This window comes from Lytechinus pictus, chromosome 1, assembly GCF_037042905.1.
Source record: "Lytechinus pictus isolate F3 Inbred chromosome 1, Lp3.0, whole genome shotgun sequence".
Lineage (NCBI taxonomy): Eukaryota > Metazoa > Echinodermata > Echinoidea > Temnopleuroida > Toxopneustidae > Lytechinus > Lytechinus pictus.
The window spans coordinates 3,838,366-3,910,454 of record NC_087245.1 but is presented as its reverse complement, the minus strand read 5'-3'; the positions used below and the strand labels follow the sequence as shown (position 1 = coordinate 3,910,454).

The 72,089-nt window shown below is 36.1% G+C and overlaps 2 protein-coding genes across 2 annotated transcripts; one reads left to right on the top strand and one right to left on the bottom strand.

Moving 5' to 3' along the window:
* Nucleotides 1-24,621: 24,621 nt before the first annotated feature.
* On the bottom strand, nucleotides 24,622-49,372 carry LOC129255925 (TGF-beta receptor type-1-like). The gene is made up of 8 exons (XM_054894244.2): nucleotides 47,636-49,372; nucleotides 42,470-42,709; nucleotides 37,499-37,729; nucleotides 35,907-36,074; nucleotides 35,058-35,204; nucleotides 33,371-33,505; nucleotides 32,084-32,214; nucleotides 24,622-31,106 (listed from the first exon to the last, which is right to left on the bottom strand). Exons 1-8 carry the CDS (start codon nucleotides 47,949-47,951, stop codon nucleotides 30,843-30,845), a joined length of 1,632 nt encoding a protein of 543 aa, XP_054750219.2. The 5' UTR covers nucleotides 47,952-49,372; the 3' UTR covers nucleotides 24,622-30,842.
* Nucleotides 49,373-50,996: 1,624 nt separating this feature from the next.
* LOC129254302 (uncharacterized) lies at nucleotides 50,997-52,076 on the top strand. Its single transcript, XM_054892757.2, has one exon. It carries the CDS (start codon nucleotides 50,997-50,999, stop codon nucleotides 52,074-52,076), a length of 1,080 nt encoding a protein of 359 aa, XP_054748732.2.
* The last annotated feature ends 20,013 nt before the right edge of the window (nucleotides 52,077-72,089 follow it).

Sequence of the window (72,089 nt, the reverse complement as noted above, 5' to 3'; positions counted from 1 at the left end):
TCTAGCCCTGTTCTTACCATTTCTACATTCCACACTCCAATACCCAAGTACATTGTACAAGCCTCCCCTCATCTTTTATCAGGTATCTGAAGGTCAAAACCAATTTTAAGATCACATAAATCAAGACCAGTCTTAAAACACCACCTGTTCATTTCCCTGTGCTCTCATCCTCCTCATCATGCCCTCCTCTCCTCCTCTCCATCCCACTCCCCTGCATCCATTACACATTTGCATCCAAGCTCCATTTCAGCACATCTTATGTGTATCTTCCTACCTAGCTGCCCCCCTTTTCATCCCCTGTCTTTATGCATAGAGTGCATCCGACTCTAACACGTCCAATTTCACTTCATTTGGCCCCACATTAGCGCTTCTCAGCCAGTTCATCATGGTGACGTGCTTGTTGAATAGAGTAAACATTCAGAATGGATCGACTTTGAGAGATACAATGTCTTCTCACTGAAACACACTTCATTATGAAAAACAGTCAGGTTTGAGGATTCAATATACTTCTTCCAAAGGAATTCATGTTTACTATTAATATGACAATCTAGCAAAATATTGAAAAATGTCTTTTATCAAGCAGATCTAAAGCAGAGTATTATGGGAATGGGCTGGTATGCCTTAAAATTTAATGATAATATTCCATAATTATAATTCACTTACTTTAGATATCACCTCCATGAATATTAAACTTTAACCCACTCATCAGGTTCATTCTAATCTCTCTGATTCATTTGAAACACTCTTACACCAAAGTCAACAGGAAGGGAAATACAAATTATCAAGAAAATATTTGAACATCTGCATTCAAAAATTGTATTTTCCTTTATTCCTTTATTAGTGAGTACTCATTTTATATTTGAAAGTAAATTGTTGAAATTTATAAATGTACTCATTCATATAATTTGATTACCAGTATATATATATATATACTGGCATTTTTTTTCTGGTGTAAGAGAGTGAAATCTACACTTTTTCAGGGTGACCCTGTAGTCTCACTCCAAGTCTAATCAAAACCAAAATATTTAGAACACACCCTATTTGCTAGATCACAAAAAAGTCTTCTTTGACATTCAATTTTAATAGTAGAGTCTGACTTAAAATTGTTTAGAGTCAAAAGGGCCGTCTGCACCATCCCGAGTTTTCAAATTAGCACGCTATTTCTGATCCGGCAAATTATCCCGATCTGAAAAACCTCGAGATTGTTGGCAATGGAGACGCAATTATCGCGCTAGTTCGCAGGATTAATCTCGAGATTGCAATCCCAAGTCAACTCGGGTTTATTTGCAAAATAGCGCGCTATTTTACGAATTATCCCGCTAATTCGTAGGTGCAGACGCACTCGAGATTGGACTCGGGGTAATTTATTCATGACGTCAGTCCATAATGCAATTCGCGTTCCACTTCCGCCTTGGTCAGAACATAAACACATAGACACATAGCGTTCATCAATTCCCCAATCAGCAACGATGGTGTCCCACCAGTGAATGGATTTTGGGAGAGACCAAACCGATGGGGGAGGCGCTCATTATTAGATGGTCATAGTCAATAACAACACTGACAGCAGTGTCGTCTTATTCCTTCGCAAAATGTGAGCAAATAGCATTTCTTTCCTCCTTCTCTCTCTCTCTCTCTCTCTGTCGTTGCCTCCTCCGCGGCTTCTCCGCCATCATATATACATCACTTCTTCACTCGCTGAGAGCGGCTGAGCTGATAGGATTGTTGCATTACACCGGTCGAATTCGGCGAAAGTGCTAGTGAAAGGAGTACATTGATTGCATATCGCGGGAAGTTTAATCAAAAGCGCGGGCCACTGAAACTCCAAGATCCGAAAGTGTGCATGCTCGGAATATCGGGCCTGTTGCCTTGCTCGAGCAGGAATCGCTCTTCTTGCGATGGTGGAGACGGGGTTTCTTGAATCTCGAGATTAATCGCGAAGAGGGCCGATCGGGCTAAAATCTCGAGATTGAGCAAACTCGGGATGGTGCAGCACCGCCTAAAGAGGGTTCATCCTTCCAGATCATCTCTATCTTGCAGGTCTATGACCCTGAAGACACCTCTATACCACCATCCCTGGGGGGTAATAGCGCACCCCTTCTTGGCATATGGACTACCTCCCATTGCAAACATCCTCTTCACTTGGAAATTATATTACCCTTCCGAGGGGCAATACTTAAATTAGCGGCCTCCTCCCACAGACTCCTTGCACCCTTTTGCTCTAGAACTTGATATCTCAGATGAAATGTGCATGTTAAAAGCAAAAGGACCTTGGAATATGAACATGATGCAAGATTAATGTCCTTCTGCATGTTAAGATATGAACTCTATCTATAGGATGCATTCCAAGGTCAAGTATTGGCCAGACACTGGAGATAAACCAGGATAGGGAATACATATACTTGATACTATTGATGAAGCATTGACAAACACCAGAAGATCATAGTTTATCAATAGGAATTATCTCCTTTTGCTATTTTACATGTAGTTCAAGATTACAATTTTTCCAGTGATCTTCTTTCTATTGGCAAACAGCAGAAGATCCCTTAATAATAATATCTATCAATAGGAACAATCTCCTTTTTGTATTTTAGTTCAAGATTACAATTTTCCAGTGATCTTATTTCTATTGGCAAACAGAAGAAGTTCCCTTAATATCTATCAATCGGAACAATCTCCTTTCTGTAATTTAGTTCAAGATTACAATTTTTCCACTGATCTGCACTTCATACTTTCGAATGTAATATTCTAGTATTGAGCCATATATTGCATCCTTGTGATTAAGGCCCTTTGTACCAATTTTCGGACTTTGCATTTTTTCCAAAATAAAAGGATTAGGTCTATATTTTCATTTAAGAATATGTGTTACATGTAGGCCTACACATGAGCATGAAGGCAATAGAATAAAGTAATAGTGAGTGTTTAATCAAGACCCCTTCTCAATCATCAGTCTATTCCATCTGTATCCTTCCTCATACTCAGCCCACTTCTTGGTTTTCTATGTCAAAGAGTTGACATGTACATGTAGGAAGAATCTCAGAGCTGTCATACTTTCCATCACTAGACCCATCATAATTTTCCTACCATCCCCTCATTTTCAATTCTTTCCATCAATCTCTCTTGTCTTTCTTCCTCTTACAATCCCCTAATATGGTGGGAGAGCCGAAGAGGTAATTTGTAGATTTGTGTACTCCCTTTGTCATCCTTCTACCACCCCTCCATCTTCACCTCTTCCCTTCTCACCTTCCCTTCATCCAAACTTCTGAATCAAGGTCAAGGAGTCCAGTGTGGGAGGAGAGTGAGGACATAAGGTGTATTAACATCTGCCTGATAACAAAAATACACATAAGGCGGTGCTGCACCATCCCGAGTTTGCCCAATCTCGAGATTTTAGCCCGATCAGCCCTCTTTGCGATTAATCTCGAGATTCAAGAAACCCCGTCTCCACCATCGCAAGAAGAGCGATTCCTGCTCTAGCGAGGCATCGATGCATTATGGTATGACGCCGTGAATAAATAATCCCGAGTGCGTCTGCACCTACGAATTAGCGCAATAATTCGTAAAATAGCGCGCTATTTTGCAAATAATCCCAATTTGACTTGGGATTGCAATCTCAAGATTAATCCTAGGAACCAGCGCGATAATTGCGTCTCCACTGCAAATAATCTCGAGATTGTTCAGATCGGGCTAATTTGTCGGATCAGAAATAGCGTGCTAATTTGAAAACTCGGGATGGTGCAGACGGCCCTAAAAAGTACAAGAACTTGTAATTTGACCTCAAAATATCCAATAATCCATTACACGGATTCAGATATGCCTGAACAGACACCAGTGCTCCCGCATTCTTAGGGTGTGTTTATGCTTCAATTGCGAGGACAGATTCAGCATTTTTAAACGTCCTGGGAGTGCTGTTTATGCTTAACTTTACAGAGGCAAAATCACAAACTCCAGCTGGCTTCGCATCGTAATTTTCGTTGAGCAGGAAAGCGAGGTCAAATTGGGCGCGCCCTTTTTCGAAAGTTTTTTTTCCCAAGGGTTGTTATGGGGAAGGTACGTCGACTGTTATTTCAACATCGAACAATTTCCGATATTTTAGTAATTGCATGGAGCTACTTGACATAGCCATATAATTTCCACCATGGTGAGGATACATACTAATAATAACACATCTATTTGTTTGTGCTACTGGGGCATCTGGCGATGTCTCCTCATTTTAACTCATGTTCCTTTTTTTTTTGTAAATCCCTCAATATTCATCGTGATGACAAATTGGAAGAGTAATACTAGTGATAGTACTTAAATCAATTATCACACATGCAAATGTATCAAGGGAGATGAGAGGTAATTCCGTGTAGGTAACATGCGACCGTGGAGGTAACATGCGACCATGGAGCAATGCGACTGTATTTCCCCGCGGATTTTCGTCTCACTGGAAGCATGTACCAAATGACGTCATTTAAACACGTTTACGATCGTGGTTCTGTTATACTTCCCCAGAAAGCCTGATTCTGGTCAAACGACGTTTACAAACGCACATTTTTGTGAGTTAACGATCGGTGTTTTGAAACGTCATTTAAATGAAAGTAAGCATGGACGCAACCGTGTTTTGGACTAATCACGTATGGAAACGCTGATTCTGGCCTGAAAAGTGGAAGCATAAACACTGCCTTAGACAGGTCTACTTGTTACATTGTACATCAAGAGTCCTTGTAATTTGCATTCATACTGCAAAAATCAATACAACCTTGAATTTTGAAAAACTATTCCAACTTAACACAGAAAGTGTTTTGCTATTGCTTTTTTTACACTGGCAAAATACCAAGATTTTTTCTTATTTGAATAGGTGTGAAAGAACCTACATAGAAGTAGACAGTACTCCATCATTTTGTTCACTCTTGAAGCAGGGTAAAGTTCAGTTCATGAAAAAAAGTTTTAAGACTCTTAACTTTCTTCATGAAGAGAACTTATTATTCCACTGCTACATCAGCTCACGTATGCAATAAAGCTAAGATGTCTCTAGAGTTCCTGCTCTTTGTCAACTAGGTCCCCAGTGAATGATTACATGTCATGCCGCTTTAGCTGAATAGCAACATGATATCATAGCATCCTAGCATTATAGGCCTACAGAAGAGACTTTCTCTGCACATTTTAATAGCCAAACATAAAATCCAACCTCCATATTAAAGCTAATTAAACCCCTATCCTTATCTTTACATTATTCTGAACCAAAAACTCTATTACACATTTTACTCTAACCCTAGGATATGCCCTCTGAGATAAGACCAGATTTTTTTCAGGAAAAATGTTGTGTCACTATATAAGCAGCCCCCCCCCCCCCCTCAAAGAAAAAATGAATAATAAAAATAATAAATAAAATAAAATAATAATCAAAATAAAAAAAATAGAAACCAAAATAATGAATGTATGTCTCTCATCATACTGCAGTTCTGAGGGATTCAAGGGGTTCAATAACCTGAAATGTTTGCTCAAGCCTACAGGGTATTGTGATCTGTGAAAGACCAAGGTAAAGAGATAATTGATAAATAGCTTGAGTGATGAAATGTATCTGTAGACAAAATGGTCTAGGGAACCTATTCTGATAAACTTTATGGGGTTTCCTTGCAGTAGGATGTGGTATAAAATCAATAGGCCATTTTAGGAACCTTCATGTGGATGTATTGTACAATCTGATGTTAACATTTAAAATGGATAGTTTGCCATCACTTGCGCATAGATTGGGGTGGACACTTAACCTTCACGATCAAATGGGTGGGGGGGGGGATAAAACTAAAATAAAGAAAGGAAAAAGGATGAAATATGATATCAGTTTCTATATATTATATTAAAATCTTTTGCAAAATTTGCCCCATATACCATATTTGGGCCCCTCAAAACTTTGTGGTTAATTATTCATAAGTCTCATGTTCAACCGCGTTGAAGTTATGAAATGGTATGTAGCATGAGTTGTTAGCATAAATATTCAAGCTTAGAATTTACATGGAATTTCCAATTATCTTTGGTTGTCTGAATTTTATAAGTGACAGAACTATAAGAAGCTCGAGGCAAGAACTACGCTACATGTTTGTTCAAGAACAAAATACATTGAAAGAAAAATGTACATTTGCTATTTCTAAATGATTGCAAATTTGCAATAAACAGATAAAATAACACACCTGCTTGTGAGAAAATAAACTGCAAATATCAGAAATATAAGGGCCTAATGTGTATTCAACCAGGGAATACATGCAGCTCCCTGCTTCCACACATTTCAACAATAGTAGACTGAAACATCAAAAATTTCAAATCACTTTGATTTTTTTTGTGTGTGGTTTGCCTGCACTTTCTGAGTACACCACCCTAACGATTCACCTTTATTGCTGCAGGGTCATGCATGTGTGGGATTAAACAGGATTGTCAATAGTTTGCCAACGTTTGACACGCATTCCTACAACTTGTTGGTGTTGTCATGCAGTCACATTTGTACGCTTGATTAAACAATACAACTCTATAAACATGATGTGAAAAACAAATAGAAACAAAATTCAAAGACTGTATGAAGCACAGCGACGTAATAAAGTTCAAAGGTGGGTTAAAATGAACTTTTTGTACATTGTGAGTTTTTTCAATTTTTTATTGCTTTTCTCGCTTGTCCAAGGCACCTTATGTTTCCTATGTACTCTACTGATTCAACCCTCTTCTTCAAGTTACATGCTGTCTAATTAATTATAAATCATAATCATAACAGCTTAAAATGCATTAACATCAGCATGGGGAAGAATCTCAGGGTCATTTTGTAGAAAATAGAAAATCCTCTTCCTCTGCATATCCTTGGTTTCTTGAATACCTGATTAGGCTTTAATTGATCTGAATTTTGGTCACATGCAAGTTCAATATTGTGAATGATATACCAAAATTCATATAACCTGAAAACAAGGATTGAACAGAATCCATTTTGGCGTATCTGAACATACCCAAGCCGCATAGCCATAAAATCGTTTCTAATTCTCAAGTTTCAGAATATCTGAACAGGCCATTATTACCTGAGGAGTTGAGTTGACAGTGAATGAGTGACTGACAGATACTCTACAAATACCCGGAGGTGTACAGAAGGAGTCTCTGACACAGACTAACCTGGAGGCTTGAATCACCTATGATCAATCCTTTATAACTTGGTCTAGTCTAAAAAAAGGACCTACATTATGAAAGCCACTGATCAATATCTTGACATGACTCTCACATAAAATCATTAATGTAGACAATTTGCTATCGAAATCAGAATGTTGTACTCTAATGCACATTCTTGGAAATTATTTTCCAAACTCAAATGATTTGGGATGTTGAATTGGGCAACTAACCAAAAGATAGGATAGAAGAGAAGTTGCGTGTACATGTACTACAATATGTAGCCCAAACATCAATACTATATGAGCACTGTGGCTCAGTGGATAAGACTCTTGGCTTTGAAACAGAGTCGTGGGTTTAAATACCAGCCATGGAATAATTTCCTTCAGCAAGATAATGATCCACATTGTGCTGCACTCAACCCAGGTGAAGTAAATGGGTACCAGTACATGGCAGGAATAAATTCATTGACATGCTTGTGCATTGTAAAGCCTGCCAGACTCAAGCCAGGGTAATAAAATCAAAGTCCTTTGGAAGTGCATAGACATGAGCTATACAAGAACTGTTTACAAACATGTAAAATGTTTTAGACATATTCTTTTTTTTTACAATCTTGAAGAGTGTGAAATGTTCAACAGAATTCTCATGCAGATTAGATTCAGCTAATTTCTAGAATGCTCACATCATTTATTATTGCTTTACAAAATCTAAGATAACAGACAGATCCCGTCAACAATAAAATAAGCTTAGTGCAGAATGTATCTATTCTTATATTGAAGGTCACCCAAGGGGGCAGGCTAATCAAACAATGAGGATTTCCGCTCTGAAAAGTAGAGAATAGAAGAGTGACAATAGTCATGAGGGGGTGAAAAGAGGTCCCAAAATATATACAAAGATGGATGGGAGATGTAAACGCAATCAATATGTAGACGAGGTATGGTTTGGTGCAAACAGGTGCCAAAGTTTTGTAATGCTAAAGAGGGTATTAACTTTTAACGTAGTCTACTGGTACTCGTACATGTACATACGTCCATGAGTGGAAATGGAGGTCTACAATTAGTTTTCCACAGATTACAAGTATACAGTACTGCGCATAGGTTGCAGTCTAGAGACCTATGTATCTCCATGTTTTGTACATGTATGGATATAAATAGAGGTGTAAACATTGTATGACAATTTGAACAAAATTTATTTTAGATTATTTTTAACCAACAAGAACTCACTAATGATTTAATATGTATCCACACAATAATTTACAGGCAATTCAGGCTAGTAGAAAAAGTTGCATTATTTTTTTTTCTCATAATGGAGTCAAAATAATAATCCTTCAATTAAAGTTTGAATGGAGTTTAATGCTGTTAACAACATAAATGTTAATGTTTCCAAATCCACTTTACTCTATAATGCACTCTGAAAAATGAAATATAGGGCCTACATAAATCGCCAGGCTCCAAAAATATGGTAAATTGGCAATCTCTATGGTGAATGACAAAGATAATTGTCAAGACATTCAACTCGAAGTCATCCATCAATTTAAGATGTCTCCTAAGAAGGGACGAGATGATAAATTATCTCTGAGATGAAGTAGTTTGAATGGACACAAGATCCAATTACATCTCAAATATAAACTATACTGAATTGATTCTGGCACAATGCACCTTGTGGCAAAACAAATAATTTACAGTGTAGGATTACTGTATGAACCATAATCATTACAAAATATATCATAATGTTTAACATGGGTGAATGCTCCATATAAAAACAAAGTGCTTGGAGCAGAAGGGAAAAGAATTTGAAGAAAACAATGATATTCACTTAGAGTAAAAACAAATATACAAAATATTTAATAATTTGTTGTATAACTTATTATTTGTTTGAGGATACCTATTCATACTGCGTGTACATGTAGTTCTGAATTTCCTTGCTATAATTTGTCATTATTAGATAGTTAAAATTGATGAAATTTCCGCTTTCATGTAATGCCATGGCTGCAAATTCAAATAAAACCAAAAGTACGATACAAAGAGGCCTACTGTATACATAGAATAAGTAAAAGAAATCATAAAAATAATGTAGGGCCTACAGCAGGATCAAAATTTTTTAAAAAATATGGTATTTCAAATATACAGAAATTTATAGTTGTGAAATTTAGAAATGGGGGGGGGGGTGCAATACACTTAAAGCTCATTATCATTATAGAACGCCATGGATTTTCAAATCTGTCTGCTAACTATGAGGATTTATAATGACTCAATGTGAATAACGTAGATTGTACGTTAATCATGATCTATCTTGCACTCTACCAGGGTATATAACATTGCCATCTGCTAACACAGATCTGCTTTCTCCTCTGTATCTCGTGGATTCCAGAAAGCCTGAAGGGAAATATCACAAGCAAGGGATCCTACTTCACTTATTTCATACCTTTCACCAACTTAAAGCCTGGGATGCAAATTCATATTAATCTAATCATACGATACTCATTTAGTAGGCAGCTTCAATGACGGCACTGAACATGTTAATCCCTATAAAACCCACTTATTGCATCTCAATTTTATTAACCCCTACAATGCCTGGAGGGATGGTGTGTGTGATTTCAACTCTCTTCTGCTCTGGGCAGTGAAAATACAGCAAATTGACAAGCGCAGAGTCAGCACTAGTCTACTCTCCAAACCCCTTTCTACAGAATAATGAGCAACCATTATTAAACCACCAACATACAAATCTTCCTTTCAGCCTATCAAACATATTAATTTACCATAAATGTGAACTCTAATCGAATGCTCACATATGTTCTAACAAAACATCTGTACAGTGGGCTCTAAAAGAATTAGTAGGCCTAACAATAAGTATAGCATTTGATTACATTGCATTGTTCTGATTACGTAATGATGCACTTAAATGATTGAAAATTTAATGGATGATCTGTATTAGTACATAACTGCTGTACTCTGGGCCCCATTCCCAAGGGAATACATGTACATGGAAATGGAAAATTGCTTCATTTACATTGAATTCATTTTTTATTAGGAGGGCTTTAAAAATTTGGACATTCAGTAGATGCCAATTGATGAAATAGGCCTACATCTACATTTACAGTTAGGTCTAGACAGGTCGATCGGTCCATGATGAATCCATTTTTTCCATAGAACAGGTTCCCATATTAAACAAAAATGCAATGAAATTCTGTGACCACTGAAGTTCAAGCACTTCAGATTCTGGAAGATGAGAAGACTATATGCACCCCACCTTACCAGACCAAACATTTGTCATCAATGAAAGCAGTGACTAACACCCTGGGTATACCAGCCTCATTTTAATTGTGCCATCATTTGAGCGTACACGTGTTAGAAAAAGTGAAATTTGGCATGAATGTTCGGCTGATGAGGAATACCGGTATCCATAATGTAGGCATACCATGCTAATGATAATTGATGAAAAATTATCATTTTTTAAATGGAGAGAAAAAAGCACAGTAGTACATGCACAGTCTGTTCCTCTGTATACAAGGCAATCGCATACTGACCTGTATACTTGTATTTTTTAAACCAAAAGGGATCTACATTTGAATATGATACAGTCATTGTAAAAACATATTGATTTCATCTATTAATTCATTATGTATATTTTGTTCTGTTGTTATTAATCATTCCTGGTATTACATTTCAGTTAAAAGAAAAGAAAAAATAGTTATCCCTTTTTATAAGATGTGAAATACATGTAGTAAATACTGAATGCCAGAAATTTGCTAAATATTGGTAAATTAATAACACTTTTACCAGTCCATTTTAAAGGAAAAAAAAGCAACTCATTCATCATATTTGTACCTTTCCTTTAGAGAACTCCCTCAAAAGAAGTAGGCCTACACGTACAATCAACTAAATAAAAGAGGTCAAAATTTAATCAAATCTTTGTATTCTTCCATACAGATTTTTATGAGAGGCATTAAATCAACTTTATGGGTCAATAAACAGATACTAGTAATCAAATCACAAACACATAAAAATAATGAGTGGTTTGTTCTATTTCACAGGATCAACAAGTGTTGCTACTTTCTCACCAGGATGATTCATGAAGGTCAGAGAAATACCAGATATTTAAACTAGATCAGAAACATATCTTTGATTAATTATAGTCCTATAGGATATCGAATCTATTTAAAATATAAAATAAATATATGCAGAGTAAACAATGGCTGTGTAGGCCTACCATTTCTTTTTTTGTTAATCCCATTTGTACAAGTGTACACTCCCTGATATAATTCAGGATTTTTTTCAAATAAATGTATTAGAAATCAGCATCTCCTATTCAATCTCAAAAGTCAACTGCTTCTCAAATTCTGAATCTGTTGCTCAATAGGCAAATTCCTGAATGCAATGCACACTCAATCTGTGCATGTATAAAAACTAAGGAAAAAAGCTATCCCCTGAAGCCATGAAAGTTATCACAAAAATTCATCTTAATTCCAACTCCTATTTCTCAAAGCAAATTGATACATGCTAGGCATGCAAAAGGAAAGATATTGAATTCATATTGCATATTCCAATGGATGACTCTCGTGAGAGCAGCAAGGGGAACATGAGGCAGCCATATTATGCTTCCATATTTACCACCTACAGGACTCAAAATCATCTCAAATTGGAGGTTCCTAAATTGGGGTCAAAAAGAAAAATTCCATTGGGTTCAAACACAAGTGGTTATAAAGAGCATGTTCCTACTTCTCAAACACAGCGTCTAGAGAACATAAGGTTATGTTGTCTGTTGTTCTCTATTCTGACATAAAGTGGGGGGCATCGTGGTCTAGTGGTTAAGACTCTCGTCTTTCAATCTGAAGGATGTGTACTCGATTCAAAGCCATGGCGTGTTTTCCTTCAGCAAGAAATTTACCCACATTGTGCTGCACTCAACCCAGGTGAGGTAAATAGGTACCAGCAGAAAAGTAATTCCTCAAAAAGCTGTGCGCACCGGAATCGGTAGACTAGCTTAGCCGGGTAATATAGGAACGCCTTGAGCACCAAGCAAGGTGGATATTTGCTCTATACAAATCTTATTAAAATTGTAGGCCTTATCATAAAAGTACATGTAGAAATCATTTTGGCTGAATTTGGAATAGATTTATGGGAAATGTTATGCAGAACCAAATTGAAATGCTTTTAGCCAAGTTATTTTTTTTTAAATAATACTGCACTGTATTGGTTATATGGTTGTAGACATCAGATCCAAGTTTTTCATGCAACTTGTATCTCAGAAAAAAAACATCACAGTCCAAGGCAGGAATTTTTTAATAGTCAAAGAAATCTTGAAATGTCTAACTTCAGGACCTTACAGGGGTTCACCCAGACAAAAAGATAAGAAATTCTGTTAAAGGAGAATGAAACCCTTGAAACCAGCTGAATCCATATCAAAGAGAAAAATCAAAGAAACATATTGTTGAAAGTTTGAGGAAGATTGAATGAATAATAAGAAAGTTATGAGCATTTGAATATTGAGATCACTAATGCCATGTAGATCCTCCCATTGGCAATGCGACCAAGATCAGTGATGTCACACACGTACAACTCCCTCATTACTTTAGTACATATTTCACTTATATTCTCACTTTTATGGAGTCTATCACAAGGTGAGGTGTTCTCTTTATGAGAGGACAAGTACAGAGGTTTCACAACATTATATCATTGATGAATCGTTTGTCATATGATTAGAATGAGCAAAAAGAGATGTTTTGGGGTATATTTTCAGCGTCCAAAAGGGGAGAGTTGTTCATCAGTAGGTGGTTTCAAACCGCCTCGATCACAAGAATCCCCGTTAAATTACAAGAACTTTTTTTTTTATTTTTATTATTCCTGCATTCACACCGCCCTGAAACATACCCTTCGGGATAAGTTCCTGAAGTTACGAGCATGCGCAGTATGGTCTGATAAGCAGCAAGGCGCGAAATTCAAAATCACTAGCCCAGCAGCAACCCATGCACGGCGCCGCACCCAACGACACGCTGGGCTAAAAGTTCCCGTAACTTGCTTTCAGACCGCCAAAATACCCACGACCTTGGAAAAATCCCCGCGAAAGTTCTCGTAATTTCGCCAAGTACCTACTATTTATCGGGTATTTTCTTTCGGGGATATTACGCGTAGTTTGCTTTCACACCGCCAAAATACCTGGTATTTTCTGATCGGGGTAAATTTCCCGATCAGAGAATACCTGGAACTGGCGAACTTCGAGGCGGTCTGAAACCACCTAGTGACATCATAGATCTTGGTCGCATTGCCAATGGGAGGATCTCCATAGCATTAGTGATCTCGACATTCAAATGCTCATAACTCTTCTATTGCTACATGTAGTCCTATTTTACTCAAACTTTTGTTGATCTTATTAGATTTGATTTTTCTGCTTTCACAAAAGCTAACTTGCTCCAAGAGTTTCATTCTCCTTTAAAGGTTTGAGGAAAATCCATAAAATACTATCAAGTTATTAGAAATAGAATTTTATTTTTTTATTTGTGATGTCATATGCAAGTACATGTTGCTTCCCCATATATTGTTTAGAAAAAAAATAAAAGGAATGTTCTCAAAAAATTGAAAATGTTTTTATTGCACCTTCATTATATCAACATAAAAATTATTTCACACCCGTTCCTGAAAGAAAAGAAAAGAATTGTAGTCATTATGAACCATTACAAATTGATATTTATGCATTTTATATTAATTAAATAATGTATGACATCACAAATATATCATTAAAAAAATCTAATAACTTTCTTGATCTTTAAAGGATTTTCCTCTTGAAAACCTTCACAAGTATTTTTTGTTTGGTTTTTTTTTCTGGTAATTTTACAACAAACTTTTCAACGAACTTCCCCTATAAGGTGAGGATACAAGTACATATTAAAAAAAGCTAATAGAATAATCATTTGCTACTAAAATGTATTAATCTACAAATGCATTCTGATGTGCCTAGCCTCTGAAGAGCCACAATTGCAACTTCTATCCCTTCTTTCATGACCAAGGTAAGAAATTAAAAATCTCCAGAAAATCTGTGTCAAAGAAAAATTATGCCTAATGTACATACAGTACATGTACAGGTAGATAGATAATGAAACATTTAACTCGTGTTAAGACTCAGGGAAAACAAATCACACAGGGCTTGGGCCATTTGAAATGGTGAAAATCAAAAGCGACATGAAACAAATGCCCATTTGCTGCAATACTAAAGCTTCCCCAATATTGAAGATTTAGCCGATAGGGTGTGAATAGTAAGTAGCCCCCGAGATTTAAAAAAAATAGTAATACTAATACAGGAGTGAGAACATGCTTACATCCCTTCCCTTTTCACTCCACAGGAGCTTACAACCTTAAGGCTAAGTTCACATGTGTTTTTAAGATGAATGGATAACACCCATCTACTGTGCTGTGGTGACCTTAAATGACCTGCCATTTCAGATTAATTCCTCCAAGTCAAGTTATGCAGGAGTCCAAGGTCCTGAAAGCTTTGAGGATAAGAAAGAAAATGACTGTTTTATAAAGGGAGTGGGTGACTTTCCTTGTAGAAAGTGGCTGAATTGAAGCAGAGTCACAAAGAAATAAACAAAACGCTTTATAGTGTGGAAGAATCAATAGTATATAGGCCTATGTCGACTGATGTGATTTACAAATGTATATAGGCCTATTAAATATACATGGAGGCCTATAATGATATAATTTGAAATGGTGTACATGTAATGTAGGCCTCCAGTATTAAGTCAAACAAACATAATGCCGAAATTTTCATCAAAATCAGATGTTACTAGTCTAAAGTTTTGATTTGTTTCACAAAACAGATGAATGTAGGCACATCAAGGGTGATTGAAAGATCCATTAATTTCATAATAAAGAAGTTTTCAATTAAATCATAATTATACTGTAGTTGCAATCATGCATAAATTTCAGAGGAAAAAAAATTAACATGAAGGAAAATTCAAGATACTTGATATTTCATCTATAGTATGACATCATCGGCTCCCTTCTTTGTATAATACCTGTTTTGTGCACTGTTTTTGAGAAGAAAAAAAATATGCATACATTAGATAAAGTGTACATGCAAAACTTAAAGTGCAAAAACTTTCAGATTTGTACAGTGTTAGAAAAGTTAACAATTTTCCTCATTTTCACTCAAATCAACTTACATGTACTTTGGTGGTAGATCTGCATGGCCTTTGATATAATGTAGAATCCCAGAGTATACAAACAAGGTAGAGTAAAGAAAAACATACATTTATTAGAGGTACATGTATTAACAATTTATGACCAGCAATTACATCTAAAACAAACTTGTAGTAAAGATAAGAAAAACTACAAACAGGAAATTAAAAACAGCCTAATAAAGCCCAATTCAAAGTACACTCCCTGGAGTTACTTCAAGTTGACCAGTCAATTTAATCCACTGGGGCAATCATTCTTCATTAAGAGTGGAATTGGGAACTTTCCATGCTAGTATTTTGAACTTTACAAGGCAAAGCAAGCATCATTTAAGCCTAGTCTGCTGAGCAAACCCTTCACTCGAGTAAAGGGTCTGAATTGCAGCCTACTCAAGTGTACTGAAGGTATGTGCTAGTTTTTGCGTGGAGGCACACTTGTTGATCAAAGTTCCAATCAGGGTCTGTGCCTGCAGACTAATTTAGGCCTACTTAAGGATTAGTCTACAGTGATGGACACAAATAGTGTACTGTAAATGTAGGCTGTACATTAAAAATTCAGAAAAGAAAATGGAAACATTTAGGCCCTATCCCAACAGCCTATACAGGCCAACCAAAATTGTACCTGTTTTGCCAGTAATTGGACAAAACCTTTCTATCCATGAAAATGTTTCCAAGAATGCAATGTTAGAAATTCCTTTTCAAGAACTGAAACATAATTTCAACCAAAATTTCATAAAAAGGGCATTCATTATTGGTTTGCCTGAAATAATTAGGAAATAGAAAATCTGATTCAATACAGGTGTTCAAACTATTGGATGCAAAGGGAGGTTTCTGAAATCATAGCATTGACATTCAGAAGTCATCATCTCTGAATTACTCAAGCCACACTCACTTATACACTGACTTATACCATGGACCCATAAATATTTTTCGTGTGTAAATGAAACTTTGATTTAATTTGTTTGTTTAAACCATTTACCTTAAATGTAATTTGCTTGCCGATAATTTTCCATTGACCCAAGCCACTTTACGCTGTGTATATTGTTGGTTTTTAGTATCAATGTTTTGTTTCATCTTATCTCGTTTGACAAAACATTATTTTATCCCTAAAGGTCAAGTTCTTCCTAACAAATAGTGGATTTAAATAAATAGAGAAAAAATTAAACAAGCTTAAGTCTGAAAATTTCATCAAACTCAGATACAGTAGAATGAGTTGTGACATTTTGAAGTTTTGCTTGTTTAAAAAAAACAGTTGCACATCATACATGTATATGCAAATGATAAAGTTGATGTCACATACATGTACTCCACATTCTTTTTTTATTTAAATGAAAATAGAATACACTGTAACATTTATCAATACAGGGGCCATGAAACAGATTTGAAAATGGGGGGGGGGAGGCTGAACCAAAAGTGGGGGGCTAACCATGCAATAAATCATGATCAGATGGTCATTTTTATGTTTTTGTACATGGTTTTGGAAAAAGTGCAGCCCCCCCCCCCCCCCCATTTCCGTGGCCCCTGCAATATTACCAGATTTGGAAATAAGTAATCATTTTCATTCAATTCAATCGTTACTTCACATCTCTTAATAGGCCTAAATAGGACAGGATACAGCACACTACAGATAAATATCAGCATTAAAAACATATAACAGTAGGTTGTAACAATGTCTATTCCTCCTTGTATCACATTATCATGAGGAAAATTTGACATTTCACTTTTCAAATTATAAAGTACAAAAAATTTAGTGACTATCATTGGTTACTTCATTTGCATACTGTATACTGTCTGTCCAGGATGTGCATAACTGTTTTGTGACATAAAGCAAATCTTTAAAACTGCCACAAATTACCTTCCTTTAATTATAAGTTTTAAGTCAGAGTTTGATAATATTATCAGTATTGTGTTTGTTTGATATTTCTTTTTTTCATTCAAATAAAGTTTTTGTTTGGGTGGATTTGCTCTTTAAGATTTACTGGAAAATGGTGGGAAAATAGTGAGAATTTAAGTTGCACGATCATCCAAGCATTTACTCTGCATATCTTTATCAAACTTGTCAGGACAATTCAAAGTTTCCTGTTAATGTCTTGGAAGGTACAAGACACTCAACAAAATGCCGTGTCATGTACCTTCACTCCCAAACTTCTAATCATCCCTTCTCCACCCCAGGGCTCTACAAGATTTGGTCAAATTTGTTTCAGCAACATCTGTGACAGTTTCCCTGCCCCATTACTTCCTAATTTACTCACAACAACTTCCAGATGAGGGAGTAAGTCCGTGAAGATTTGTAGGATCTTAACAAGACTAGGCCAATGAACTTCCACACAAGGCTGACAACAAATACGGTACTAGCCTTGGCTTTCAAACTTCTACTTCATGATTTACAAACCAAATTGTGTAGAGCAAATGATCATTATGCAAGCTGATCTTTTCTTCATTTTGGAAAGTTATATGTAGAATGGATCTGCATCATAGATATGATTTCCATAATCACACAATTAAATTTTTGCAGTTGGGTTCGAACTGATTCCAACTTAGGGGTATTCTATGAACAATTGCTTCAAAACAGACTAAATTAATCAAGAGACAAGTTCAGTAATTGTTTTACTCTGTTTCAGTTAGAAAGAATATATTCCTGCACCAGATAAATACATAGATACATTTGTACATTAATCCACTTCAATGGATATGACTTCCAACAAAAAAACTGTAAGTACTGTATTGTACAAGATAGAAGAGAGAAAACACTATCCACTGTTAAATCTAAGCAAAGAATATAATAATTGAAGCTGACAATTCCTAACTTCTTAACCTTATCATAAGAATAAGAGGAATTTATACAGGCTAAATATTGCTTTATTTCATAGGAATATTTGAGCTAATTATGAGGGAACCTTTAAGATCCCAGGCCATCTTTCTTACACAAATTTTCATTTCCCCAAAATTTTATTTGATTTACCCTAAGGCAAGTTTCATATTCAAGCAATATCTCCTCTATCCTGCTGATATTATCCTTGTACAAGATTGTACAAAATCAATCTGACTCCAAGGAATTCAATTTCAATTGATCTGCTTTGAAGCAGAGTCAATTTTACAATTGCATTCACATGGAACATTGCGTGTACAAGAAGCTCTTCTTGTACAGCTGATGTTCTTCTGAGTAAATTTTCATTAAATTATGTAATGATATTAAATTATTTCTTCGCCTTTTCCCTTTCACATGATAAAAGTAATACAGCATCAGCAAGTATATGCAACTGAATAAATTAAAACATGTAAAAGATTAGATTTAATCATACTTCATAGTCCAAAGGCTTTTGTATTGGCATGATCAATGGATCTCAATTCAATATTTTCACATATTTGTAATACTGATCATTAGTCTAAATCATATTTTATTGGGGTAACTTAACAACAAAATACATATTGAGTAGGTACAAAAATAATGAAAAACTTCAACAGGCAAACTGTAAATTATACTCCTTTTAAACATATGTCTAAAACATACACGTGTCCAAGTCCATGCCACTGGCTTTAAATCGAACATGCCATGACAGCTTTTCCTCCTCCTTATTACAGAGATGACTCATCTTATAGACCAATGCTCTTCATTACCAAGTACATTTTGTGCTCCATTTTTCCCCTTCTATCATCCTCTTTGGCTTTCCTTCCGACTTCATGCAAGGATTGGCTCAACCTTGTACAAGCAATGGGGAAACTTGAGATCCAATCTTACATTTATTGAATAATAACGTAGGAGGTAGCCTACACATAAAGAGAGAGCCGTTCATACATTACATGAACTATGAAAGCTCGTTGGATCAAATAAAAAAAATATTGTAACATAACAGTTGGAAACCAAAGCAGTTGCTCCTAAATTGATGGTTTCCATTAATACACTATTAAAACATGAAGAAAACTACAGCTTAAAATTCAAATGCATTTAAACTCTCGTTTAAAAAATGAATAATAAACCAGCCGTTCATACATTACATGAACTATGAAAGCTCGTTGGATCAAATAAAGAAAATATTGTAACATTACAGTTGGAAACCAAAGCAGTTGCTCCTAAATTGATGGTTTCCATTAATACACTATTAAAACATGAAGAAAACTACAGCTTAAAATTCAAATGCATTTAAACTCTCGTTTAAAAAATGAATAATAAACCAGGTTTTCTTCATTATGCGTCAAAATTTGTCATTTTCTTCCCAACTCTCACTCTCTATGAGGCTGTTCTCACTACGTTCCTAAAACTAGTTTACTGGAAACTAGTTTAGTGGAAACTAGTTTAACGCGTAGTGAGAACGGTCAAAGCGGTCTTGGAAGCGATCTTCCAAACCAGTTTGGAAAACCACCTCGCGATGTAGTTTTCAAGATCGCTTTGCCTCGTTAAACTGGTTTTAGCGTAAGTGAGGACACAACCGTTCTTCGGGAAGCGATCTTCGCACATTTTTAGTGCGCCACTCCACACGACAGGTGTAGAATGCCTATGCTGCGGTTTCGAATTTCGCGCGAAACGTGTCACCCCACTGAGAGCGTTTCCATAGCAACAAGAGCGCTTTACGTGAAGTGATTTTGAAAACCACTTTCGTGTGATCAAGTGGGAACGCTAGCAAAGCGATCTTCCAAAGTGGTTTCCTGAATCGGTTTCCAGTAAACTAGTTTTAGAAAGCGTAATAAGAACGGCCTCTATCTTTATCTTCAGAACTGTACTTGGGCAGTAAGTATTATTACTGTTGAAAATGTATGCTACCAACCCCAGGTATGTAGACAGGCCACCTAATGTCATGCTCAGTTTTTTTTTTTTCATAAACAATTTTGTATTCAATGTAGCCTACCATTCATCATATAGGCATCACCGTGCAGTAGTTTAATCAACAAATTAATCTTAATAACTTAGTTTAAATTAAGTGAAAATTCAACAGAGGTATTTTGTGTGTAAGGGGGGTCTCATAAATTGCATATTTAGCCAGAGGTCATGAAGCTACATGTAATTAATACTAAGCTTGAATTTTATTCTCTTTATTGAGAAACAAATGAGAAACAAAATTATTTTATGGCATTATTTGTGTCTTACATGTATTTCTCAATATAATCTTATTAATAAACATTACCAGACAAGTCAAAGGTCATTTTAAAAACAGTTCCACAGTGCCACCACCTGTTCATTCACAAAATACCAGTAATAATAAGTGCACAGATTATCAAGATAATTCATTTATATCAAGATTATTATCATTAAAAAGATTAATAAATGCTTCTCGGGGGTATGAATCTATCAATTTCAATTTAAAAAAAATTACAATCCAATCAGGGTAGATTTTTGCAAGAGATAGAGAAAAAAAGAGTCTAGTTTTTATACTCTATCCTCCTGGCTACACTTTCTAGCCTTCAAGTTCAAGTTCTGCAAACACACATAAAAATATAATTGAAGAAATTACCTTCTATCCAAGCTCCAACGTCTTTCAAAAGAAAGCGGCATTTTCCTTTAAAATAAATTTCCTGACTCAATCTGCAAGTGTCCTTTGTTGAATGCAATCCAGCAGCGTTTTAGCCTCTACAATACATTGAAATCATCCAGTCAGTAAAGCACAAAACCGGGCACAATGCACTGATCGCAGACCCTAAACAGCCCCTGCAGCTGCGGGCGCCGGGCTGCGCCGAAGCTAGGATACCACCATTCGGACCAACACCCCACAGAAAATTTCAAGGGAAGATGCCAGTCGATTGGGATTTAGGACTAGGTCCAAGAAAAGAAGATACGAGACCTACAAACCAAAATCACTGCTAAAATATGAAATATTTCCGTAGATCGGTAACAAGTGACTCCATCATTTACTCCGGAATAGCAACGGAAAAGCACGTGGAATAAAACAAGGTGGTTTACGAGAGATAAACAATCAACAACCGCCCCAAATTATCCTCTAGGCCAGCGAAGTCAATACGGCGCATCCATTGTTCAGGGGGTGGGTGTCATTCACCTCTACAGCTGGCTATAGGCTAGGAGCGTAGCCTCCCCTTTTCTTTGCACCAAAATCCATTTCGAATGTTCGTGTATATAACACAGATGACGCTATATCAAAACTAGTTTACGGGTTTTGGCTTTTTTGCTGTTGTAGTTGTTGTGGTTTTTTTGCTGTTGTTGTGGGGGGGGGGGGGGTATGAAACCTGTTATATTTTAGGCTTACTCTTATCATTGAGTTTGATTGGCTACTGCCATTGATGCTAGAATGGCCATTGACATTCTATGCAAGGGGCAAGTTTGAATTTCAGATTTTAGGGCTCACAGTGATCAAAAGTAAGTAGTCATCAGGAACAGCAAAAGGGGGTGGGGGGGGGGTTAACTAACAAATGGTGACATGATTTTTAATTTTTTATTATTATTATTTTTTTAGAGGTATTATACAGTAACACAGTCCACACCATTCTTCTCCTATTTCTTCATTCTTCCAATTACAAGAAAAAGGGGGCAGTATCTGACCCAACCCCGGTAGATGGTTTATTTCCAATTCGTCTAATGCCAATTCTTCCAATTGCCAACTTGTCTACTATCAATTGTTCTACCATCAGTTCGTCCACTCACCACATGGTCTACTTTCATTAAGTCCAATGCCATTCCGTCTAATAACCAGTTGGTCCAATAGCCATTTAGTCCATATACCATTTGGTCTAATAGGACTAAGTGTTAATTGTGCAAAATGAATGAAAATGAAATGGATATTAGACCAACTGGTTATGACAAGAAATGGTGATTAGACAAAGTGATTATTGGACCAAATGGTTGTTAGACGAAAAGTTGATGGACAAAATGGCATTAGACTAAATGAAAGTAGACCATGTGGTGAGTGGACAAGTTGGCTGTAGACGAAATGGCAATTTACCGTAGATGGTCATGGAGACGGATCTAAATTACATGATGAAAAAATAAGAGTTATGTGTGTGGGGGGGGGGGGGGTGTGGATGTGTGTGTGTTTGTATGCAATCTCGTAAGTCTTTGACACTGTAAAGCAATTTTCAATCACAATATGATATTTGAATAAAATAATACAAAACAGAAATAATTTGTAACATGAGTGAATCATTTATTGGACGATACCATTGCAACACACAGCGATAAACAGGATACAAAAATACATAGTGTTTACACAATGTGCCAAACACACAAACAACAATGACACATTTAATGACAACAGTGACAATGGTAACCAAAGCATGAGCTTACATTTACGCTCTAATGCTTTTTTTAATAAGTTTTCGTAAAAATCATGATAAAATGAAACTACATTTTAATAAAAAGCTGAATGTATATCTATACTCCAACAACGAATAACATAAAAAAAAAAAAAGGCTTCTGGGACCTAAATAAAAGTAAACAACATGAACACCTATACTTAAAAATCAAGCTGAAAATGTTGAACATTCCTGAACTAAAATGCCCATTAGAATTTAGATTGCATTATTTAATGATGAAAACCCACTGCATCAAATATTTTCACACTTTTTCCCTTGCTTGATTTACATCATCTGCTTAAATATGAAGTCCATCCTGAAAAAAATATTTTAATTTGAAAAAAAAAAGAAAATGAGAGGAACATGATAGTGAGAGTCTGAACATATTTCTGAAGGATTTAATTGATTATTAATTGGATTTATTCATTCAAAGAAAACTCACTTCAGCCAAAAAGAATACTTTTCAGCTAGTAATATATATATATATCTAATTGAAAACTTATAAATTCTTATATGGTGATTAATCGTTCAAAACTGAAAAGCTTTATGATGAATCATGCAAACATATTTCTGTTTGATCACCTAAACTTCAGATAATCTAAAAAAAAACATTTAAAAACAGAATCTATAATTAAGAATTCAAAAATCTTTTAATATTCTCCTACAGTTCGCTACTGATAGTAAAATTTTATTTAAAAAAGAATGTGGCACAAAATACAATGGAGGGTGAGTTTGCACACCATGACAGGAGTTGTCAATTGTGTTCTAGTGATCACATTTTGTCTTATAAAATCTTCACTCTTCTGTAGGAGCAAAATAAGTCCAAACTCTCATGATCCTGTTCTCATTTTCATTGATGCTTTATTTAAAAAAAAATTGACAGCTTTGTCATTTTTTTTACATATAGAGAGGTAATGAAAGGTACCAGTTCACAGAATGTATGTACAGGTTAACAACAAATGCAGTATACTGATTGACATTGTTTCAATAATGTATGCTACCACTCAAACGTTCTAAAGCCAGTTTATATTCTGAGAAGTGTCCACAGTGCTAAGATATTAGAGTCATACACATTTAACAGAAAAGGCTATCTAAAATGAAAGTCAATCATTCTTTGTACATTTGATACATGAATACACGTTATTCTTTGCAACTCACAAATTCTAAATCCTGTACTCCTGCCCCATGTTAAAAGGCCATACAGGAGTCCCTTTTCAATACCAGAGATCCACATAAACATACTAACAACTATGCAATTTGATTTGGTATCATTATATATATATATTTCTAGTACATGTACACAACCTATAATATGGCACAGATATTCTTCCTTATTCACTCCCTCTCTATCTAATAACATACGATTAACGAGAGGGTGATGCATGGATCAAAATACAGCAGTTATCATGTGCATGTGTGCTTACATATTAAGTGAAATACATAAACACCTATACGACAATGAAATCAATGGACAGTAAATGCGAAAAGAATATCTGATATGCAGCTATCAGACATATATACAAAGTATAAGTCACAAGCTATAGCCTCTCAATATCATAAAATGTATTCACGACTGTTCCCATAGGTGCGTGTGATGCCTCTCTTGGTGAAAATGTGATATCCACGACTCCCAGGAGATTCTTGAGTCTCTAATACACTTACAAATTGCAAGTAACTTTGTATAAAAGCACTTTGAAACTAGTGCTCCATTGATCTGAATATCATCATTATCACAAAAATGAGGGTTGCTGTCATTGAATTCCTTGTACATACATGTAGTAAAATCTTGGGGGTTTTTGTTTTGTTTTTACAGAACCAGGTAATAATTATTCTGCTTTATTTTTATTGTTTAAATCAACCTCTTTCAGATGAAAACAATATCATATTACATACATTGTAGAACAGTTATGTGGAACAGTATATGATAAAGAGAGCATCTCTGAAACCATGAAAAAATCATAAGATAATAAAGATCATGCATCAAGAAGCTAAACAAAGATGACCTTCCTTGTCATTGAATACAGACAGCAATTCAAATAACAGCCTTTGTATTTCATCCCTTAACACACTCTCAACCTCACACACACGCAGACATGCACATAATTACAAATTAACTTCAGGATGAAATTAAACCTATGCCAGAGCATTAGGAACAGACCCAAAAATACAAAAAACAATAATATACATTTTTGTCACTTCAATTAAAAAAGAGAAAGAAAAAAAATTGGCCACTTGGGTAATTCACATAGAGAAAAGGGAACCAAATAAGGTCATTCTCAACATTAAAAATACTCCCTTATCCTTTATACAGCATTTCATTATTAAATATCCTGAAATTAAAAAATACACTACACATGAAGAAATCTATAATAGTAAATCTGTTGTTTCGCTAAAATTTTCTGTAATATCTCTCTCACCGAAACAAAGGCAAAACAAGCAATTTATTGTTTCTTAAGAGCTCTACTGCCAATGCATAGCTCTGGTATAACAGCTGCGTAGTTCATTTTCATTACAATTTAGCCCTCTCATCATTAACAATAATACAGCTGCTCTCTGGTTAACATAAAATACTTTCTGGTCTTCAGGGTTTTCACATTTCACAGACTTTTGACATTGAGATCTGGGGATCATTTATAGTAAATACCACTATTAAAATACCATTATTAAAAACACAAGAATATATTAGGGAATAATCAATTAACATGGCATTCCCCTTTTACAGAAACTCAATTCTGCTTTTATTTGAATAAAAATATCAATAGACTAATCAACATACGCACCTACATGTACGGAGGCAGCAGGTCCACTAAATCTTTCATATTATTTAATGATGATGTTTGGTATAATTCTTATCAATCCAAACCAGAACAACTGGTTGTCCCCTACTGTGTTAAGTGATGAAGTGAGTGATTCTCTTCTTTTAGGGGTATATTTACATCCTTTTTTGCCAGTGAGATGAAAACCAGAGACAGATGGAATAGGCTACATACACACATATCATTAATCATTACAAATCAATTCAAAATCATCAATAATCCAAATATGATTTAAACAACAGGAGATCATTCATCACAAAATATCTCTCAAAGTATAAGCATCAAAAACATAACACAAAATATACAGAATTTTATCAAATAAAGGCTGTAGCTCTCTCATTGTCTAAATTTTACAAGAGATTTAGAATAGTCATGAAGTATCTTATGGTTTCCATTGGTTCTTTCTAGTGGTAGACATTCAATGTAGCAGCACAGTGCTTATATATCATCATTGATTAAAACTAAATTTGGACACACACGTTTATAATGGTTGATTGAACTCTAAGAGAAAAACCAACCTAATACACTTAATCAATGCAGCCGTTGATGTTTGTAAGGAGAATCGCCCAGTCCACATCAGAAAAATGTATAAAAAAATAACATTTTGTAAAATATAGAGAGATAAATTTGTCTCACTTCTGTCTTTAAATTCACCTTCTCATTGAACGAGGTTCACATGCAGCATCATTATCACAAGGAAGAGGACAGAAATAAAATCAGATAGCATTTACCTTCAATAGTCGATAAATACTTCACATATAATATTCACATGAAGTTTTAGAAGTCTTCACTCACAAGAGCATTGTGATTAATACTGGATCAATATGTTCTCCTACACAAGGGCATATAAAAAAATAAATGATAAATATAACATCACAATTGAGCAAAGAGTGCTTTATTGGCACTTTTTAGTAACCATAAAATGGTCTTCAGTTTGGGCCAAAACGTATGTACCTGTAGTTTAATGACTGAAATTAATAGCCACTTGGCAGTGCTCAATTTGGGACAAGGCTGTATTTGAAAAAAATAAAGAAAATTGAAATTTGTCATGAATCAAGACATATCATATACTTCATTACACCACCTAGACTTTGAAAATACACTATCCAGTGATAAACAAACAGTTGTAAATTGATGTTTGGAGTACTTTTATGCCCTTCTGCAGGTGAACTTTGAACAGCAGTAAAAAAATGCTGTTGTGAGCAGATACAAGAATCACATACACATATCTTATAAACCTAACACATGATGAATTCACAAAATTACAAAAACTGAACATGATACAGAAATCAGAACATATTTACTACCATTGTATGAATAGAGCATCAATTTTTTGTTTGCAAGGTGAACAAGATACAGAGATTTAACATTGTAGGGCAAGTTATTACATAACTGTAAAATATGATAGATTGTGAAATAAACTGAAAGAAAAAGAAGATAGAAAGCTAGAGGATAGACAGAGGGAGAAAAAGAAAGAGATATGAGGTGGGAGGAGAGAAGAGATGGGAGAGAGTAATAGAATAGAGATGCCATTCAAACCAAGTTACAGACCAGGTACAATGTTTTGAAAGGCTTGTCACTCAACAATGTGTTCATACAATTTTTGTCTTTGTGATTACTGAGAATTCTATTACAAATGCACCTAAAAAAAATGAGTTTTGAAAAGATATCTGCTAGAAGCACTATAACTTTGTTTATACTGATTTCATATTGCCTTGTAGAAGCAAAAAAAAGTTGAAACTGTGACCTCTAGGAGTCAAAATGCACAATGCACTTAGCAAAGACAAAGATAGATATTGGGGGAAGATTACTGTTGATGAAAAATTGTATGAATACTCCCCAAAGAAATGACATTTAAAATTTGTGTTTCATAATAATTCATTATCTGTAAGGCGCTTAGAGACGTCGTTCCGATATATTAAAAGCGGATTATTATCATTATATCAGTGTTTCTTGGTGCAAGATTAGAATGACTACACTGAAAATAAGATAGATAGAAAGAAGAGGGTTTGAGAAATTGACAAAGAAACAGGAAAAAAATTATAAGGATGAAAGACAGATATAGAAGATAAGCAGGAACAAGGGTAGATGAATTGTTCTCCTCTTTAATTTTTTCAATCACACAAAACTGCAGTACTAGCAAGTTTACTCATCTCAAACATGATTAAATCATCACAATGGATACTCGCTATTGCAATAAACAATTTAGTCATGATTTGATGAGCAATTCTATTAACTACATCAATATATAGTAATTCTACTTTAACATGATTTACAGAGTTGCTAGGAGAACTGGACAGTTGTTTCATAACAAGTGAGTTTTTCATTAAACATTACGAAAAAAAAAACTATTGTTGAACCCGAAACATTTGCATAAGTTCAGTCAAGATTCAGTTCCAAACAGAATGTTCGACTTTTCTCCAAGAAAAACCTGTACCTGATACAAGTTTGTGGAAAAAACATTTTTCTTTAAAAAACCTACAGTAATTTTAATTTTAAAAAGCGATGCGCTACACATAAAAAGGATGCTTACTGCTTGCACCCAGCTGTCTTCTTGCATACCCATCAGATATAAAAGGACTTAAACTGTTGTAATCTTGCTATTACAGCAACTACCATAGTAACAGGGCTCAGCAGCTAATAATCAAGGTATCCACGGTAGTTACCATTATTGCAAAGTTATGTAGTTGGAATTCTTTATGCAACAAGTCCCTATTCTCCAATCAGAGCATACCATCCTGTTTGACTCTGTGTTTTAATGAAAATTACCCATAGCCGACTTGTATGTGTTCCTGTTTAAAGTTCTTATCACTCGAGTGAACAATGCAATACTGTTTGGTGCATAACCCCTACTGATTAGCAATTTATCATCTTCTTTCCTTACAAGAATGTCAGCATTTAAGTGAAAATGAAAAGGTGTCATAAACAACAAACATTCACTTATATCAAATTATGTATTTGCAAATGTATACACAAAACAAATATGGGTGCTCTTATTTCATATACGAGTTTAAACAATCATTCCTGCATTCTGTGTACTTCAGTCACAATATCCCCCAAATCATTTTTTTTTCAGCCATGAACAACATAATGTGCAACATTGCTATATACATACAGTTATTCTAAATAGCCATTTTGAATATTGATTCATACATGGGATACATTACACTATATGGACTGGATAGGGCATGGATTTGCTACAACACACTATATTTACAAGCAGCGGTATGTACAGCATGTTACATTGAGAATGGCAAAATGAATATTTTCATGGTGAACAAGTCATTCACATCGCAGTTATATACAGACTCTATGTATAGAATGAAACAGTACATTTATGTTTTGTTTCTATATTTCCTACACACTGTTTAAATCTCCCAATATACAAGCTGATCATGCTGATCCATTCACTGTCCTCCTAGATCTGTACAAACTCAGCTTAGATATCAAGGTCTCTATTATCAACACATGCTATCATTTCATATATCTGAAAACACCAACTTGAAAACAAGGCTATTGGACTGAGATCACTTTGACAATCCAATAACTCATTATATACCTGTTGCTGTTCACAAATATATCAATTTTCTCTCTCACACACACTCTCTCAGTCTCTCTTTAAAAGATTCATATACAAGAGAATGATGAACTGTGACTGTAATCACCCTGCAAAAAGTTACAGATGACAGTTTTCAATTTGAGATTCTGTTGAATAACACATTCTCTGTCCATCCAATTTATATCTGTAACAAGAGAAAAATTCAAATTTTTCTGATAATGTTTTTGATTATTTCTGAATTCAAGGCACAGCTTACATACAAGCTGGACCAAAAAATAAGATGACAAACTAGCTTCCGAAATCCATCTCTTCTAGCAGATTTACTTCATGATGCAGTTCTAGACAAATATGCTCAATTTCAACAAAATTGGTGTTGAATTTCTAGGTTGATATTCCTAATTGCACTATGCTTTGACGAGTAATGTTGATATGAATACAGCGCCGAGTAATAATTGAGCTACGTTCCTAAATTTTGAAAACCTGAGATAATCTTGCCATTCCGTTGGCGCTACTTTGACTACAAAGAAAAAGTTTGGAAGGATCTTCAAGCTAAACTATTTCTTACATGACACTTGAGCTTTCAAATTGTTTACATTTACTAATTGTACCATTCAAAGGTTGATTCTAATGGACTAACCCATCCACTATAATAGAGAAATTACCTTGCACTGCCTGATTTGCTTACATAAACAAGAAAAGCTAAGGTAACAGAAGATATCATCCTAAAGACCTATTTGTCTGCAATTTGAGGTATCATGCTAATTGGGTTCCTGAATAGATGAGTTTTATGATAAAGAGCTCTTCTTCTGACCAATTGAGGCAAAGGTGCTGCCTCATCTCCTGGTAGCCAGTTTGGTGACTTCATCTTACAAACCATTGTCCTAACAACAAGGAACCATCTATCTCAAAGACTTATCTAACCCTGTATCATAATCTATCTTAAACACTTACTTTAATAGAATAAAGGCTATTTTGATAACTTTTAATGTCAAGGATTTGTTGTACTTATCCCATTGTGCATGTGTACTGTAAATGTCAAGTTCAAACTATCTGTTATCGTTATCCTCTAATGGATTTCTTTCACATGACTCAAATTTGTTCTTTCTCTGGTCCTCATTTAAACTTGGGTTCTGTATTCAACAGTCTGCTCTCTACATCCCAGCTAATTTGGTTGATTTCAAAAACACAATTGATGTCTCAAGTAGGAGGAGAAGAAATCTATTACCGGTAATCTGATCAAACTCTCTGTTTGTGTTAGAAAGGTGATAACAAACTCAACACTCGATAATAATTCTGGTCATTTTGAAACATTCTCATTCAACCGATTTCTTCTGACTTGAATGCTGGTTATTCTCGGATATGCTCCTCCCAGATGCAGTCCTAAGAAGCTGTGATTCACCCTCCACAGAAGATGCATTAGCATTGTAGCTTCACTAATCCACTTGTTGCTGACAAAAAACTTCTGTTTACCAAGTAAGAGGTGACCTGAAGTGTCAGGCTGTCCAAAGCACCAACTAACTTCAGAAATAATCATTCCATTTTATAATCAAGAGAGCCTGTTTTAAAGGGGATCGTTGAATCAAGTAGTCCTGTATACCTAACATGGTATGATACTAAAGAAACATGTAATGTTGTCTTAATCACACAATGTTTCTGTGATTAGTAACGGGAAGTCAGGAGCTGTTCTCTCAAAACAGTGGTCTCTAAAATGCACAATATTCACTGTACTTGTCTGTTAGATGCATTTTAATGACACAGTGATATCACATTGTCCTTCCCCATGTTCTCTTTATGGTGACTTTCACAAATCTTACATCACAAAGCATACAGTCCAACTTTCATTGTCTGTGTTCTAGAGAATCTCTCCATCCTTCAACAATACAGACAGAAGAACAAAGTTGTAGACATCCTTCACCAAAAGAGCTGTTGGTAAAACCCCCCACTAGCTGAGGATTGGGTATGGGTTAGGACCAACCGGAGGATGCGAGGTAGGGATGATGGCAGAGGGGGGTAGTCTCCCCTTGAGGTCGTCCCCGCTCTGCGAGGGGTCACATGTATTCTGCATGTTTGCCGGTGGGAGTAAGACCTCTGGTTCTGAAGGTCCCATCAAACCAGCCAAGGTCTTCTTGATACGGAGTGCAGTGAGACGGGCAGCTCCGTTCTGATACCAACACTCCTTAATCACCTTAGCATAAGATTCCATGATCTGCATAAGCAACAAGGGTAGAATGAAAATTAATAAAGTGATCCCAGTTCAAATTATTTTTAAAGAAAGTGAAAAAGCCTGAGAACATGTGAGATAGAAATCAACACAGATGTTTGAAAATGAAGCAAAAGAAATTATATTCAACAAAGTACTTATAAAATGGCATACAGATGTCAGAACTCAGTGCATTCTTAACTGTGTAATGAGTGATAGACAGGAAATGGTTAATATGAAAGAAGAGAGTGAGATCATATGAGCAAGACTTGAATTAAAAGGAAATAAAATCATTTCTTTCTGTTATGGATATGTCAATACCAACTATCTTATCGAATATAAAATGCAGCTATCATAATGTTCAAATGATGCCAACAGTCCAGGTTCTCATGACTGTAAGGAATTTAAACAAATGTGAATATAAATAATGAATCTAAGAGAAAAGATATACAAAAGGGCTGCACAAGTTTTTATTCGATTAATAGCATTCTAACAATATATCAGATATTTCTATTTTTATAATAACCAATACATTTGGGAAGGGAGTTATATAAATAAGAAGCCAGTGCTGTGGAGAGCATACCTACATGAGGGAATTATCAGAGACCCAACACCAGCTACTGCAATTATTAATCTAGACTAAAAATTATCTGAAGACATCGGGTAAGGGTTAGGGCTGTGACGCAGTATTTGGTTCAGAAAGATGTGATTAGTATTAGGATTAGGGTAAGGTTTGGGATTAACTATGAACATATTAGTCATTTTACTAGTTGCATCATGGAATAAAATATCATGGGTGAAAAAAAAAACATCAGCATTCTTTTCTTAAATGCTGAGAACAATTATTTTAATGTAGCCACTATAACGAAATATTCTCACCTATAAAACCAAAAAAATAGACTAGTAGTCATTTTCTGGTGATTATTTAAAGAATGGCAATTTTTCAACAGTATCGATAATTAAATAGCTGTTTAGTAGTTTACCTTATGACTGTTCCATCTGTTAGGAATCGGTGGTCTCCTCTTCTCAACACACACTATCCTCCTCATTTCTTCAATAGGAGGATCCATTGGTACCCATGGGTGGTACGGTAGACAAAACTCTTCATGGATACCTATATACATGAACACAAATATGGCATTTCATTTCAGTAGCTAATCTTTAAATAAATTCTCCACTCTAACCCCACCTTCTTCACTTCTTGCTTTTCCTCCCACCAATTTTTTTTTCCAGTTAATGAAGTAAAGTAAGAACTGAGAACAAGTGGAACGCCTCTGGCAGTCTCGCCTGCATTATGCGATTCGATATAGCAGTAGTGCTGACTTTGAATACAGCTATTGAATAATTATTCACAAAAGAAAACATTTATATGATAATAAATAAATAATAAATGTCCATAAACACAAAATGACCTTTGACCATGATCATGTGATCTAAGATGTGTGCAAAACAATCATTTATACTTAATTACCCTTATGTCAATGTTTCATGAACTACATTCATAAACTTTCTAAGTTATGATGCCAATTCAACAAATACCCATAACATGACCAAAGTTCATTGACCCTAAATGACCTTTGACCTTGGTCATGTGACCTGAAACTCGCACAGGATGTTCAGTGATACTAGATTACTCTAATGTCTAGTTTTATGAACTAGCTCCATAAACTTCCAAAGAAACGTTAGTAATTCAACAAATAACCCCAACATCGCCAAATTTCATTGACCCTAAATAACCTTTGACCTTGGTCATGTGACCTGAAACTCGCACAGGATGTTCAGTGATAATTGATTACCCTTATTTGTAAGTTTCATGAACTAGGTCCATATGCTTTCTAAGTTATGATGTCATTTCAAAAATTTAACTTTAGGTTAAGATTTGATGTTGATGCCGCCGCCCGCCGCCATCGTCGGAAAAGTGGCGCCTTTAGTCTCACTCTGCTATGCAGGCGAGACATAAATGGGGGTCGGTCGTACAAAAAGGTTGATCATTTTATGGGATTGCCCTAATAATCTAATAACCATCCATATGTGAATGCATACTCACATATCACTGTAGACTGATTACAAAGAAACACAAGAGTGAATACTGCTCTTTTTCTCTCTCCAAAATATTAATACTCCTTATCAAAAGATACTTGGTAAGAGCAATGCCCCCCCCCCCCCCCCTAAAGAGAGAATTTCTGAATCCCTAAAAACAGTCACTATTTTCATTTTCAAGTATACAGGACACATTAATTTTCCTAGTAAATGTAAAGTAGGAAACTTACCAAATACTGAGCATCTTCTTCCTGTCTCCCATAGTACTAATCCAAAGGAATATACATCAGCCCGCTTGAAGGAATCAAAGTGATTCATGTTAATGGTATCATCTAACACCTCTGGAGCCATGTAACGCTTTGTACCTGAAATGACATCAAGATACAGAAAGATATCAATGTCAAAATCACCATCACCACCACCATCATCATCATCAACATCATCTTCATCATTATCATGATCATCATCAACATCATCATGATTATCATCATCATCACCATCATCTTCTTCATTATCATCATCATCCTCGTCACCATCATCGTCATCATTGTCGTCATCATCATCGTAGCACTCATCACTTTCTCACCAACACACAACACATTTAATGACTTCCTGCAAGGTTCTCAAATTATAAAGTAAATCATGCTGGTGATGGATAAGCACAACACCATTATACCACCATTATACATCTGCATTATACCATTCGTATAATGCAGATGTCTGTGGGATACTTTATGGTCATGTCTCTAATTGGATTGTATTCACTTAGTCTACTAGTAGATGGTCTAATTCTCAAATCATACTAAATAAAGATGCTTTAATAGGAGAAAATTATCATTTGTTAACAAATTTTCGGCATTACTCCTATTTGTTTAAGATCGCTATGCTCGATCTGTAATGAAAATCATAAGTCAATAAGAAAAAATTGGAACCAGTGCGATTAGATCTGCCATCTCCTGCATTCCGGACAGCGACTTAACCACCAGGCTATTCTGACTTATGATTTTCATTACAGATCGAGCATATATTTTGAACAAATAGGAGTAATTCCGAAAATTGTTAACAAATTATTCTCAAATCATCTAATACCATCATGGCTAAAACCACTAGGTCTACTAGCAGATTGTCTATTTCTCAAATTGTCATAACACCATCATAGATAAACTCACTTGGTCTACTAGCAAATGGTATAATTCTCATACTGTCTAACACCATCATTGATAAACCCACTTGGTCTATTAGCAGATGGTCTTAATTCCAAAACTGTCTATCACCATCATGGCTAAACCCGCTTAGTCTACTAGCAAATGGTATAATTCTCTGATCATCTAACATCATCATGGCTAAACCTGCTTAGTCTACTAGCAAATGGTCTAATTCTTTGATCATCTAACATCATCATGGCTAAACCCGCTTAGTCTACTAGCAAATGGTCTAATTCTCTGATCATCTAACATCATCATGGCTAAACCCACTTGGTCTACTGGCAGGTGGTCTCATTCTCAGATGATTCTTGGATGAATTAATTTCCACTTTGTCTGCTTATTATTTTGCATTGTCAAAATAAAATTTGGTTCATACACAGCTCATCTAATAATATCTAGACTAAATGACCACATTGATATTTAACAAAGTGAATAAAGCGTGAACAAAATTGGACGAAATGTTAAATGTGCTTAACGGTAATAAGACCAAACGGTTAGATGAACCAGTTGTAGACAAAGAAGGATTAGACCTTATGGAATGAGACCAATTGCAAAGTAGAAAAAGTGGGTGAGGACCAAGTGGCAATTTAACTCTAATTATGACCAAAGGTATTCCAGTAATACTTGCCAAGAGCCTTGCTAGCTCATCAACTAACACTTTTATCATCTTTCTATCATCTATTTTCAAAAATGTTCACGAGCTTCAATTTACCTATGCGATTGTTGGGGAAGATGTCTACTGTATCTGTGACAGAGTCATGTCTGACCGCAAGTCCCAAATCAGCAATAGCACACTGACCATTGCGTTTAACCAGGATGTTCTTGGACTTGATGTCTCGGTGGGCAATGGCTGGTTTACCTGGAGATACAAACAAGAAAATTATTTTAGTCTGGCTGATGAATTCATCTGTATTAACTGATGACTTGTGGTATGACTACATTGTTCAATGAATTTTAATTTGTTACATGTTTGCCATTTGTATATCAACATTTTTTTTTATTACTAATTGCCCTTTTCCCATACATGTTTAATCAGATGCATGATTGCCAGTACTCTACAGGTTGGACTACCCATGTCCATTAAAACTAATATTTCATACAAGGTTTCAAAAGCTAAAATATGTAATGATATATGAAATAATCAAAATTGAAACATTCATATTTTCACAACATCAGGACAGATCCAAAAATTGATTCAATATATCTCACATATCAAGATGGTATTACATGAAGACATTCTTCATCACTTTCACCTCGATATACTTGGGTTTTGCATCCTACATTTTACCTACGTCATATATAGTAAAAAAAAAATGATATCCTGATAACTGAGCAAATCCTGAGAGATCTACTGTTGCAAGAAATTTCAAGGACAAATTCCTTGTACAAAAAATCTTGCATACATGTAGGTCTCTCTTCAGCAGCATCATGCAATGGGACAAGTATATAGCAATCAGGTGCCCATAGACAATCTGCAGAAGCTGGAAGGGCCTAAACTATGTAGTGGTTCTAAAGAAAGATATGTATCATATAATTGTTTTTTCATTCCAAGACACCATACCTTGCATGCCCATGATCTCCATGTGTAGATGAGCTAGTCCAGTAGAAATAGAGAGTGCCATTCTCAACATTCCAGGTACATCAATTGAATGGGCATTCAGGTAGTCAAAGAGGGATCCATTCTCATGGTAGTCACTGACAAGGATAAGCTGCGTCCATGTTCCATTGTCTAATAAAATAGAGAATATTCCACATTCATATTGTAAAATACAAGAAGAGTATAAATCAAGTGCATTATATTTTTGTGTACTTTATAGACTCAATTACTTGTAACAAATTTATTCCTTTTTAATACCCTACTGCAAAGAAAGCAATGGTAGGCTTGTGGAGAAGAAAATAGATGACCTATAGCATGGCATCCAAATGAATTGGGACAAGAATGACACAGCCATGAAGATGAGGTTTAAAGTGAAAAGGCAATAATCTCATTTGTTTACAGGCAAAATGGGGAAAACTATGTACAAAAAATGCATTTCATGAAATTTTCTGTTCCAAACAATGATACTTACAATGAGTATCATGGGCTATAAGGAAACCGTCATTGACCCTGTTGAATACATACAGTTTTCACCACATGATGGAGGATTGTATTCCTAGTAGTTCAGGTGGGTATATAAATATGTGCCAATTACTGCAGGATATTAATGAGTCTGCATTCCCTGTCATAATCATTTTCTTAAAATGGAATACCCTAGTCAGATTAACATTAGGCTTTTAGCTGTTTTTTAAATGGTGTTAAACATAATGAATAGTAATAAAAATCTCATAACAATACAATTTCCATCCTAATTACACCGGCCAAAACAAAATTTAGGTGACAAAAATAATTAAGGGTTTGTGGCTGTTTTTTTAAGTTTTAGACAAATCAAAGTCTGAACTCCAACCCCTAGAGTGTGGAAATCATAAACCCAAATCTTGCTCTAGCAATCACTACCCTACACCTCATACTTTTTTTCCATAGGGTGGGACTGTAGGGCCTTAGACACCAGCTAAAAAAAAAGGAGTTGTAAAAGGGAGGAAAAGGGCAAAACAAATTTATTGTAGCAGGGTTCCCACAGAAATTTGAAAACAGAATTCCATGACTTTTCCATGACGTCCCAGGAGTTATGTAGAATTTTGGATGTCACAAAACTGGCAAAAATGGAAATTATGAACACCAATTATAGTAGCAAAGTATGATCACAGAGTATAAGAGTTGCGAGACATGACAAACTGGAAAGCTGCCATAGCTAAGAGGTAAATGCAATTTCATGACTTTTCCATGACTTTTCACAAATTTTCCAAATTCCCTTTAATACTATTCCCTGACTTTCCAAGACCACAAATTTTTCCAGGATTTTCCATGACTGTGGGAACCCTGACTAAAGGACAAACAAAAATACCAGGTCTGAATCTAGATTGAATTTCAGTCTTGTTCCCTTTTATTATTTTAATAACATTTTTTTTGTAAGGTTCACACTCCTCGTGAGGTTAGTAACAATATACCGTAAACTTACACAGTGTCAATTAGCACAAAAAGCACATTCAAATACTATGTACTGAAATGCATACAGATATATCCCTATCGTATCCTATATCCAAAGCATTGATTACCTTTATTATCTGCAGCAATAAAACCAAGGATGTTCTCATGTCGAAGCATCACAGTCTGGTAGATCTCAGCTTCACGGAACCAAGAACGCTCCTCACGAGAGCTAAATATCTTCACAGCAACAGACTCGCCTCGCCATTTACCCTTGTACACTTCACCATACCGCCCTTTTCCAATGCAGTCCTGAATGACAATCTGACGAGCGATGGTACGCTGGACTAAAAGTGGTAAACCTATTGCATAAAACCAGAAAGAAGAACATATAAAATAGGATGTGACCTTCTTTGACCTTGACGTGGAAATTAAATGAGTCAACAATCTTTGTTACAGATTGTTCTCAATTAGATGTGCTGAATCAGAAATGGTATTTCTTTAGCTAATATAGACAGGCATAGTGACATGTCTGCTTTCAGAGTTCTTTAGGTTACCTACAACTGTATCCTACTTCAAATAGTTAGAGGGCATACATGTAGGTAACAGAAATAAACTCTAGAAATGGAAAGCACACTACCATATTTTTGGCCTACATGTACTCAAAGAAATTAAACAGAAACACTACTATGTCCATAAAGCCATGGTATAGTTTTACCAGAGGATATGCAACCCATAGGTATACAGATTGCAACTACAAAATGAGTTTCATCATATTGCCTGTGTCAACTATATTTAATCTTGGATGCAATAATCAAAAGTTTATATGGTCACCCCAATAAAAATTCTCTTTAAATTCTTTGAGTCTTTTCCTCAAAACAAAGTTATCAGTAAAGATATTGACAATGAGTTGAAAACAAGATTTAGGGTATAAAGAAAGGCTTAGGTATAAAGAAAGGCTTAGGTATCAACCACCTGCTGCCTGTCATCCATCTTTAGTAATGTATTGAAAAAGAGCAGACAGGCTGATTAAACTAACTCATGTTATCCAGAACTTTGCTTTCAGAGGGGACTGACAAGACAATTCTGATACTGATGTGCAGTTTTCAATGATTTACACATATCTCGAGGCTCGAGCCAACTTTAATTGTTTCACTATACATCTTCCTTTCAAAGCTCACAAAATCCTGAAATACTCTGGAACAAAAATAGCAGATTGCATGCATGAAATAGCAGATTTGTCTGTGTATGACTCATTCCTTGACTTATGTATCTGAACCCTTTCTACATGTACATTCATTTCATCAATAGAATTTAGTTACTTCAATTTCTTGATTTTAATATTCTTGGAAGACCCCGAATTAAATGGACCTTTGTAATATAAACCTACTTGACTGAGACAATAAAATAACAATTTTTTTCTATCCATACATGCCCCAGACCCCACAAAAAAATTAAATGAAACTAGAGATGCTCGGCGGGTCGCGCGGTCGTCATTGCGGTATATAGAGCTTACAAAGATATTTGACAAATAAATACAATTGTCATGGCGACAATGACCCTGCCCACATTTTGCATGTGGGTACCAAATTTGATGACAAAAATATGACGTAGCAGCATGACTCTGCAGAACCTAAAATATTGTCCAATATCACGTGTTGGGGAATACAATTATAGAGTAATCTGGATATATTTTATAAACCTAACCCTAAGACCCCCCGACAAAAATGATAGGCATCTTCGCTTCACCTTCTAATATTGCTTCTGTGTGCCAACTGTTAAGACAAACTGGAAAAAAAACAGAAGTTACAGGTTTTACCAAATTTTCCACAAAAATATGGTTACCATGGCAACCATGTCTCCACCCACTCCAAAATCAATAGGCGGCTTTGCTTTACCATAATGGACCTTCATGACAAATCAGAAGATAATTGGAGAAGAAATGCAGCCAGTAGAGCGCTCACAAGGACATCTCTGCTATTTCCACAAAAACTCTTGTTACTATGGCAACGATGTCTCCGCCCACACCAAAATCGATAGGCTTCTTCGCTATACCATACTCAACCTTCATGCCACATTTGAAGATGATCGGAGAAGAAATGCAGCTGGTAGAGCGCTCACAAGGACATCTCTGCTATGTCCACAAATACTCTTGTTACCATGGCAACGATGTCTGCGCCCACACCAAAATCGATAGGCTTCTTTGCTTTACCATAATGGACCTTCATGCCACATTTCAAGATGATCGGAGAAGAAATGCAGCTGGTAGAGCGCTCACAAGGACATCTCTGCTATTTCCACAAAAACTTGTTACCATGGCAACGATGTCTCCGCCCACACCAAAATCGCTATACCATACTCAACCTTCATGCCACATTTGAAGATGATCGGAGAAGAAATGCAGCTGGTAGAGCGCTCACAAGGACATCTCTGCTATTTCCACAAAAACTCTTGTTACCATGGCAACGATGTCTCCGCCCACACCCAAATCGATAGGCTTCTTCGCTATACCATACTCAACCTTCATGCCGAATTTGAAGATGATCGGAGAAGAAATGCAGCTGATAGAGCGCTCACAAGGAAATCTCTGCGGCGGACGCGGAGGCGCGACGAGGCCGAATCCATAGTAGTCCAGGATAGGCCCCATAGAAAATTGACTAAACCTTGTTTTTACATATATACAATATTTTTTGATGGTTTCTTGTCAATTCGAGGGTGCTGATTACGAATCTGAATGATGCCACTCGTGTAACCTTGAGCATTTTCCACAAATTGGCAAAATCCAATAAGGTGACCAAAATATGCAAATTACCCATGAAAATCATAAAACTGCCTGCAGATTGGCTATAAAATGTATGCTATCGTGTTGCAGGATTGAAATACTCTGAAAAAACGATTTTTGAAAAATATTGATTTTCTTGATATGTAAAATGGCCGCCATAGACCGCTGTATTCAACATTATGTACAATATGAATGTGGAAAAATAATTTTCACAAAAGTGAGCACTAAATGCAAGTAATTGTGAACGAATGGATGAAAACATGATTGCTAACGAAATGTATCATTTGTTATGTCATGTATGTAATAAATGAAGCATTTTAGTATTCAAAAGCCACCAAACGCCCTGACATTATGTACAATGCGAATGGAGAAACTAATTTTCACAAGAATAAGAACGTGAAATGCATGTAATTGTGATATACGAGTTAAATATTGTATGAAAACATGTTTTCTAGCTTAACATATCATTTCTTTTGTCATGCATGAGATAAATGCTGTATTGTTAAATTCAAAATGGCCCCTATATAGGCCCTAACAATATTATCTACAATGTGAATGGGGACATGTAATTTTGTAAGAATTTGGATTTGCTTGACTATGAAATCCATATAATCCTTTTGTATGATTAAAATATTATTTGAAAGCATGAATTTTATGAAATATAGCATTTCTTCTACAATGTAAGTGATAAATACTGTATTTTGACATTGAAAATAGCCGCTACAAGCCCTAAGTAAATTATGTTACATGCGTTTAGGAAAACTTATATTCAGTGGGAATAATAAAATATGCATGTAACTGTGATGTAAGAGTGAAATATTGTCTAAAACCATGGTTTCTTACGAGATATATCATAATTATCTGGTGTAATTAAGGTGATAAATGCTGCATTCTGAAATTGAAAATGACCGCCATAGGCCCTAACTGTATTATGTACAATTTGAATGAGGACAGATAATTTTCTCAAAAGGGCATATGGCGGCCATTTTGAATTTTGAATATAACATTAATCACCTATATTTTATATAATATGATACATTTCGTTAGTAATCATGTTGTCAGACAATATTTTACTCATACACCACCATTTAGTCAAGCAAAGCGAAAATCTGTTAAGATCATTTGTCCCCATTCACATTGTACATAATAATGTTAGGGCCTGTAGCGGCCATTTCGACTTTCAAAATACAGTATTTATCACCTACCTAGCAGGAGAACTGATATATCTTGTTAGAAATTATGCTTTCAGACAATATTTTACTCATAGATCAGAATTATGTGCATTTATGGTGCTCACTCCTGTGAAAATTGATTTCCCAGATCGCATTGTACATAATAAAATCAATGTCTATGGCGGCCATTTTGAAAGTCAAAATACAGTATTAAACACAAACTTTAAACCTGAATGATATATTTCGTTGAAAATGATGTTTTTTTAGACAGTATCCCATTTATTTATCACAAATAAATGCATTTCAGTGCTCACTCTTGTGATTTCTTTGGTCCTCTTCCTCATTGTATATTACTTTTAGGGCATTTGTCGGCCATTTTGAATATCAAAATACAACATTTATCCCATGAAAATGGCATATCAAATAATATATTTTGTGAACAATTATATTTTTAGTCAGTATTCCACTCGTTTATCTTAATAATATGCATTTTAGTGCTCACTCTTGTGATTTTTTTTGGCCCCCTTTGCTATAGTATATAATACTATTTGAGCCAGTGGCGGCTATTTTCAATATAAAATACAACAATTTTCCCATATATGACATAATTAATGATATATCTTGTTAGCATTGATGATTTTCATACATTACTTCGCCCATAGATCACAATTACTTGCAGTTTAGGGATCATTTTTGTGAAAATTAGTTTTCCCTATTCATATTTTACATAATAGGGTATATGGCGGCCATTTTGAATATCAAGAAAATAAATATATTTTTTTAACATTATTGCAGAGAGTATTTCACTCGTGCAACACAATTACATACATTTTATAGCCAATCTGCTGGCAATTTTATGATTTTCATGGGTAATTTGCATATTTTGGCAGCCATATTGGATTTTGCCAATTTGCGGAAAATGCTCAAGGTTACACGAGTGGCATCATTCAGATTCGTAATCAGCACCCTCAAATTGACAAGAAACCATGGAAAAATATTGTATATCTGAAAAAATAAGGTTATACCTCTTCTATCCTGGACTATCGTATCCTCTGAACTCTGTTCGGGGATACAATAAAATCTGCTGTATGTTATTCCTATATCTTCCATGGTTTATTTTCTTTCCAGAATATTTTTTATTATTTTACCTGATCCTGATCCAGATGTGGTTGGATCCACTACCAGATCACTGAGCTGTGGAGATTTGATCAGATTATCCTTTGATCCATTATCAAGCATCTGACCACGACCATCATCTCTACATCCTGGGCTCTGTCTAAGGAGTAGGTAGATTGTCACTGATATGCAGATCAGACATATAGGTCCTGCCACCAGTGCTGCTACACCAGCAATGCTTATACCTGACTCAGGTCCACCTACCCTGTAATCTGGAAAATAAAGAGGCAAAACAAAAAAATGATGACTTTACGTTACTGGATCAAGAGCTTATTCAAAAGGATTATGGACACGCTGAAAAATAATTTAGTACTAGTACTTAAAAAAGAGCTAATTAGAGTCATTACAAAATAATAAAAAAATAAAACGAAATCACAAATTCAAGAGTTTGGGGACAAGTTTCTGGAACAATTACTTAAACACTGTCTCCACGTACATGTGAAAAATAAGGAGTAACCTTAAAGCCTGACAGAAAAAAAAACTGTGAATAATATGTTTCTCCAGACGAACAAAATACATTCGAGCTATTGATTCAAAAATTCTTTATGTGTATAAGAAATTATTTTTAAAATGATATAATACATATGTACTATTCTTGTTATACGTACATATGAAGGTGATCAAGGACTTCCTCCATATACCACTCAGTACATGTTGTCCTTAGAAGTGAAATGATATGTAACCTGCATTCATGCAGTCCTGTTGATGGATACTTTCTAATTACACAATAAGGACTTTCAAGCCCCCTACCCCAATCAATCTTGGAATTGACATTTCAGAATGTGATATTCTAAAGCAGTTCACTAAACCACACTTTCCACATGGTTTTTACAATCATTTTGCCTATTTAACCAGTTCAGAACAAATTGTGAATGTCACTGATCCAGGAAGGTCCATCTGTTGGGTAAGAAATCAGTATGAATTCAAAGGCAAGACAAAAGTCTACCTTGGCTTCAAATTGTGCATGAAACCTTTGACCCCACCGCCTTATGCTGAGAATGTCCCCATAGCAACAAGATATTGTGCTTGCTGAGCACATCAACTACCAATCTGGGTCAGTGAATCCATTCAGTGTGGTGTACCTATTAAAAGTACATATTAGAATAGGCTCACACACAAAGGCAATCGTTGGACATGGCTTTTTACCATGTAAATATATGTTGATGCAGTTATAATACTAGCAATTGTTTAAATTAGCACAGATAGTACATTCAATGAACTCAATGTACATTCATTTTATTTCATTTTTTTCATGAAGCTGTTACCACAAACATGAATCGCAAATCAGCATTCAGGCAATTTTTTTTTTCATCATATCTGATTCTCCCTTAGAAGCCAAAACACTGTACAGGTTGCCCAAGGAAACTTTGAATGCAATGCATGCTCCAACCATAGGCCTATGCAGTGCACTACACTGGCACCAGTCGCAGACCATTAAAAATTGGTGTCAGTCCAGTAACTTTTCAGAAATAGCCAGATTTACTGGTCCGACATAACAGTAAAAAATATATCAAACTGATAAAACTGATATTTTCTCTTCTTTTGCAAATTATAAATATGGCACTTGCATCTTTGAAAATGGCTCTCATGCATTGGGTGTGTGTGTGTACTGTTTGTTTGTATGGGTTTTTTAGGGGGCAAAAAAGCAACAAAAGACAGCAAAATAAACTTTTTTATGTTTTTCTTTATTTTGGGGGACCAATAAATTTTAAGTTTGGGACAGTAAAAAATGGAAAACCAGGAATCTACTGGTCTGACATGAACAGATTGGACCAGTAGAAAAAGGGGTTAGTTTTGAGCCCTGAATGTATCTCAAAGAAGAATAATAATATAGAGTATTTCTAAAGCGCCAAATCCACATTGATTATGTGCTCAAGGCGCTGCAAAAAGGAAATAAGAGAAAAAATGCATGGAGCAGGAAGGGACAAGGATAAAAGAAGCACAGTCATGACAATGAAAGGAAACTACTGGAAGGCAATTTTAAACAAATGGGTTTTAAGAGCAATTTTGAAATTGAAATTTGAAATACTACGAATGGAAAATGGCAACTGATTCCACAAGGATGGTCCAGCATGTGCAAATGACCGATCCCCCCATGATTTCTTGGATTTAGGAACTGCAAGCAATTTTGAATCAGATCTTAAACGTCGAGGAGGATTGTATGGCATCAACATTCTGGGGCAGATCCATGGATACAGTGAAAAACTAACAATAATAACTTAAAGGACAAGTCCACCCCAACAAAAGCTGCTTTGAATAGAAAGAGAAAAATCAGACAAGCATAACGCTGAAAATGTCATCAAAATCCGATCTAAAATAAGAAAGTATTGACATTTTTAAGTTTTGCTTAATTTCACAAAACAGTTATATGCACATCCTGGTTGATATGCAAATGAAAAGGACCCATTACATCACTCACTCTCTATTTCTTTTGTATTTTATAATGTGAAATATGAAATATTTCTTTGATTTAGGAACTGCAAGCAATTTTGAATCAGATCTTAAACGTCAAGGAGGATTGTATGGCATCAACATTCTGGGGCAGATCCATGGATACAGTGAAAAACTAACAATAATAACTTAAAGGATAAGTCCACCCCAACAAAAGCTGCTTTGAATAGAAAGAGAAAAATCAGACTAAGCATAACGCTAAAAAGGTGTCATCAAAATCCGATCTAAAATAAGAAAGTAATGACATTTTTAAGTTTTGCTTAATTTCACAAAACAGTTATATGCACATCCTGGTTGATATGCAAATGAGGGGACCCATGACATTACTCACTCTCTATTTCTTTTGTATTTTATTATGTGAAATATGAAATACTTTAATTTTCTCCTCATTGCCATGTGAAAAAAAAATCATTCCTCCCTAAACATGTGGGATTCCATTGTTTTAACATTTTGTGTTTCAAACAAGAGGGTCCCATTTGTCAAATTCGTAAAAGTTGAAATATTGTATAATTCAAACAATAAAAAACAAAAGAAATCGTGAGTGAGTGACATCATCGACTCTCTCATTTGCATATCACTGAACTGTGCATATAACTGTTTTGTGAAAAATAAGCGAAACTTTAAAATGTCATCTTATTTTACATCCGATTTTGATGAATTTTTCAGCGTTATTCGTATTTGATTTTTATCTATTTATTCAAATAAACTTTTTTCTGGGGTGGACTTGACCTTTAAATACAATACGGTACTCGATGGGTAACCAATGCAGTGAGGACAGAACTGGAACTGAATACGGGCTGCAGAATTCTGTAATTTTTGTAAGCGTGAGAGTTGGGATTGTGGAAGCTGAAACAAAATCATGATTGAGTTCCATCAAGGTTTACATGTAAATTATGCTGGTCTTCAGAAACCCATTTTAGAACACACCGTTTCCAGGATTGCATGTTTGTGTTAAGACAGATAGTAATTTTTAAAGAAAAAAAACACCAAAACTCTTGAACATTGGTGGTTTGAAAAAAGTCTTGAAAGCCACATGTACATGTATGTATCTAAGTAGGATAGAAAAGTGTAGATTAAATGAAGCCCAAAGGAACCATGTCTAGACAAGATAAGTAAGCTCCTCCATCACTATGACCTTGTCATAATAAAGGTCACACAGATCAAGACAAAGTGGGTGTATTGTCTCAATCCTTCATGATGGGATAAGTCTACAAATACCACTACTTGTAATTACTTTGATGCTGCATTGATGTGGTGTTTTATTGCCCAATGTGTATTAAAATGCAATGCAGGCTGGCCATTCCAAAGCAGTATCAAAGCAAATCTGAAATTTAGTATAAATGCACCATTTTTAATATGGGCTTATCTTATTTCAATCAAGTCACAGGCAGAACTACATGTACAATGTAGGACCCCTACTCTATAATCCATTTTGATGTTACCTAATACTCAACATTTTTAAACTTCTACAGCTTCACACAAGCATGAACTTCCCCTTTTAATAAAGAAACATGTAGACACTATTATTATTAAACAAACGACTGTCCTAACAAACTACATGTACACCCCCCCCCTATCGCGCATCAGATGGGATATATAGGAAGGATGTGAGAGAGACAGGCAAAGTACAAGGCCTACATGTACACATGCAATACACGTAGGCCTACATTTTGTCGTCTGTATTAAGGAAAGAAAGAACAAACTACTGTATTTATTTCCATAGACAGTGGAAATGTTGCAATTGTCACAGTTTCAAGTTACATTGCACATGTACATGTAGAAACATATATATCCCCATGAAACAGACAATAGATTTGTGGTTAAGCCTTACATTGTTTTCCTGTGTTTATACCTGTATGGAGAAGCTCATAGGCAAAACTTGAACCTACATGTACATTTGTCATTGATGGAATTACATGTACACATACATGTATACCTGAACTGTAGAAACTTTGTTAAACTCATGGACGACATGTAAAGTACGTTATAATAGTCTTATGGTCTTATGGGTGAAAATCTGATTGAACCATTCAGTCATGTAAAAATTATATTAAAAAATTATCATCAATAATAGCATTATCTGATTTTACCTGAATTATTCACATCAACTTTGTTTTCATGTTTTCAGTAGACTAGGCCTTTAAAAATTATTTTCTACTCTTCATGTAACAATGAATTGAAAAAAATATGCTTAGAAGTTGGCCATTGAAAACAGATTTTAAAATATTCATTGCCAATTTAATAGCTCTTTATTATATCCAAAGAAAAAAAAAGATAATGACATGATGCAATTTGTGAAGAATTTTAACTTTCTTCAATATACACCTATGACTGGGACCTATGACTTTTGGCATTTGACTCTGACTCCTTAGAGCTATCAAATTAAATACCTGGCTAAACCACAAATCATGGATCCTCTGCTACCAAACTAAAAATGCAATCAATTGAATTTTAGTTATGAACGCTGAAAAATAACAGACATAATCAAGAAATATGGTAGGAGTAGGATCATAATAAAAAAATATATATACATGTATGTGGTAGTCACAATTTGCCAAGTGTAGACACGTAAAATTAACAAGAAATTTAATGAATGCAACTTAACTTTCCCATGTACATTGTATGCCTTCATTAAAAAGGAACTCAAGGGAGATCAAACAGTTAAACTTGATAAGAATAAAAGTTACCTTTACATGCATCCATGCAGGATTCTGAATCCATAAAACGGTTGTCATTGCCATCACAGCCTCCATAGATGAATTCCTGACAGCTAGAACTTGTGAGATTATAGAAGAAACGCTTCTCCTGCATGTTACATGGTCCTCTCTGCGGAACTTGGCGGCATTGGTCTAGATCAGGTGGATAAGTAGGAGGAGGAAAGAGAAGAGATTCATTGTAAGTCTTTTCTATGTGGTACTTAAGACGGTCTTCAACTGACATCATGGTCGTCGTCATGGTGGTTCTACGTTTTGATTGAGATCGTATAGCTGGCGTAGTGAACATATTTCTTGCTCAAAGTTACTACTTTCTCTTCAAATCAAGTCTCCAATTCAATGTAGATCCTCGTATAAAGTGGTATTGAAGAATATAATATTAAAGCACATTTGCAGAGAAAAAAAAACACAGATTGTCTATGATGCAATGCAATTCATTTTATCGGGAATATGTCAAAGAAAAGTTTTGCAATCATATCAACAGCTGAATTCAATGTCCTGCTCTATAGAAGAATGTCACCTCCACACAACACGTACGGTAAGCACCAGACAAACTCAATGTACTCTACAAGCATAAATGTACATGTAGGCCTACATGAAGCTGCTTGTAGTAGTCCACAATCCACATCCTTCGAAATGCTGTGGAAACATAACACCCTCTTCCAAACTTAAGAAGAGCTTCCTCTGTTAAAATGTTTGGGTGCAGTATTCAATATATCAAAGAAGTACACAGTGTTTCTACTGAAGTGCATACAAGTGCAAATCAAAAACATGCAATGTACAATCCCTATCACACCACAATAGGAATAACACTGGCAAAATCATTCCCCCAAACATTCAAAGTTACAGGAAATCTGAGTCACCGCTTTTCCTGTTATTAGATTTCCGACCAGACTTTTCTATAGTTGACACAAAAACTGAGGACGAGCAGGAATTCACCACATCTTCTGACCTCCGGTGACAGATTAAAGGTCAAGTATTGTTGAAAGTTGTACAGATCAATTGCTTCATAGTATTGTCTTAATACAAAATATACTGTGAATTTAAGTGATTCACACATTGTTTGATGCGGAATACAAAAAAAATTTAACAGAAAAAGATGTGGACATTAAACTTTTTTTGGTCAACTAATATTATTGTTATATTATCAATTTTATTATTTTGTTTTTGACAAGTCTTTTAATGTATTTACAGTCCTGTGATCCCTGTCTACATTCCTTCTTTACTTTGAACTTTCATAAATAAATTTACAATACAAATTACATGTACATCTGTACTTAAAAAAATAAATTAAGTTCTTTCAAGGAATTGCAAATCCCACAGAATAATAAATGTCACTGTATATGTTTACCACATGTGGAAACTGTGACAGACTTTTACAGGGTGCCAACTGTCTGCTGTGGATCTACAATGTAGGGGGGGGGGGTAAAGGAGATGCTATTTTTATGAAAAATGTGACAAGCAAAAAAATAATGAAAATAATAGAAAAAATAAGGGTCATTGCTTCAAAATGAAGTGCTAAAACACACTATATAGATAATAATCTTTGTAGTTTCCAACTAATATCAAAATAATTTCAAGGAAATATGGAAAACAGATGGCCATTTCATAGATGTATTGATTTGAAATATGCAAAATGTGAAATTTCAGCAACTTTGGGTGAATATTTTTATTTTCATTTTTTTTATTTTTTGTCTTTATTTTTTACCCCACCAGTTAACCCTCAATGCCTATTTATTATCAGTGTTTAAAGTACAGTTGTAACATTTTTCAAAATAAACATGAACTAAAGCCTAATTTGCATATATGTGAATTTAAAGTTCCTGCACAATTCCTGTTTAATCATCATGGGACATTTTATATTGAGAAGATCCAAACCTGCACACGACACCACTTTGCAGCTTGCTGAGAAATGATACAATTTTTTTAAATTTTTTATATCATTGACAGATCCAAGGGGCCGAAGTAGCCATGCTCCCCTCCCCCCCGTCCTTCCCGCAAAGGCGGAGAAAAAAAAATATAGGGGAAAGAGAAAGAAACCAGAAATTTGACGTGTCCAAAGGACACAGATGCCCCCGCTTTACGCGATTAAAGAAATTCATTCAATATGATTGAACTTAATATCGTGCAGAAACCAATATGCAGATACATGTATAAAATGAACAAATCTAGACCTTTGACCTAAGGACTCACCCTTTCCATAATATGACAGTCAGGTCATTTGATGTGGATATTTCCTCACTTCATTGTGTCATATGGAAATGTGGTCTTGCTGTCTCATCAATTTTTTTCAATACAGAATCATTTTGAATTCAACACAGACACAATGTGTAGTATCGCGGATTGTTTATGTCTTCGAGTTCCGCAGCTGGACATTCGAGCAGGACTGGGATCTTCTGGTAGGGGGAGCATATCTCGATGACGCTCAGATTTTAGATATCCAAGTCCAAAGCAGTGTCTTGAACTGGGATTGATTAATGTCACTCATATATTTCATTTTACTCCTTTTTCCAAGTATCAGCTAAATATGTGAAGTCATTCATCTTGCATTAGCATGAAACAAAGGTGATATTAACAAGTGAGTGATCTGAGAAATAGGTTGGGAATACATTCACCAATGGGTTGTCATGCGAACTTAGCATGTAGTTTGGTATCATCTACCTACACACCCAATTTTTTTAAAATATGTTGAATATTTCATTAGTTATCACGCGGAAACCAACACACATATTTAATGAGCTGTGACCTTTGACCTGCGGACTCCGAGTTCGAACTTAGCCTGTATTTTGGTGTCATCTACCTACACACCCAATTTTTTTGAAATATGTTGAATATTTCATTACTTATCACGCGGAAACCAAGTTAACCAACACACATATTTAATGAGCTGTGACCTTTGACCTGCGGACTCCGAGTTCGAACTTAGCCTGTATTTTGGTGTCATCTACCCACACACCCAAATTTTTTTTAATCTGTTGAATATTTCATAATGCTACTACTTCTGGATTTGGGGACTTATAGGAAACTTCCTAGAGACCCCACACCAGCCATTGAGCATACATGTAGGGTTAACGATAAGCTCCTCTCTCTCCAGAGGAAGGATGTCTTATCTAGACCCCTTTAACGACAACTCCGGAGCTCGTCTGGTCTGTCCCATAATCTTTGGTAACCGAACTTTCATTAACCAGATACTCCACTCAGACCTATTGTGTCTACTAGAGGATCTCCCACGTACGTATTGGCTCAGCAGTTGACCAACATCTTACAGCCTCTTATTGGTCAGGGCGTACATCACGTGAGAAACTCTAAACATTTCGTTGAGCAGATCTGTCAAATGACCGTCTCTAGCAATAACCTCATCAGCTTTGATGTTGAGTTACTGTTCACGAGTGTACCAGTTAAGGATGCTTGCGCCATCATCCTTGACAGATTGAAATTTGACAGAACTCTCCCTGACAGGACACAGTTGTCTCCCTTAGAGATCCATGACCTGCTTGAGATGTGCCTCAATTCCACCTCTTTCAGATGGAGAGATACATTCTACAGGCAAACGGAGGGGGCTGCCATGGGGTCTCCCCTGTCCCCAGTGGTAGCCAACATGTTCATGGAACATTTCGAGGAGACAGCTCTCCAGTCAGCAACCCATAAACCCAAAGTGTGGCTTAGATATGTGGACAACACTTTTGTGGTTTGGCAACATGGAGCTGAGGAAACTAGCAATTTCTTAATACAGCACCTCAACTCTCAACACGAGCATATCAAGTTCACCATGGAAATAGAGAATGAGGGGTCTATCCCCTTTCTTGATACAAAGATTACGAGGACGGCACAGGGATCCCTATCCTATCAGGTTTATCGCAAACCTACTCACACTGATCGGTACTTGAACTATTGTTCATTCCACCACCCATCAGTGCTGAGATCCATCAACAAGACGTTAGTTGAACGAGCCCATGAGGTTAGTGACCAGATCCACCCGAGAGGTGAGCTTGAGAATATCAAACGTGTTTTGAAATGCAACAACTACCCCTCACATAAGATCTGCACAGAGCTTCCCCCCTCGTGGAACCCTCATGCAGAACAGCCCAAGGCGAGAGTCGTTCTTCCATATCTGGGAGTAGCCTGTTACAAGATTCAGAGGATTTTGAGAGAAGCCGACATTGAGGTTCGTCATAGTTCCTCAAATAAGCTTCAATCTGCCCTCACTACCCATAAAGACAAGCGCAACTCCAAGGACCTCCCTGACTCCCTTGTGAATGCGGTAAAGTTTACATCGGCGAGACGGGTCGTTCCTTTAACACTCGGATTAAGGAACACAAGGCCAATGGTAGGAGAGACGAGAGGGACAAGTCTGCAATCATCGATCTTGCTCATAAGCATGATCACCGGATCCTTTGGGATGAAAGTAGACTAGTCACCTGTGTCCCCTACTGGCATCAGCGGAGAGTCAGAGAAGCGTTGGAGATTGAGGAACATACACTGTTCCTCAAGACAGCGGCTTCCAACTCAGCAATATCTGGCGTAAGTTACCGTTCTAGACAAAGAGGCTAATTTGTCTAATTAGCCTGCCGGGACGTTCCACACACGTGTGAGCACTGCAGTGTACTGGCGGAAGTGGTGGCTTTTGTCATTCATGCTAATTGTATCATGCGGAAACCGACTCGCATATTTAATGACCTTTGACCTGCGGACTCCGAATTTGAACCTAGCCTGTATTTTGGTGTCATCTACCTATACACCAAAAAATTTTAAATCCATTATTTTGCGAGTTATTGCGCGGAAACCAAGTGGGGGGACAGACGGACAGAAGGACGGATTGGAAGGACGGACGGATAGGGGCAACGCTTAATGCCCCCTCCGGATTTCGTCTGCGGGGGCATTAAAAAAAAAGTAGGGAGAGGAGATAACAGAAGAGGAAAGATAGGAGGAAGAAAACAAAAATAGCTCATGCTTCACGCTCACATTACTAAAGGCCTCAACATCAATGCCTATATCATTTTCAAGAATACTAGTCTTTATACACGTAGGACTAGCCCCCTAAAAAAATAATAACAATACACATCAGATTTAAGCGACCAATCAGGAAAAATAAGGATGAAAACATTTTCTGGCCCCCACTATTGGCGAAACTGGATTAGCCCCTGATAATATGGAATACTGTAAGGCTCATTATGTACGCATACATGTATCTTTAATTTCTCATGAGACAGAGTCTGGAGAGTTCTCTTCTTGTCAGACACCAATTTCCTGCGATAATTTGCACACTGATCCTGTTTGGTCTTTACCTCCACTCTCTTGCACTCTTAAGTGTTCATCAACCAAAAAGCAAAAGGGCACATCCCACACAGATCTAGTTGGGCAAGAACCTGACAAAGAGGGGGTTGTTCAGTTTCTAGAGATACCCAAATGGTGTCACGCGCATAAAACATTCCCCATAGACTTGTGCGTTAAAATGGCACTTTTGAAAAATTCATAAAAAATAAATGTGAAATTAGAGGGTCGAATGTTTACTACATGTACGGATAGGATATACATGTATATCTGACATTCCATATCTGAACATAGAAGGGTATCGTAGCCAGCTCATTTTAAAAATAAATCGCCATTTATGAAGATAAATATGATGGGATCAAATTTATCAACTGAAACAGTAAAATAGCTCTAATTCTTCCGCCAGTCAAAAAATAGTTCCAAAGTCATTGATATATCTTCCCAATTTGGGCAAACGAAGTTCAGTAGTTACCATTTCTAGAATCAGTGTTAGATTTTCAATTATATTCATACACTTTTGTCAAACAGCAATATTAAATTGAAAAAAATTCGAATGGGTTAGGTCGAACGAATATCTTTAGCCTTCCTGTTGTAATTAGGCTCATGGAACCATACATTAGCCATCCCATTGCTTGTGACAGCATATAACTTCTCTTACTAGCATGAGTTAAAAAAAAATTACAACATTTTCATAATAATAGTACATGTACATACAATGTACATGTACACAGGATTGTATGATTTTTCACTATTTACATCTTTATACAAGTTGGCTGTGCAGTGGGTTTAGCTTAAATTTGAATCTACATGTATAGACAACAGCCTACATGGACATGGTAGGCTACATGTACAACAGGGTTGAAAATAGATGGGAGCGATTCCGCCCTCGTGTGCTTTGGAATCGCTCTCGCAACTGCCTAAAACTGCCAAGTACCGAGCGACTCCCAACATGAAAATCGCTCCCGTCCGCGCCCATCAAGTCTCCCGTTGATGACTGAATATTAGCAGTCAGACAGCCAGGCCAGCGCAGCCGCAGTGTTTACTTTCATACATCGTCGCGTTCCAACGTGTAAATGAGTGGATTTTTTTAGAATCACGGGCACGGTGCTTCAGAAAAAATGCGTATCAAGTTTCAAACTCTCGATATCCCAGATATTTTTCAAAGCACCGGCACCAGGTCTCGCCCTAAATCAGATAGTAAAAAAAATCCTTTTTTATTGGATTAATTTTGAAGATACCATCCTAAATTTGCAAGAAAATAAGATCGTAAACTCTGAAGAAAATCAGTTTTTTTTTATTTTAGGCGACTTCACTTCTTTAATCTGAACTATAAAGCCACTTGGTGCTCTGGAAATATGGCGCAGAAGACCGAAATTAGGATTTTCAGTGGGGATTTTTGGTAACAGTCAGTGCCTGAGTGTATTACATGTATTGGCACTAATGTAGTTTCATACCCGCTGTGTTGCGGTGATGATCGACTTTGAGCTGTGTGTTGCGGTGACGATTGAATGAGAGCTGTGCTGTGTTCAGTGGCTGCGCTGGCGTAGGCATAGCATAGCTTGAGAAATAGTTGACATGTTGACGTTAGCTATCAGGCTGTGATGCATTCAATATTTCATAAATAATTTTCAAGTGAGTTTTTATCAAAAAGTAATTATGAAAAGGATTCCTCTGAAAACAAATTCTGTTCAAATTACATAAACTTCAGCCTATTAAATTTGATGGACAAAATTGTATAAGTTAGAACGTCCAGGTAATCTAATATGAGATACAAACAATAAACATTAGATCTACATGTAAATGAACAACAATAAATTAATAACAATGAAGAAAAAATAAATAGCAATTAAATAAACAATGTAATTGGTAAAATGAAAAATGGCTCTCATTTTTTTTTTCAAAGTGGCTCCCTAAAATAAAAAGTACAAGTACATGTAAGTCTCGCCTTCACTTCTGGTGGGCGAGACAAAAAGAAACTTGTTCTCCTTTTTCACCTTCCTCTCATTAACTACATACTGTACACTTACAGTTGTATACACTGTAGGTCTATGCACATCTCAGTGTGAAAAATTGTCTTGCAGGTCAAATGTAATTTTTATACAATAGTAAGTAGAGCACAAAATAGCACTTCAAAAAATAGTGGCCTTCAAAATAGCCACTATATTGTATGTAAAAAAATATGCCCCTAGAAAATATCAAGTGGGTCGCCTGTGGCAGACTCGCCTGAATTACATAATTCAATATAGCAGCAGTGCTCACTTTGAAAACAAGTAAACAACTATTGAATAAATATTCACAAAAGAAAACATTCATATGATAATAAAATACTATGTTCATTGACCCAAAATGACCTTTGACCTTAAGCATGTGACCTAATACCCCTTTCATAAACCCATCCTCCAATTAGCCGCCTAAGAAGTAAGAGTAATGCGGATAATTCAATAAAAATTGCGTTCACAAACTCCGAAAATAATCCGCACTATTTTTACGAGCGCCCTTCCTGAAAAAAGGCGGATAATCGTCATGGCAACGGCAAACACCCCCTCCGATGCGGTTGTGTTGGAAAAGGGTGACCTTGTGACCGCACCATGGCAATTATCCGCATTACTTTGGATTGCGTTCATAAAGTCAAAATCTGGTTCCGATGCCGCTATTATGCGGATAATTGCAGCATCAAAATAATGCGGATAACTCTGGTCCTCGATTTTACGACCAAATTATGCTGCTATTAGCCGCATAATTGGGTTTATGAAAGGGGTATAAGACTTGTGCAAAACAGTGATAAAAGATTACCCTTGTGTCTATGTTTCATGAACTAGTTCCATAAACTTTCAGTTTAATACAGAATGACAGATGCTCTGAAATACCTGAAGACCCTTACAGTATGTCCAAGTGTCACTACATGCAGGTCGATAACTTTCAAAAATAGTTTGTTGACCCTCAATGACCTTTGACCTTGCTCATGTGACCTTAAACTCACACAAAATGTTCAGGGATAATAATTGCTCTTATGTCCAAGTTTCATGAACTAGATCCATAAACTTTTTAATTTATGACGGCAATTCAACAAATACCCCCAACATGTCACTGTGACCTTGACCTTTGTACCTCAAAATCAATAGGCTTCCTGGGATCCATGCTACATTGTACTACATGTACATGTACATGCATCATACACAACAAATTATATGAGCCTACATGTACTGTACATGTAGATTAAGTTAAACTGAAGTTATCCATTGACAAGGACCACAGAAGGGTAAGATGAAAACAGGTCGCTGTGACCTTTGACCTCAAAATAGTTAGGCTCCTGTGATACATGCTAGTATCATACACACCAAATTATATGAGCCTAGGTTGAGTCAAACTAAAGTTATCGCGTTTACAAAGAAAATGGACGGACGGACTAACAGACGGACACCGATCGTGATACCATAATACGTCCCATAGGACGGGCATTATAAAAAGTGTCCACTTCAAAACATTTTGTGTCCCAACAATACACATGTAACTTTGGAAAATCATTTTTCTAGCTTTAAATTATAAAATATTTTATTAATTAGCTGAATGGATTACTGACTCTTTCTGAAATAAGACTTACATGTAACTTGTTCTGGGAGAGCTACTCTACACTGTGTAGAATGTCTACGCCAGAGTGCTTTCAAATTTCACGCGAAACTGTCACCCTGACTGAGAGTGTTCCCGTAGCAACAATACTGCTTTACATGATAAAAAAAACAGTTTTGAGTGATCAAATGTGAATGCTAGCAAAGCTATCTTCCAAACTGGTTTCCTGAATTGGTTTCCAGTAATCTATTTTTTAGGATTGTAATGAGAACAGGGTATATGTTTACATCTGTGCTCAGCCTCCATGGACCCTACTTCAAATGTATTACGGTAAGCATTACACACATTTTACTGTCTGGAGAAGAGTGCACAGACCCCACATACACATGTAAATTATGCACTTTTTTGTTTTTAATTGTGGATGTGTAGCTTACAGCATACATCATGTACATTATACAGTGTGCATATTGCAGGGGGATGGGGGTCTTCATTTTTCTTATTAAGTATGGGTGTTTCCATAAATAAGAAACTCACTAGCAAACTACCACCTTTAGTAACTTCATCAAGCCATATTTAAGAGAGTACAATCCCGATTTCCACTCTAGGTTTAAGTTAAATTGTTTTCCAAGTTAACTTGCAAAGAAAGAAATAAAATAAAATTTTTCACAGTCCAAGAAATACTTGAAATTTGATGAGAAAATATTTTGAAATTATCACTTTCTGGCAAAAATATGTGACATTTTTAATTCATTATACTACAGTAGACTACAGCCTTGAATTGGGGTAAAATAGTTTATACATTCTCATATAAAGCGATTGGTGACAAACTGATTTTGAAGATAAAAATAAGAAATCATTCAGGATCTGATTGTTAAAACTTTTGTGTCCCCAAAATCAATTACGTACTGTAGGAAACACTGACTTTTGAGTATACATGTAGAATCCATATATTACCCTTTCAAAGTGAGAGATTTAAGGTGGGTTTTTTTTTAATAGCCTACATGTAGTTTTAAATATTCCGAAAGAAATAGCAAAAATCTACATGCATGTAATTTATATCTTGTGCTTTTGATACATACATGAACATTTAAGTGTCGCTGGGTGGGGCGAGCGCACAATAAGCCCGCCTGTAACGCGGAAAATTGAGATATTGGTCAAACAAGAAAAATGAAGATGGCGACTTGACCTTCGACCTTCTGACCTCAAAATCAATAGAATTCCTGGGATCCATGCTGGTATCATAAAAACCAAATTATATGAGCATACATATGTAGGTTAAGTTAAACTAAAGTTATCACGTTTCCAAGGACTTCAGAAGGGTAAGAGGAAAATATGTCACTGTGACCTTGACCTTTTGATCTCAAACTCAACAGGCTTCCTGGAATCCATGCTAGTATCATACACACCAAATTATATGAGCCTAAGTTAAAGGACAGGTCCACTCCAACAAAAAGTTGATTTGAATAAAAAGAGAAAAATCCAACAAGCATAACACTGAAAATTTCATCAAAATCAGATGTATAATAAGAGAATCGTCACAATTTTAAGTTTCACTTAATTTCACAAAACAGTTATATGCACATCCTGATCGGTATGCAAGTGAGGCAACTGATGACATCACTCACTCACTATTTATTTTGTATTTTGTTATATGAAATACAAAATATTCTAATTTTATCATCATTGTCTTGTCAAACAAAGTTCTATTCCTCCCTGAACATGTGGAAATGCCATTGTTTAACATTAATGGTTAAATCAAGTTGGTCCTTATTGTGAGATCTGTAAAAAATTAAATATTGTATAATTCAAACAATAAACAACAAAAGAAATAGTGAGTGAGGGACATAATCCATTCTTTTATTAAGTGCATGTGACTAAATTGTGAATATAACTATTTTGTGAAAAATAAGCGAAACTTTAAAATGTCATAACTTGCTTATTTTACATCCGATTTCAATGAAAATTTCAGCATTATTCTTGTCTGATTTTTCTACATTGATTTAAATCTACGTTTTTCTGAGGTGTACTTGACCTTTAAGTTGATTTGAAGTTATCACATTTACAATGACTTCAGAAGGGTAAGATGAAAGCATGTCACTGTGACCTTGACCTTTGACCTTTTGAACTGAAAATCTTCAGGATACCTGGGATCCATGCTAGTTGAGCCTAGGTTAATTTAAACTTAAGTCATCACGTTTACAAGGACTTCAGAAGAGTAAGATGAAAACATGTCACTGTGACCTTGACCTTTGTACCTCAAAATCAATAGGCTTCCTGGGATCCATGCTACATTGTACTACATGTACATGTACATGCATCATACACAACAAATTATATGAGCCTACATGTACTGTACATGTAGATTAAGTTAAACTGAAGTTATCCATTGACAAGGACCACAGAAGGGTAAGATGAAAACAGGTCGCTGTGACCTTTGACCTCAAAATAGTTAGGCTCCTGTGATACATGCTAGTATCATACACACCAAATTATATGAGCCTAGGTTGAGTCAAACTAAAGTTATCGCGTTTACAAAGAAAATGGACGGACGGACTAACAGACGGACACCGATCGTGATACCATAATACGTCCCATAGGACGGGCATTATAAAAAGTGTCCACTTCAAAACATTTTGTGTCCCAAAATACACATGTAACTTTGGAAAATCATTTTTCTAGCTTTAAATTATAAAATATTTTATTAATTAGCTGAATGGATTACTGACTCTTTCTGAAGTAAGACTTACATGTAACTTGTTCTGGGGTGCTTAAATGTGAATTTTGCATTTTGGTCCCCCCCCCCCCCCCCACCCTCTACACAAGGAAGACCATAAACCAGTCTGGTGATTACTTTTCAGCTCTTATAATTCTTTATATTTGGTTTATCCCCATTTTGAAGCAACTACATGTACCTCAATAGGACAATTTCTAATAGTAATTTTCTATAAAACAAAAAGATGATTAGGCCTAACTGATTTTAGGGTCAAAATAAGCATAACACATGGGTCCCTTAAGAAATATATTAGAATTACAAGTTCGCTAAATTTTATCATCTGATAGAAGATTCATGTAAATGTACAGGGGAAGGATGATGGAACCATATTACCATTGTATGAAGATGAGGAATGAAAAAATAAGGTGAGCTCTGCTGTGTCGAATAACCAGTTGAGATGATATTGCCGCATGATGTAATGTACATGTAGATTCTACATGTACTGTACATGTGCATAATACAGAACATAGAGAATATGTTCCTACATTGTAGTACTTCACAATGGAATAAATGTAGTGGGGAGCTGAATTACTAATGTGCGATGTGGTTGCAACCGCACAATTACACATTCAAACCCTTTGAATGCAATGCACCCTTTTGCTGCGATTGATGTGTGTAATTTGGCGATGCATGAATGTACAGCTCACAATGAATTGTGCATTGCTATTGGTGCTATGGTTTTATGAGGGAAGCACACAAAGCCAGAAGGCACTGATCTGCACCCCAGGAACCCGGGAGCATACATCTGCTATGCTTGCAGTAATGTGAACCATGGAGGGATTATAGAAAACTTCCCTGAGTCAACACTGATTCACTACAATACAATGCAAATTTAATTTTCAGAGTAGCTCCATGTACATGTACTTATAATATACAAACTTTTTAAAGGTCATATGTGCAGTCCACAATTATTAAATGTACATGTACATGTACTGGTGAAGAGAAATAAAGGTGATCGATCCATGGATCCAAGAGGGCGCTGTTAGACATTTTTAATACATGCTATACTAACCGCCATCTTCATTACAAAGATCATTGACCTAATTTGAATGTATGGGGGAGGGGTCAATTTGAATAAGTGTATACACATGTACATGTACAGGTACATGTAATTCACTGTGTATACTGTATTCATACAAATATTCAATTTTTATGAGCGCGATCTTTCTGAATATTACATGAGCGTGCAAGTTGAAAGAGTCTACTTAAAGACACAAAGCGGAGTAGAATGGACTGCTTCAACTTGCACCAAATTCAATATTTGAACGGTTGCACGAATGACAAAACATCAAATATTTGTTTTATACCACACATGATTTGTAGGCATACTCTAACTTGACCAAATAACCACAAAAAGATCAAACTTTAGGCCTATGATGGAGGAACGGGACTACAGGTATAGTAAGACCTACTCGGGTCTAATTTTAGCCTTTGATTTTGCTTAATATCATTTTACCTGCGCGTGGTGTATGTAACACAGTGATGCGGGTACGCGCATGCAATTATTATGTAGGCATACCTGCCAACCTTTGATAATAAAAAATCAGTATCAAAGCTACGACGGCACCGAGCGGGTGTCCGGCCCGCTCCAACGGTAAGGACTCTTTGCATTTACACCATGTAAAAGTAGCATTTCCCTACACCTTTTAAAGCAAATTTACCCTCATTACCACACCAGAGGATGACCTACATGTAGTCGACCTTAATTTATCAATTACAAATTTAGAAAAGGTATTTAAAATATCACTTTTGTGACAAAAACCCACCTAATTTCATTCAGGTGTGATTTGTTTTCATCTAAATCTGTAAGGAATAATTTTTCTTGTTCACCAGATCTCTCAAAAACTTTAATTTTAAGCATATTTTTGTGAGGCCCTCTATTGGTGGAAAGAGATTGATGCAGATTCTCTTTTCAATCAGAAAAAAAATTATTTCAAGAATTCAATTGAATTTTGGGCCAGGGCATATTTTTTATGATAAATTTAGATTTAAGTTAGCCCTACTTTATTAAAAATTGATGTGCCAAAAAATCAAACATCTATTTATCCAACCTACATCATCAATGCAATCATGCATCAAGTCAAGAGGAAATAAGCCAAACATTGACAATCTTATTTCACCACACAGGGGTTACTGACCGAGGACAAGGTTCTATCATAAACTACAATGGATAAGTGTTTGTTGGTATAAGAAAGCAGATTTTCAACCATGATAAAAGACCTGAAACTAACGGCTGCATGCGCCCGACCCGCACCCACCACAGCACTTGCGGTGCGCCGGCGAGACGGGAAGGCTGAGGCGCAGCAACTCGGCGGGCGCCGGGAGTTTAGGCAAGCGAAGCAAGTAGATTTGGTGTTTGACTTTGAAGGCTAAATTGAGATCAAAAGTTGAAAATCTCCTTTCTTCCTCAAAAATTTGACAATTATTTGAGAAAATAAAGTACAGATCAATGTTAAAATTGCGTTGGGATAGATCTAAAAGTTAGAGTAACTGCGTCGGTGTGCGGCCATTACTTCAGCGCAGCCCAGCAGACAAGCAATATACCACTGAAATCACCAACACACTCTAGACATGTACACTACACATTCTCTAACTCACTCCCACACTACAAAATCATCTGGCGACATGGGGCAATACTTCAAATAAAGTGATTTCTTCTTACCTAAATCACCATATTTCGCATTAAAAATATCACCATCGGTGATTCTTAACATCGTAGTTAGGAAACAAGGGGTCTAAAAAAAGTGAAATTTTCACGGTTTTTCCGATGTTCGTGGATTGTGAAAACATGTCCTCACTAAAAGCTGGCACTTTCGCGAGCCGATATCAGCCGCCATTTTTTTCCGGAAGTCAACGATAACATCGAAGAATAGCGTGTACGTTCGTTATTTTCACATGCATTTGCAATGGAACTGCGCACTTAGCAGTGTTTGTGCGCCGTTTACTGTGTATTTGCGTAGCCGTGCGCTCCAGTCGTTTATGCGTTAGTCGCATCTTACAGCCGTGCATGCGTTAGTCGCATCATACAGCCGTTTCAATAATTTCAACACTAAATTGATTACCGGGTAACCCAAAAATCAGAATTTTGGTTTTAAAATTCGGAATTCGGAATGGAGGTCCAAAAATCGGTATAATTCCGCCAAAATCGGAATGGTTGGCAGGTACATGTATGTGTAGGCGCAGGCCATGGCCCACACATTGCGTTTGGAATCTACGTTGCACTGCCATGGCGTGCCAGCTTTCTTGCTCGAGCGTGCAAGAGGAGTCAATTGCACGCCTTTCATGTGTTGGCATTCTACAGCTGATTCCTCTGAATGTCATGTGACATGCATTCACCCAATCAGCTGTCAAGAATCTATGTTGTGTTGTATAATACAGAATACTGTATTATGATGTCCTTTCAACACATTTGTTGACAAATTCCATGCTCAGGATATTGGCTACACCATAATGCAAGTGTGTTTACATACATCTTAAAATGGAGGAATAATAAAAAATTACAAGGTACATGATTGTCACTTGCCCACCTACATGTATCACTACTGTGCATGAGGTTTCCCCCAATTACACTCCTAACCAAGTTTGATTTCACACTGGAAGTCTTGCAGGTAAACTGAAATGTCTGACTTTAAATGACCTTGACCTCACATGTACTGTACAATGTTTCATGTACCTCTAATTGTGCATACAGACCTGTATCCCAAGTTTATTTGAAGTTACAATCCAGGGATGGTCCAGGCTGAAAATATTTCTGTTCAAATAAATAGAGTAAAATTCACAGAGCAAAATGCTGAAAATTTGATCAAAATCAGATAACAAATAACGAAGTTATTGGATGTTATAGATTTGCATTATTCCTGTGAAACAGTTCTAGACACATCATGAATATTCATTAGGTGCGCTGATGTCATATCCCCACTTGTTCTTTTGTATTATATGAAATTAGGTTTATTCAAAAAAAAATTCTACCAAGAACTAAAACAATTGGATTGACAACTGATTATAAAAGTGCATTTATTGCCGCAACTTATTTCATCATCACAGAGACACATCATTTACACATGTCAGTCCTTCACGTTTATATTTTCGTGGAGCTCCATAAATCGCTCTCCTTATTTTTTTGAGGAGCTCAATTGAGCTCCTCAGAATCGCTCTCAAATCAATTCAATACAATACATGTATGATAAATTGTAGATTTTTTAAACATCATATATATGCAATAGCTGTGTAGCTATTGATTAATCTGTGGTGAAACTAGGCCTGGGTCAAGACTCAATACGTTTACAAAATATGACGCTCCTGCTAAAAAAAATTAAATTAAATTAAAAAATGCTAAATTTCACATTTTACATCTTTAAATCCATGAAATGGCCATCTATTTTCCATAATTCCTTGAAATTATTTTTATTTAGTTGAAAACTATCAGAAAAATGAAGAATATTCACCTCTTTCCCGACTCTGATTTGAACTTACACTCGGTAAATATTGTAGTCCCACATGTAGACTTCCATGGTGTTGCCATGAAAATCTACATATATGGGACTACAATATTTACCAAGTTTACCGTAAATTCAAATCAGAGTCGGGAAAGAGGTGAATATTCATTTTTCTGATAGTTTTCAACAAAATAAAAATAATTTCAAGGAATTATGGAAAATAGATGGCTATTTCATGGATTTAAAGATGTAAAATGTGAAATTTTAGCAATTTTTTTTTTAGGAGCGCGATTTTTTGTTCTCCTTATTTTTTTTATGAGCGCGGTAGGACATGTAAGAAAAAATGAAACATTTATGATTTCATGTATAACATAAAAAAAAAAAGTGGGGATGTAACATTATTAGCCCACCTAATGAATATTCATGACAATGTGCATATATTACTGTTTCCACAAAATATTTATAAACTTTAATATAATCTTTTTCCCCTTTTTCTCCTTCTCGCTTGCTACACTTTTCCCCTCTCCTAGTGTATATCTGGAAATTTGTGCGCTACATGAATGTCGTACATGTAATTTGCGACAGCTGGCAAACAGATCGAGACGGGTTCCAGGTACATGTTTCCTTTTACGAATCAGTGGGCCGGGGCCTGCCCAAGACTACCTCTGGAGGTAGTCTCGGGTAGGTTTGCTAAAAGGTGGCCCATATTGGTTTGGGATGTTTACATCTGATTACTTTCCTTACCGAGGCAGGCCCCGTGGCCACCGATTTTCTAGATGTAACAAGGGTCTAATGTAAACAAAGTCATGAAAGTACTCTATATTAAACAATATGATCTTAAATGACCTATGACTTCACATGATGGTATCCCAAAATCTACCACCCATGTTTGGTTGCAATAGGGCCGTCTGCACCATCCCGAGTTTTCAAATTAGCGCGCTATTTCTGATCCGCCAAATTATCCCGATCTGAAAAATCTCGAGATAGTTTGCGGTGGAGACGCAATTATCGCGCTAGTTCGTAGGATTAATCTCGAGACTGCAATCCCAAGTCAACTCGGGTTTATTTGCAAAATAGCGCGCTATTTTACGAATTATCCCGCTAATTCGTCGGTGCAGACGCACTCGAGATTGGACTCGGGGTAATTTATTCATGACGTCAGTCCATAATGCAATTCGCGTTCCACTTCCGCCTTGGTCAAAACATAAACACGTGCGAAAGTCAACTTTATACAAGCGAATAGATATTATCGCGAATAGCGTTCATCAATTGCCTAATCAGCAACGATGGTGTCCCACCAGTGAATGGATTTTGGGAGAGACCAGACCGAAGGGGGAGGCGCTCATCGACGATGGTCATATTCAATAACAACACTGACAGCAGTGTTGTCTTATTCCTTCGCAAAATGTGAGCAAATAGCATTTCTTTCCTCCTTCTCTCCCTCTCTCTCTCTCTGTCGTTGCCTCCTACTCCGCCATCATATTTAACGAAGAATACATCACTTCTTCACTCGCTGAGCTGAGAGGATTGTTGCATAACACCGGTCGAATTCGGCGAAAGTGCTAGTGAAAGGAGTACATTGCTTGCATATCGCGGGAAGTTATTCAAAAGCGCGGGCCGTTGAAACTCCAAGATCCGAAAGTGCGCATGCTCGTAATATCGGTCTTGTTGCCTCGCTCGAGCAGGAATCGCTCTTCTTGCGATGGTGGAGACGGGGTTTCTTGAATCTCGAGATTAATCGCGAAGTGGGCCGATCGGGCTAAAATCTCGAGATTGAGCAAACTCGGGATGGTGCAGCACCGCCTAATGGGACCAGCAGCTGCCAGGTTATGCATCATGACACTTGTGATGGACAGACAATAGACAGACACCACCTTCATCTCTGGAGGGCGAGGGCAAGCAAGACAGAAATAAAAAAGAAGCAAACTTTGAAATTGAAAGGAGTATCCAAGCCTGTCATTGTGTTAATCAATATTAAAAATGTGTATTTTTTTATTTGATTAATTATGTTGCTGTCTGACTGGTAAAAAGTGAATCATGTGTACATTATATTTACTATGAATTCACACATAACATAATGTACATGTACATAAAAAAATAATATCGAGTTTTTTAACTCATCTCCCATGATCAAAGCTTTGATATATTGAGTCATAACATACGTTATCTGAATTGGAATGCGCTATTAAAATGAAGCGTACATGTATAGCACTACACTTCTCACAAAACAAATCTGCATGAATTTTTTACATGTACATGTATCTCTTAATTGCCCACTGCTTCAATTTTTTTTTTGATATATTATAAACATTAAACAATGGAATTGTTAGTGACAATTCCCTGTTTAATCATCCGCAGTCCTTTGGAGACATGGCATAACACACAGGAAAAAAAAGATGATGTACATAAAATGTACTGTAGAAGTACAATGTATAAGCATGGAACCACAAATTATCGCAGTGATTTACAATTTTAACATGTATAGGTACGTAGACCCCTTTAAATGTACATTGTCCCACCTGTCAGGCATGTAAATGAAGCAACAAAGGGGCCCAGTGAACTCGGTTATACTTCGTTAAAATAACTAATGCCTCCTGATTGATCAATTATCATGCTTATTCACTTCCTGCCACTGTATGATATATAGAGACATCAAACTCACTGTGCAAATTTGTGTTTCTTTTAAGGAAAAAATGCCTAGAGCTCATATTCATGAATATGTAAATGTACTTGGGGGGATAAAGGTACATGTGTAAGTATTAAAATCAAGAATTTTCTTCTTTTCTTTTTCTTAGGGGGGCACTCGATTTATAACATGATACTTATGTGCCACACCAAATTCGAAAATAGGGGGCTCTGTAACTTAACCTTGGTCTTAAAATGGGGGTCTCCGGAACTCATTTTACTGACTAGATCATACTAGATCATAGTGGCCGTGTAAAGCGCACGTGCGCATCATGGCAGTATACATGTACAATGTACAGTAGAATCTTTGATTGGTCTAGCACTAGCTACATGTACATGTAGCTGCGAGCGTTTTGGGATCGGAGCATGTGTACGCTACTGTGTACATGTATCAAGCTTGCTGTGCCAACTGGCTGAGTATGTATGTACTGTATACCGGTAAGCTGTTATTTTCGCGGATTTCACGAATTGCCCATCAGCCGCAAATTTAACAATGCGCGACGTGTGGTGAAAATATGGAGATAAGCACCTATTAGGTTGTACAAAAATAAGGTTGAAAAAAAAGTTAGTAATTTAAATTAGTAAATAGAATTTCACTTTTTTATTTCTTAAACAAAATCAGAGCCTGTATGATTTCCTAACATGGGTATGTTTATTCACTCGCTGCAATATTACAATGTATTTTCCATAAAACAATTTGATTTCATTGTCATCTCATTGACTATACACACATATATTGGCAGCTATTTGCATACCGGTACTCATTAATGCTCAATTAACTTTAAAATGTCACAACTTTCTTATTTTACATCCGATTTTGATGACATTTTCAGCATTATGCTAGTTTGATTTTTCTTTATTCCAATCAACCTTTTTCTAGGGTGGACAAATAAAATACCAGGTAAAAGAAAATGTACAGTACATAAAAAAATGTTTTGCTGTATCCTGACTGAGCCAAGTAAGACCTGCCAATTTTTTTGACAATTTGACTCCATTTGTGATGTCAGACAAGAAATTTCCACACATGTACATGTACCTTCCACTCTAATTATGATGCTGGACCATTGACAAATAAAATTTCAATATAAGCATTCTTCACACCACAGAAAAAAAGAGAAAGTCAAAAGTAAAAAACCAATTTAAACAAGTGGAACGCCTCTGGCAGTTTTGCCTGCATTACGCAATTCGATATAGCAGCAGTGCTGCCTTTGAAAACAGCTAATGAATAATTATTCACAGAAGACCTTTAAATGAGCCTTGATCTTGGCCATATTCCTGAAACATGCACAGGGTATTCAGGGATGCATTGCTGCTCTTATGTCCAAGTTTCATGATCCATAAACTTTTTAAATTATGTTGACTAATTTCCACAAATACCCCCAACATTACCAAAGTTTATTGACCCTAATACCTTTGACCTTGGTCATGTGACGTGAAAATTGCACAGGATGTTCAAGGATACTTGATTGCTCTTATGTCCATGTTTCATGAACTAGATCCATAAACTTTTAAAGTTATGGCAATTCCTTAAATAACCCCAACATGGCCAAAGTTTGTTGACCCTAAGTGACCTTTGACCTTAATCAAGTGACCTGAAACTCATGAAGGATCTTCAGTGATACCTTTAGTTTTATGTTTTATAAACTAGGTCCATATACTTTTGAAGTTATGACAACATATCAAAACTTAACCTTGGTTAAGATTTTGATATTGATTCCCCAACATGGTCTAAGTTCATTGACCTTACATGACCTTTGACCTTGGTCATGTGACCTGAACTCAGGCATGTTTAGTAATAGTTGATTACCCTTAAGTCCAAGTTTCATGAACTACATGTAGGTCCATATACTTTCTGATGATGACATTTCAAACTTGGTTAAGATTTCAATCACCGCCGCCTTCGGAAAAGCAGCGCCTATAGTCTCGCTCTGCTATGCAGGCGAGGCAAATATGGTTTTTACACAGAAATAAAGGTTAACTTTTCTCCTTTTTTTTTTTTTAGTTTGCAGATAAAATGGCACTGAAATGTATTAAGTGCTATAATGGATGGAAACCCACACCTCTTCATTGGATTTTTTGTGATTTCTTTGTTCGGCTCTTATTGGGCCTAAATTGCTATGTCGGGAACAGACATTACACATAAAAGCTGCACCAAATAATCAAAAATAAAATATGGTATTCAAAAGCTTTTAGATTTTTTTAGATTGACTGTATGCAAACTATGTGGGTGTGTTTGTGTGTAAATCAAAGGAAAAGGCACAAGGCGAACTAGAGCTGGCTGGCTTGCAATTTGAGCCGCGGAAATTTGATAAAAATGTGAGCAAAATCAGGAGAAAAAATGTGCTACTTAAAAAGTTATTGGTTGCCCGATTCGGCGCCTATAGTCTCGCTCTGCAAATAAATTCCAGAGTCTAGTATTAAGCTATCATTGGTGAGTTGTCATTCGGCTTTGCTTTTCAAAACGGCCTATTAACATCCAAAATAACTTACCTTATTTATCAATTATAACTTAAAAATCATTTGTTTTATTTTTCTCGGGGATGTGGTAAATATCAGACAATAAATCATGAAACAAAGCTCCCATCTATTTTACAAGTCCGGCGGCAGGCGCACGCATTGGCGCTTGGATTAGCTAGCCAGTCTGAGCTCTGTCTCTCTGCCAGAGCTCTGGGGGACAATTCGCTCAGTAAAGGCCTCAATGATGGTGATTTTCTGTTTCAGACAGAGTTTACATTTCAGGTATATTATTCAAAACTGCCAATAAAGTTTGATGATTTCTTCATTGTCATGTATATTTAAGTTCTTAATGAATACATTCTCACCAAATTTAGACTCCCCCATAGAGAAATGCAATTTTCATGGAGATCTGCGTTTTCAAAGAACTTCACGAAAAGTTAGGGTATGTGGGCCTTTATTACATGTACATGGCCGAGTAAAGGGTATTGTACTGGAATAGATGGAGTAGAAATTAGATATTGAATTCATTTATATCCAAGTCCAACTCACAGTCACACACACACACACACACACACACACACCCACCCACACACACCCAAGATTCTAAGCATGAAAAAAATAACTTAAAAAATCATACAATATTATACAAAAAGTAATAATTCATTAATAAGTGAACAGGTATTCCTCAAAATACAAAAAAGTAGCATTCAAAAAGAGCCCCCGAAATGCAAAAAGTAGCCCCTGAAAAGTAGAAATGGAGCCCCCGAAATTTGACAAAAATTTTTTAATGGAGCCCCCGAAAAAAAAAAAAAATTTCCCTGCTTCGTTAATATTTTTTACTTTTTGTATTATTTTTACAATAATCTTTTTGTCAGGGTGAACTTTCCCTATAAAACCTGCAATTTGAGGAAAATGGTTATTTGGGCACATCATGGTCTAGTGGTTCTGAATCTCGCCTTTCAAACAGAGGGTCATGGGTTTGAATCCTGGCCATGGCGTGTTTTCCTTCAGCAATAAATTTATCCACACTGTGCTGCACTCAACCCAGGTGAGGTAAATGGATACCAGCAGGAAATAATTCCTCAAAAAGCTGTGTGCACCCGAATCGGTAGCCTAGCTAACACGGGTAACAATAATAGCAGGGCCCGCTGGGAGAATAGTTTTTGAAACTGAAGTGGCTTTATTATTTACCTGGTGGAGTTTCCTGTGGTTCTAATGGATCCAGATGAACATCTTTCCATTTTACACCATTGCAGTAATCACTATCTGTGCAACAAAGTGAAACGTACAATGACGACGGCGGTGGGTCCTGGCAAGAGAAATATCGCTCTGGCGGAACACCATGAGGCTCATTCTCACACGTCAGGAATCGCTTTTCTTCTTGTTTTATCCCGCGGGCCAACCTGAATACACATAATCCGTGATCCGTCTGTACAACACACGAGTTGTTCGTCCTCGAACAAATATCTTGGTTACATGAACAAATCAAGCCTTTATTACTCCTCCCTGTAAAAATGAATACAAGAATAAGTGCATTAATAAAAAAAAAAGATTAAAATCAACAAATGGTCCTGTACCCTTTTCCTTTCTCATCTCATATCTTTAAAAAATAGCCCCCCCCAAAATAAAAACTAACTACATGTATGTAGGACAGTTTATTTGACATTCAGGTTGTCTTCAGCTGTACATGTATACAGCTTAGGTGATGTCATCCATTACCATTTGACTTCCATATGACTTCTCTCTTTAATTCCTTTCCTATTTCTGTTGTTGTTCATCATCCTCATGTAAACATTTGAACTTACATGCATTATTCATCTCCATCCTCTTACATATCAATTTTGGATGTTTTTATATGAAGTGAAGAATTACATACTTAACTATCAATCTGTCATATTTCCGCAGATGTCACTTGTTACCAGGGGGGCGTTTCATGAAAGGACTTGTCGGACGTTTTATCCGACAAGTCCCCTTTTATCCGACAGTTACCATAGTAACAGTACCTCTCAGCCAATCAACATCAGAGAAAGATGTCAGATCTGACAACTTGTCGGATTAAAATGTTGATGAAACACTCCCCAGGATGTATTTCCTCTTGCCCACTGGATCATTAAGACATTATTTTTTATAAAATGCTTATGATTAGTCCTACTTATGTTATTTATATAACACTGACTGACCTTGAGGGGAACACCAAATATATTGCCCGCAACAGAATCATATCAATAATAATAATTAGACAAATAGCACACTTTCCATCTTAAATAGATGCTCAAGACATGTTAGCGAGCAAAAAAAGATAAGGAAAAAAAACATACAGATTCAAACTTTAACAATGAAAAGAAATACATAAATGTTTTTTTTGTTAAAAAGCACCATTGTATGTCTATCGGTTGCCCCTGAAGGGGGTCGCTGACACCTGGGTTTTCAAACTCTCTGAAAGAGAATTCCAGAGTCGGCCCTGAAGGAGCAAAGGCCCATTCCCCCATGATTTCTTGAAAACCAGAATTTGTAATAGGTTAGAAGTTGAGGGGTTGGGGGAGTTGGGGGATACTGACAATGTGAAAAACAAAAAGGTTTTTGAAGATTATACGTTACTAAGGGGCAACCAATAAAGACTTTCAGAATAGGTGACATCACTGCGCTTGCTGGATAAAAGTTACAATGTGTGCAGCAGCATTTTGTAACTTCTGCAGTTTTCCAATTTGAAAATCTGGTATAAGTTGTATACGAGGCCGTTACCGAAATCAAGTTGCAAAGAAATAAGTGAATCAATGTATTAGTTCCTATGTTGCAACACAAGTGAGATATTTCCTTATGAAGCCAATGAGTAATGAGTTTAACTTCAACCAAATGTCAATACATGTCTCTTTTGCACCTTTCACAATTACCAATGTCTTTTGTGGCACAAGTTTCATTGGATGAAAATGAAGTTTAGAAATCTATTCACATTTGTATTTCTTACGTTATACGGCACCTGACAAAGAAAGCAAATCAATTTGATTTTCACACACAGCCTTTCATATTTTCCTTTCAAGTCTCATACAGTCAGAAATTTTGGTTTTGTTTACTCCATTTATAACATGTAAAATATAATTTGCAAAATTCTCATTCCAAATTAACACTAAATGAAAATTCAGAATATATATATATTTTAAATTTCAAGTCAACAGCGTACTTTGATTCTTCCATTTACATTTTTGCACAAGGGTCTCTTTCTTTTATTATCAATCGAAAT

What these genes read in the sequence shown, in the direction of transcription:
- LOC129254302 (XM_054892757.2), top strand. Translation starts at nt 50,997, where the DNA reads ATGACCGTCTCTAGCAATAACCTCATCAGCTTTGATGTTGAGTTACTG.
- LOC129255925 (XM_054894244.2), bottom strand. Translation starts at nt 47,951, where the DNA reads ATGTTCACTACGCCAGCTATACGATCTCAATCAAAACGTAGAACCACC. An exon ending in CTGCATGGATGCATGTAAAG is followed by an intron (nt 42,710 to 47,635) that starts GTAACTTTTATT and finishes TTTATTTTCCAG; the next exon opens with ATTACAGGGTAGGTGGACCT. An exon ending in AAGAAGATGCTCAGTATTTG is followed by an intron (nt 32,215 to 33,370) that starts GTAAGTTTCCTA and finishes TCATGTATATAG; the next exon opens with GTATCCATGAAGAGTTTTGT.